Source organism: Bos taurus, chromosome 21 (genome assembly GCF_002263795.3).
Source record: "Bos taurus isolate L1 Dominette 01449 registration number 42190680 breed Hereford chromosome 21, ARS-UCD2.0, whole genome shotgun sequence".
In the NCBI taxonomy this organism is placed as follows: domain Eukaryota; kingdom Metazoa; phylum Chordata; class Mammalia; order Artiodactyla; family Bovidae; genus Bos; species Bos taurus.
This window is the reverse complement of record NC_037348.1, coordinates 21,251,938-21,322,740: the sequence shown is the minus strand read 5'-3', so window position 1 is coordinate 21,322,740 and position 70,803 is coordinate 21,251,938. Positions and strand designations below refer to the sequence as shown.

At 44.4% G+C, this 70,803-nt stretch overlaps 2 protein-coding genes and 1 non-coding gene across 8 annotated transcripts; 2 read left to right on the top strand and 1 right to left on the bottom strand.

Moving 5' to 3' along the window:
* The first annotated feature begins 14,654 nt into the window (after positions 1 to 14,654).
* Positions 14,655 to 23,608, top strand: ARPIN (actin related protein 2/3 complex inhibitor). 5 transcript variants are annotated; one of them, XM_059879156.1, is made up of 7 exons: positions 14,655 to 14,673; positions 16,608 to 16,683; positions 18,048 to 18,336; positions 20,065 to 20,197; positions 21,192 to 21,398; positions 21,819 to 21,982; positions 22,817 to 23,608. In XM_059879156.1, the coding sequence occupies exons 3-7, from the start codon at positions 18,334 to 18,336 to the stop codon at positions 22,823 to 22,825; spliced, it is 516 nt and encodes a 171-aa protein (XP_059735139.1). In that variant the 5' UTR covers positions 14,655 to 14,673; positions 16,608 to 16,683; positions 18,048 to 18,333; the 3' UTR covers positions 22,826 to 23,608. The 5 variants fall into 5 exon arrangements, with proteins under 5 accessions (XP_059735139.1, XP_059735140.1, XP_024837687.1 ...); XM_059879157.1 differs by lacking the exons at positions 14,655 to 14,673; positions 18,048 to 18,336 and adding exons at positions 15,112 to 15,326; positions 18,538 to 18,692; XM_024981919.2 differs by lacking the exons at positions 14,655 to 14,673; positions 18,048 to 18,336 and adding an exon at positions 15,112 to 15,326 and having other exon boundaries at positions 20,065 to 20,110.
* On the bottom strand, positions 17,467 to 17,539 carry TRNAG-UCC (transfer RNA glycine (anticodon UCC)). Its single transcript has one exon. It is a non-coding gene; the product is annotated as a tRNA-Gly (tRNA).
* Positions 23,609 to 27,462: 3,854 nt separating the features above from the next.
* Positions 27,463 to 68,537, top strand: AP3S2 (adaptor related protein complex 3 subunit sigma 2). 2 transcript variants are annotated; one of them, NM_001075376.1, is made up of 6 exons: positions 27,463 to 27,571; positions 32,058 to 32,149; positions 32,841 to 32,952; positions 37,767 to 37,838; positions 65,192 to 65,299; positions 66,866 to 68,537. In NM_001075376.1, exons 1-6 carry the CDS (start codon positions 27,503 to 27,505, stop codon positions 66,992 to 66,994), a joined length of 582 nt encoding a protein of 193 aa, NP_001068844.1. In that variant the 5' UTR covers positions 27,463 to 27,502; the 3' UTR covers positions 66,995 to 68,537. The 2 variants fall into 2 exon arrangements, with proteins under 2 accessions (NP_001068844.1, XP_010815251.1); XM_010816949.4 differs by lacking the exon at positions 37,767 to 37,838 and having other exon boundaries at positions 27,465 to 27,571.
* The last annotated feature ends 2,266 nt before the right edge of the window (positions 68,538 to 70,803 follow it).

Genomic DNA, 70,803 nt, shown 5'->3' with positions numbered 1-70,803 from the left:
ATCAACATACCCCAACTGCAGCAGGATGTGGGTGACATAGCTGTGGGAAATGGTCACTCTTCCCTGTTTCTCAATATCTAGTCCAAGTAGGACAGTTTGCAAGGAAAAGTCAACAGGATATCTCTATAACACCATCCCTCAAAGCAGAAATATAATGTTTCTCAAAGATCATTGTCACACATTGTTGTTTAATACCACCCATTTAGATTGGCATGGATTCTGACAGGTCTAGGAAAACCCCTGATTCTGGCATTCTGACCCTCAGAGATAATTTACTTCTGCCGGGGGTATCTGCTTCTCTGGTGGCTCAGTTGATAAAGAATCCACCTGCAATCCAGGAGACCTGGGTTCGATCCCTGGGTTGAAGATCACCTGCAGAAGGAAATGGCAACCCACTCCAGTATTCTTGCCTGGAGAATCCCACAGACAGAGGAACCAGGTGGGCTACAGTCATGGGGTCACAAGAATCAGACATGTTCTAGTGACTAAACCACCACCATCACCATGGGATATCCAAGACAAATATTTAAATACAATCAAAATGTTACCAGATCCCCAAGCAGATAGCCTGAGAAGAATTACAAAAGGGAACTTGCCCTACTTTTTAAAGGAATATTTCATAGAACTACAAAAATTAAAACAGTATTGGTACTACACAGACAGATCAGTGGACCAGAATAAAAAAACCAAGAAATATTTACACATAGTTTCCACATTACAAAAAGAAAACTGATATGACAAAGATGGTATTTCAAATAACCTCTCAGGGATGTATTTAGTTCTGAATCAGGAGGAGCTATTATAGATTCATAAGAATTAGCTCATATTTAATCACTGTGAAGTCAGGTGGGCCTTAGGAAGCATCACTATTAACAAAGTGGAGGTGAAGGAATTCCAGTTGAGCTATTTCAAATTCTAAAAGATGATGTTGTGAAAGTGCTGCACTCAATATGTCAGCAAATTTGGAAAATGCAGCAGTGGCCACAGGACTGGAAAAGGTCAGTTTTCATTCCAATACCAAAGAAAGGTAATGCCAAAGAATGCTCAAACTACCACACAATTTCACTCATCTCAAATGCCAGTAAAGTAATGCTCAAAATTCTTTAAGCCAGGCTTCAGCAATACGTGAACCGTGAACTTCTAGATGTTCAAGCTTGTTTTAGAAAAGGCAGAAGAACCAGAGATCAAATTGCCAACATCTACTGGATCATCAAAAATACAAGAGAGTTCCAGAAAAGCATATATTTCTGCTTTATTGACTATGCCAAAGCCTTTGACTGTGTGGTTCACAATAAACTGTGGAAAATTCTTCAAGAGATGGGAATATCAGACCACCTGATCTGCCTCTTGAGAAACCTGTATACAGGTCAGGAAGCAACAGTTAGAATTGGACATGGAACAAAAGACTGGTTCCAAATAGGAAAAGGAGTATGTCAAGGGTGTATATTGTCACCCTGCTTATTTAATTTATATGCAGAGTACAAATGCTGGGCTGGAGGAAGCACAAGCTGGAATCAAGATGCCCGGAGAAATATCAATAACCTCAGATATGCAGATGACACCACCCTTATGGCAGAAAGTGAAGAACTGAAGAGCCTCTTGAGGAAAGTGAAAGAAGAGAGTGACAAAGTTGGCTTAAAGCTCAACACTCAGAAAACTAAGATCATGGCAGCTGGTCCCATCACTTCATGTGAAATAGATGGGGAAACAGTGGAAACAGTGGCTGACTTTATTTTTGGGGGCTCCAAAAATCACTGCGGATGGTGATTGCAGCCATGAGATTAAAAGACGCTTACTCCTTGGAAGGAAAGTTATGACCAATCTAGACAACATATTAAAAAGCAGAGACATTACTTTGTCAACAAAGGTCCATCTAGTCAAGGCTATGGTTTTTCCAGTAGTCATGTATGGATGTGAGAGTTGGACTATAAAGAAGGCTGAGTGCCTAAGAATGGATGCTTTTGAACTGTGGGATTGGAGAAGACTATTGAGAGTTCCTTGGACTGCAAGGAGATCCAACCAGTCCATCCTAAAGGAGATCAATCCTGAGTGTTCATTGGAAGGACTGATGTTGAAGCTGAAACTCCAATACTTTGGCCACCTGATGCCAAGAGGTGACTCATTTGAAAAGAGCCTGATGCTGGGAAAGATTGAGGGCAGGAGGAGAAGGGGACGACAGAGGATGAGATCGTTGGATGGCATCACCGACTCAATGGACATGGGTTTGGGTGGACTCCAGGAGTTGGTGATGGACAGGGAGGCCTGGCGTACTGTGGTTCATGGGATTGCAAAGAATTGGACATGACTGAGCAACTGAACTGACTGACTGATTAATCACTGTAAGCTCATATTTAATCACTGTGGACTCCATGGCTTACATAAATGCTTTCTACCTACCTGCTTTGGTCTTATGTTCTAGTTTAAAGATTTGGGGGCTCAATTTTTAAAATTTTAGTTATATTTTTGTATTTTTATATTCTTATAAGCACTTCCAAATATTTTATATAAAAGAACAAGACTTGTGTAGGCATAACTAATTAAAAGTCAGAAGTTTAGGGGCAATATTGTAAAGCAGTCACTCTCCAATTAAAAATAAAATAAAAAATTTAGGGGAATTCCTTGGTGGTACAATGGTTAGGATTCCACGCTTCCACTGCAGGAGGCACAGGTTCCAACTCTGGTTGGAAAACTAAGATCCCACATGCAGGGGGTTTGGCCAAAGATAAAGTCAAAAGTTCAAAAAGGCAGATGTGATAAATACAAAGTGCTATGAGTACTCAAAGGAGGTTAGAATAAGTTACAGGGGAAAGGTGGTATTCTAGATGAGTCTTGGAGGATGAGCCACATTTTAGGAGATGGAGATGGTGAGGGGATGGTGTTCCAGGTAGAAGGAACAGAAATGCAAAGGCACAGAGACAGAAAAGAACTGGGTTCTACGAGGCACAGGAAGTGGTCCTGTGTGGTCATGTATTCATTCATTTACTTATTCCAAAACACTTGTCAAGGGCCTAATATGTGCCAGATCCTTGCTTCTAGAGTTGGTTCAGTTGTTCAATGAATATCATCAGAGACTTTAGTCCTTCACAGATTTCCAGTTGTCCGTTTTCTGTGCATCAACAATGTTCCCCTCTGGGGACACAGTGGCTGCAGCAGTCCCTAGCATCAAATCCTCATATGACAATATGCAAGAAAGCAATCTCCCCTCACTTGTCAATTATTATTAAGGGAGAAACCTCAGCAGATTTCCTTGAGGCTCAAGGACTTTTTCCCATGCCCATCTCCAATTATTGAATTGTCTGTTTCTGCTGAGAAGACTCTTGAGAGTCCCTTTGCCGGAAGGAGATCAAACCAGTCAATTCTAAAGAAAATCAACCCTGAATATTCATTGGAAGGACTGATGCTGAAGCTGAAGCTCCAATATTTTGGCCACCTGATGCAAAGAGCCAACTCATTGGAAAAGACCCTGATGCTGGGGAAGATTGAAGGCAGGAAGAGAAGGGGATGACAGAGGATGAGATGGTTGGATGGCATCACTGACTCAATGGACATGAATTTGAGAAACTCTGGGAGATAGTGGAGGACAGAGAAGCCTGATGTGTTGCAGTCCATGGGGTTGCAAAGAGTTGGACATGACTTAGTGACTGAATAACAACACATTCTGCCTCTGATACTCTGATAAATGGAACTGGACAAATGAATTATCTATATAAGTAATAAATTGCATCCCTCCCTAAAATCAATACCAAAAAATCAACTCAGTTTATTATAGACCTGAATGCCTGGAATAAAACTTAAAAACATTTTTTAAAAATATAGGGAATATCTTTCAAATTTTAGAATAGGGAAAGATTTCTTAGACAAGATGCCAAAAAATTCTAACTCTGAAAGAAAAGATTTGTATGTTGCATTTAAATTAAGAGCACTTATTCATCAACAGACACTGTAAAAAATGAGAGGAAAAAGGGGAGAAAATATTTACAACATATGTATCCAAACAAAGAATTGCTGCCAAGAATGCATAAAGAATGTCTTCAAATCTATGAAGAAAAAAATAAACAACTTTATCAGAATATGGGCAAAAGACACAAACAGGCATTTTACAAAAAAGAAAATACATATGGTCAATAAGTACATTAATTTCCATATTAATCAGGGAAATGCAAATCAAGATCACAATGAGATAACTTTTAACAACCATGACAAAAATTAAGAAATCTGACTATACCCAGTGTTGAAGAAGATATGGATTAATGTGACCTCATAAATGTTGCTGGTGAGTGTATACATTGATTTAACTACTTTGAAATATTTGAAATATAAATTTGAAAGATATTCCCTATATTTTTAAAAAATGTTTTTAAGTTTTACTCCAGGCATTCAGGTCTATAATAAACTGAGTTGATTTTTTGGTATTGATTTTAGGAAATTATTGTATACATTTGAGCATTCTTAAATCCTATGGCCCAGTGACTCCTAGGTGGATAGCTGAGAGCACTCTTATACACATGCGCCAAGAGACACATAGGAAGTGTTCACACATGTATTGTGCAGTGTAGTAAAAAATTAGAATTGATGCAATGCCCGTTGGTAGAAGAATGAATGAATAAAATTTGGTATATTTACACCATGGAATATTATACAGCTCTGAAAACAAATGAACTATAGCTCTAGGTGTTAGACAATAGGTATGAAGCTGGACAGCATAATGATGAGGGGGAAAAAGTACTTATCAGATGACCATATAGAATGCAATATATATTTTATAAGACTTTAAAACAAAGAAAACAATACATTGTTTGAAAGTGAAAGTCGCTCAGTTGTGTCCGACTCTTTGCAACCCCATGGACTATACAGTCCATGGAATTCTCCAGGCCAGAATACTGGAGTAGGTAGCCTTTCCCTTCTCCAGGGGATCTTCCCCAACCAGAGATTAAAGCCAGGTCTCCTGCAATGCAGGCAGATTCTTTACCAGCTAAGCCACAAGTAGGCAGCCATATATGTGATAAAACCATTTTTAAAAAGCAAGGACTATACGTATATGAAACCAGAGGCACAGACAACAACAAAAACCTACCCAATAAAACATGGGCAAATGGGAATTGCCTGGAGGTCCGGTAGTTAGGTTAGTAGTTAGGACTCCATGCTTTCACTGCTGGGGCTGGATTCAATCCCTGGTCAGGGAACTAGATCCCGCATGCCGCAACTAAGACCTTGGCACAGCCAAATAAATAGTAAAGAAATAAATATTTTTTAAATGGTTAAGACATTAAATTTTATGTGATGTGTATTTTACCACAATTTTTTTGAAATGAAAAAAAGCAAAGCAATTGTAAGCATGAAATTCAGGATGGTGTGTACTTTGGTTGTGGAAGGATGGGGATGGGAAAGGTGAGGAGCCAACTAGTTATCGGTAATATTCTAGCTCCATGGTGGATTCGTGGGGGTTCATTATAGAAATGCCTACATAAACAAATCAAAGTAAATAAAATGAAAATGATCAGGCACGGAATAAACAATGACAGTGTGATCTTATCTAAGAATTAAAATCTAAATACATGCATTTCAGGTCCAAAAAATAAAAATCATCTTTAAAATGCACTTCAACAACAACAAAAAAGACAAAAAAATAAATAAATAAAATAAAATGCACTTCAAGCAAAAAGAAGAGACTGTAAATCAGTCCCTATTTACTGTTGGAATATTTTCGCAGTCCTTCTATGTATGTGTGTGTGTATATACATACATATATTTGTGCTAACACTAGAAAACGGAACACTCTCTTTTGTACTTTTATTTTTCACCTAACGATAAATTGATAACATGTTTGCATGTCATTAAATATTTTAAGAGTATTTTAAATATAGTCATAAAATTCCATTGTATGGATATACCATAGTTTAGTTAAATAAATGAATATTGTTAGAATTTAAATTGCTCCTAAAATTTCCCTATTAGTAAATGCTAGATTTAATATCCTGGTGGTTAATCTTTGTACCTATTTTTTCTTTTTTTTTTTTTTCTTTTTGGCCATGCCAACAGGCTTGGGGCATTTTAGTTCCCCAGCCAGGGATTGAACCCAGGCCACTGCAGTGAAGGTGCTGAGTCCTAACCACTGAACTGACAGGGAATTCTCTTTGTACCTGTTCTTAACTCTTTCTTCTGGGGAAATTCATAGTCATTAAATAGCTGAGGCAAAGATACAGGAAAAAGTTTAAGGAGTTTGATATCAGAAAAAGTTCCATGATCCTTCAGAAAGGTTTACCAAGACTCATTCCCACCAATAAAATAAACAAACAGTACACAAGTCCATTTTCTCATATCCTCATCGACTCGGAGCTTTTCGAGTTTTTAAATCCTTTCTAAAAAGTCTTATTTCTGTGAAGTTTTAATTTGCAATTCCCCGATTACAACTGACATTGAATATTAAGATGTTTCCATAACTTAAAAAATTAAGTAGTTTTTAATTGAAAAAGTAATTCATGTACATGGTAAAAATATAGAACAGCATAAAAAGATACGCTGTGAAACCTGTCTCCTTCCCACCTTGGACCGCAGTCCCCTCCCTGAGCAGCCACCATGACCAGTTTCCTGTTTCTCCTTCCCAAAATATAATGTACATAAGCAAGCACACAAGTAAGAAGAAATGCATTTACGTACAACCATATTATCCTTTTTAAAAGCCAATGAGAGGGACTTCCCTGGTGGTCCAGTGGCTAAGATTCTGTGCTCTTAATGCAGGAGGCCTGCGTTCGATCCCTGGTTGGGGAACTAGATATCACAACTGAAAGAGGCCAAGAGGCCCTTTCAACTATGCTTCATCACAGTCTGAACAGGGAGAGAAAGGAGGAAGAATTTGTCTGCCAGCTGCTGTCCCCCACTGGTCAAAGATTCTCTCTCACAGTGTTATACAAGCCCTGGTGCCCAGAGGGCCCTGGTGCCTCGTGCTTCAGCCTCAATAAGGACGCCCCAGGATAAGAGTGGGCACAAGTGACGCAGGAGCATCTGAGGCACTGTTGGGCTGTACCCACATGAAGTGAGTTGAAGCACTGGTGGTTTGTTGCTATAGCAACAGCTGGAACGGAACAAGACGCCAAAGCCCCCAGAGACAGGTGGGGCTGAAGGTCCGACCCTAGCACGGACACTCAGATCTGCTTGGGCTGCCCCTCACCCACCTGACTGCCATACTGCTATGGGGTATCCATTTTTGTTTTTCTTTTAGCCAAACCATGTGGCATGTGGGATCTTAGTTTCCCGACCAGGGATCGAACCCATGCTCCCTGCAGTGGAACTGCCCAGGAAAGTCCCAGACATGAGAAAAGATTCCTTAGTCTCAGAATTGCCTTCAAGATGGTGGCCAGCCACACTTCCCTGAAAAGACTTTTACTTGGGAGTCTAGTTTCCTGGTGGTGCCCATGTGTCTACTCCCACAACCCCACGGGGCCTCTGAAAGGTAACGACTGGTGGCCGTGTTCTTCCTCAGTGTCCTTGAGCCTTCCTGGGCCTAGTCAGATAGTGGGTTCTCAGTCTTACATAGTAAATTCCTTCTTACATTCTCCTCTCCCTGAGCTTTGCAATCACCTTGTCAAGACTGTCAAGGAGGTTCTGGCATCTCCACCTCATCGTCATGTACAAGTTTTGTAGCCATCTTCACATACAGTTAAGACCAGCTCCAGGGCTTCCCTGGTGGCTCAGTGGTAAAGAATCCGTCTGCCAATGCAGGAGATATGAGTTCAATCTCTGGGTTGGGAAGATCCCACGTGCCAGGGAGCAACTGTGCTGTAGAGCCCACATGCCCAACTACTGAAGCGCGAGCCCATGCTGCACAACAAGAGAAGCCACCACAGTGAGAGGCCCACACGCCGCAACTAGAGAAGAGCCCCTGCTCGCCACAACTAGAGAAGAGCCCACACAGCAACCAAGTCCTGGTACAGTCAAAAACAAACAAATAAATTATTAAAAAAAAAAAAAAAGACCAACTCCAGGCATCTTCACTATAATGTTGAAGGCCATCTCGCAGGCAAATACCAGCTGGCAATACATTCTCTCAGGACTTCCCTGGTAGCCTAGTGGTTAGGACTCCACAGTTCCAGTGCAAGGGGGCATGGATTTGGTTCCTGGGAACTAAGATCCTGCATGCTGCATGGCGCAGCCAAAAGTGCCTACGTTCTCTCCAACCCAGCCGCATATTTTACTCCCCTGGTCGATCACCTCGGATCCACTGCCACATGGCTTCCCTCTGTTCCAGATGGCCTGCGTGGACCAGGTCCTGTGATTCCTCGGGTGAGTCAGCTGAGTCTCTAGGAGGAGGGACTGTGTAAACTCCTGCTCAAGTTGTGGCGAGTCCTGATTTTCATTATGGTCCTGGAGACAGTGAGCGGTGATGGAGGCAGATCGTAAGAAAAGCAAATGACATCTTGAGAGGCATCTGCTTCCAGTGACGTCTGCACACTGTCTCCAGATTCCAGTGACAGGGGGCTGCTTCTGCTGGTCATGAACACTCCTGGGAATCTGTGGGATTAAGGTTTCTGTTCTCATCCACACAACACCCCCATCCCAGAGTCCCATGCTTTTCCGAGCGGAGCCTGGTTTTGACAGGAGATTTGTCAAAGCTACCCATTCAGTCTCCTTTGGCAGCACGGGAACCCTTACAATCAGCTGCTGAGCCTGACATTTAGCAGTTGGCCCTGAAGCTGCAGGAGATGAAAGTCTCCTTAAAAACTGCCATAAAGCTCTAGTGGCTTTTACACAATCTTAAGTTGGCTGTGAGCTACTCGAAGCCTATCATTTTCTTTTTTTTTGCAAGGTTTCTTTTTTGCAAGGCTCTTACTAAAAGCCAGCCTATTCTACATTTCTTATAATTATCATTGCCAACATACAATCAAATACTGTGTTCTCCTCTCCAGCTCAATCTCACCTTCCACTTGCACCTCACCCCCAATTAACCCCAGATGAAAACCTTAGTCATTCTGATACCACGTCATGCCAAGGGTTATTACCACCACCCACTTACCGTGATCAATATTGTCCCTACTGCAGTCAAAACAATAGGAACTCCAGTGTCACAATCCTATCCTTTTGTGGGATCTTAGTTCCCTAACCAGGAACCGAAGCCTCATTGGCAGCACGGAGCCTTAACCACGGACAACCAGGGAAGTCCCCACAGTCCTATCCTGAAAGTCTGCTTTTCAGGATCACCCTTGGGACCAACTGTCTCTGGGGGCCAGTGGCGCAGTGTGGCCTTGAGATGACGTATGGGGCATCGTTTCCGCGTGGAGTCAGTTGGAGCCCAGGTGGAGCTGGGTCACTACGGAGGGGCTAGGACAGGACAGGTCAAAGACACTGGAGGCTGAGAGGCTCGGATATGGCATTGAGAGATGTCTGCTACAAAGGCTCAGCATAGATTTTCTTTCCAAACTAGGTTTACCCCATTTGCATGTATTGATTCGATGTGATGGATAGGTTTAGTTCTCATTCTGGCATTCTGTTTGACGTTACGCTTTCCTCTCTTGAGTGCTCCCTTTGTTTTGCATCTTTTGCTCTGTGCTGGTGTGTATGTGTGTTTTCTTCAGGCTATTTTGCTGCATTGGTGGTAATTTAGCACACTATTTCTTCTGGAACCCTCAGACTTTGTCAGGGCAAGATGTGTCAGATATGCTAAAATGTGATCTGAGGCATAAAAGCCAAGAATCCACACACCCTCCGCCTCCTGCTTTGTTTTACTGTTACATATTTGTGCCCAGTGGAAATCTTGATAAATTCCATTTTTGCTTTCCACCAAAGGATGAAAAGAAATTTGGTGTGTTTATGATTACATGCACAGCTTTAGTGAGAACACTCCCGAAAGTGCTTCCATTTTGAGTAGGGTTTTTTATTGTTGTTACTGCTGCTGTTGTTTTTTTTTTTTTTTCCCTTTTTTTTCCCCTGGCCACCCTGCACAACTTGTGGGAATCTTAGTTCCTCGACCAGGAACTGAATTAAACCCACCAGGCCCGAGGCAGAGAGCGCATGGAATCCTAACCACTGGACCACCAGGGAATTCCCTTGATTAGGGTAAATGAGAACCAAATCCTTTGCTTACAATTTTACCTGCCAAGTGGAAGAATTCTCTTGCAGCCGCTTTTGGCTCCTCAGTTTCACACTTTGTTCCCTCGACACTCCCCACAGTCGGAGCATGTTTTCCTGTAATGGGACCCCTTGACCTTCTCCCCTGTGTTACCCACTTTGTGCCCTACGCCAGATGCATCATGGCGCCAGAGGGTGGCAGGGCACTCCTACACCAGGACAGCTGTCAAAAACTGAATTATAGGTGGGAAGGACTACAGACCACATAAATTTATTCTACAAAAACCAAACTAGATGTATCCCATGTCAGCTTTCACTCCATTATCTGACATAAGGCAAATAAAAATTTGGGCAAAAGGAGGTAGTGTTCTTAACTGACTACACCAAAATTGCCTTCTTGCCTATGAAAATTTTACAAAAGCAGATACCCACGTGAACACCTTGTTGCTGCTGCTGCTGCTGCTAAGTTGCTTCAGTCATGTCCGATTCTGTGCGACCCCATAGACGGCAGCCCACCAGGCTCCCCCATCCTTGGGATTCTCCAGGCAAGAGCACTGGAGTGGGTTGTCATTTCCTTCTCCAATGCATGAAAGTGAAAAGCGAAAGGGAAGTCGCTCAGTCGTGTCTGACTCTTTGCGACCCCATGGACTGCAGCACACCAGGCTCCTCCGTCCATGGGATTTTCCAGGCAAGAGTGCTGGAGTGGGGTGCCATTGCCTTCTCCAGAACACCTTGTTAGGGAACTTCAAACCCTCCTTAAAAGAGACCATGGAACTGAGGAAGCTTAAACGATCTCCATGTTGTACCTTGTGTGTGCTCAGTTGTGTCTGACTGTGTTCGACCCCATGGACTGTACTACCAGGTACAGAATTATCCATGCAAAGATACTGGAGTGGGTTGCCATTTCCTCCTCCAGGGGATCTTTCCAGGGATTGAACATGAGTCTCCTGAATCAGCAGGTACATTCTTTACCACTGAGCCACCTTGGAATCTTTATGCTGTACCTCATGGTTTATAATTTAATATAGAGTCATTGATAACCCACAAATAGTTGTAAGAAAGTCCAATGAAGCTCTGCTGTTTTTTTTCCCCCATGATGATTGATGCTTTTTTAGGAAATGAATATCAGAATTAAAAAAAAAATTTTTTTCTTGTTCTTTTTGGTTCCCTGTCTTGCTGGTGCCTGGTCAGCTGACTGTGCTGATGAAGTCACAGAGCTCAATAAGCAGATTACCCTTCCTAAGAAAGGATTTCCAGCCGTGCAGTCTAATAGGACTTTCTGCAATGAGGGAAAGGTTCTTATCAGAACTGTCCTACATGGTAGTCACTGATCACATGTTGCTAGCTTTTAAGCCCTTGAAATGTGGCTAGTGAGACTGAAAAATTGAACTTTACATTTTATTTAGGTTTAATTAACTAAAAAATCCAGATGTTCAAGCTGGATTTAGAAAAGGCAGAGGAACCAGAGATCAAATTATCAACATCTGTTGGAACACAGAAAAACCAAGAGAATTCCAGAAAAACATCTACTTCTGCTTTATTGACTACGCCAAAGCCTTTGACTGTGTAGATCACAACAAACTGTGGAAAATTCTTAAAGAGATAGGAATACAAGACCACCTTATCTGCCTCTTCAGAAATCTGTATGCAGATCAAGAAGCAACAGTTAGAACTGGACATGGAACAACAGACTGGTTCCAAATTGGGAAAGGAGTGTGTCAAGGCTGTATGTTGTCACCTTGCTTATTTAACTTATATGCAGAGTACAGCATGCAAAATGCTGGACTGGATGAAGCACAAGCTGGAATCAAGATTGCTAGGAGAAATATTAATAACCTCAGATATGCAGATGATACCACTGTTATGGCAGAAAGTGAAGAGGAACTAAAGAGCCTCTTGATGAAAGTGAAAGAGGAGAGTGAAAAAGCTGGTTTAAAACTCAACATTCAAAAAACTAAGATCATGGCATCCGGCCCCATCACTTCATGGCAATAAGATTGGGAAACAATGGAAACAGTGAGAGGCTTTATTTTCTTGGACTCCAAAATCATTGCAGATGGTGACTGCAGCCATGAAATTAAAAGATGCTTACTCCTTGGAAGAAAAGCTATGACCAACCTTGACAGCATATTAAAAAGCAGAGACATTACTTTGCCAACAAAGGTTCGTCTAGTCAAGGCTATGGTTTTTCCTGTGGTCATGTATGGATGTGAGAGTTGGACTGTGAAGAAGGCTGAGCACCGAAGAATTGATGCTTTTGAACTGTGGTGTTGGAGAAGACTCTTGAGAGTCCCTTGGACTTCAAGGAGATCCAACTAGTCCATCCTAAAGGAAATCAGTCCTGAATATCCATTGGAAGGACGGATGTTGAAGCTGAAACTCCAATAATTTGGCCACCTGATGCGAAGAGCTGACTCATTTGAAAAGACCCTGATGGTGGGAAAGATTGAGAACAGGAGGAGAAGGGGACAACAGAGGATGAGATGGTTGGATGGCATCACCGATTCGATGGACATGAGTTTGAGCAGGCTCCGGGAGTTGGTGACAGTCAGGGAAGCCTGGTGTGCTGCAGTCAATGAGGTTGCAAAGAGTCAGACACGACTGAGCGACTCAACTGAACTAAAATTTAAATTTAAATAGCCACATATAGCTAATGGTTGCCATAAAAGGCAGTAAAGATTTGGAGCCATTTAAGGAAAAAGATGATACAAAAAGGGGAAGGAGGTGGTGGGGGCGGTATCCTGGCCATGGGGCTGTGACCAACCTGAGAGTATTTTGGTTGGTTGGTTTTTTAAATCATTTTATTCAGGTTTGTTTGTTTGTTGCCCCTTGGTGCAGCATGTGGTATCTTAATTCCCTGATCAGGGATCAAACCTGAGTCCCTTGCATTGGAAGCACAGGGTCCTAACCACTGGACCACCAGAAGTCCCCAGGTATGGATGACATACAAAAAGCTGTACATATTTAAGGTATACACTTCATGAGTTTGGAGATAAGTACACACTCATGAAACCATCACTACAAGCTATGCTGTAAACATATTGTCATCTGCAAGTTTCCTCAAGTCTTATTATTATTTTGTAGTGTGTGTGTGTTTGTGTGTGTGTGTGTGGAAGAACACTCAACGTGAGATCTACCCTCCGTTAATGTTTAAGTATATAATACAATATTGTTAACTACAGGCACTCTGTAGTTATAGATCTCCAGGTATCATTCACCTTGTACACCTAAAACACTGTGCCCTTTGACTACTACCTGCCTGTTTCTCCCTCCCCCTTTCAGCCCCTGACAGCCTCTCCACTCGCTGCTTCTATGCATCTGATTATCTTAGATTCCTCATGTAAATGAGATCACGCACTACTTGTCTTTTTGTGCCTGGCTTCTTTCATTTCCAGGTTCATCATGTTGCTGCAAATGGCAGGCTTTCCTTCTTTTTTTCAACCCAAATAATATTCCATAGTATGCATATACCACATTTTCCTTTTCCATTCATCCACTGATGGACATTTAGATTGCTTCTACTTTTTGGCTGTTGTGAAAGAAACACGGGAGTGTGGACATTCCTTTAATGTCTTGATTTCAGTTTCCTTGTGCATGTACCCAGAAGTGAGATTGCTGGATCACTTGGTGGTTTTCTTTTTAATTTCATGAGAAACTTCCATAATGTCTTCCATAGTGGCTGTACCAATTTACATTCCCATCAATGCCATACAAGGGTTCCCTTTTCTTCATATCCTTGCTAACACTTATCTTTTGTTTTTTTGATAATAGCCATTCTAACAGGTGTGAGGTAATACCTCATTGTGGTTTTGGTTTGCATTTCTCTGATCATTAGTGATACTGAACCGCTTTTCATACATCTTTTGTCCATCTGTATGTCTTCTTTGGAGAAATATCTATTTAGTTCATTGGCCTATTTTAAAAAATCATTTCCCCCACCTTTTCTATTGAGTTATGCGAGTTCCTTACATCAGCCTGGGGAGTTTTTGTTTTTTTTGGTTTGAAAACTGATTTTATTTACCAGCAATGTGATTTTGGTTTAGTGACAAATTTTATTTTTAAAAAAAATTTTTATTGGAGTATAGTTGATTTACAATGTTGTGTTCGTTTCAAGTGTACAGCAAAGTGAATCATTTCACAAATACACATATACCCACTCTTTTTTAGATTCTTTTTCCATATAGGTCATCACAGAGTGTTGCCTAGAGTTCCCTCTGCTATACAGTAGGTCCTTGGTAGTTACCTATTTTATACACAGCAGCGCACAGCGCGCGCATGCTTAGTTGCTCAGTAGTGTCCGACACTTTGCGACCCCACACTTTGCGACCCCGTGCACTGCAGGACCCGCTAGGCTCCTCAGTCCAAGGAATTCTCCAGGCCAGAATACTGAAGTGTGTTGCCATTTCCTTCTCCAGGGGAACTTCCCAACCCAGGGATCGAATCTGCGTGTCCCGGGTTCTTTACCGGCAGGGTTCTTTACCACTGAGCCTCCAGGGAAGCCATTAAACCCGTACAACCTCTCTGATTCGGACCCCGTTTTACAGAGTAAGAAGCTCAGAGAGGTTGAGGCACTTGCCCAAGCTCACACAGCGCGGATTCCAGCCTTGGTAGGTCAGTTGATCCGACACCCAAGCCCAGGCTCCTTCGTGACAGATCCCAAGAACCCCTCCCTCGGCCACTGTGAGGCCTCACCCGGGCAAAATGGGCAGCTCGGCACTTACACCACCCAGCCGCCTCTGGGGCCGTTTCCTTTTTCCTATTCTTGCTCTCTGGAAACGCATCCTATCGGAGCTGATCCTATGGGTTCTCTGAGCCTCGATTTCCCCTTTGTGGGTGTAGGGAGTAGGGGTCTCCCACTAGTAACAAGGACGAGGGAGAGAAAAGAGGAGAGAGTGGCTCTCTCCCTCATCCCACCCCCACCTCCGGGCTAAGACCCCAGCCCGGTCCTCCCGGAAGCGCACTTCCCACCAAGCAAGGTCCTGCGGCAGGAATGGGGCTCGGCCCCTTTAAATCCCGCGCGGGAACGCCCGGGGCCGGGCCGCGCAGCCCGTGATCGGCCGTCGGGAATTGCCGGCCTCCGCGCGTCCTCCGGAAGCTTCCCCTCGCGCTGCCCCCAGCCCCGCGTGCCCACTCGGTTCGCCATCCCTCGAGGGCGCCGCGGCCGTGGGGAGGATGAGCCGCATCTATCAGGACAGCGCCCTCCGCAACAAGGCGGTGCGGAGCGCGCGGCTGCCGGGGGCCTGGGACCCTGCCGCTCACCAGCGGTAGGCTCCGCCCGCGTCTCTCCACCGCCTCCCGGCCCGGCCTCTGTCGGCTGGCGAGCATCTGCTTTGAATCCAGGCTCCCTGATTGCGCGCGGGGGTTGGGGTGGGGATGGCGCCACCGGGATGGTGTGCGGGTGGGAGGAAAGGCGGGGCTCGCCGAAGACCTCCGGGGCCTCGGGATCGTCTCTCACAGTGCTCCCCTCGGATCGCACCCCAGAGACACCGATCCGCGTGAAGCTCACGGACGGTCGGTCTCAACTCCTAAACGGGTCTCAAAAGGCGGTGCTTACTCACCTCCACCTTTGTCTTTACCCCGCCCCGGTGACTCCACGCACCGCCACTTGCCCTTGCCTTGTCTTCAGGCCTTTGCACAGCTCCAGAAGGACAGTGTCCTGCAGGGACGGGGACAGCGGGTGGGAGTTGGCCTGGAAGGGTTGGGGGAGCGCAAGGCCTGCCCGGAGGCCTGTTGGGTCGGGAGGGCCCAGCCCTGCCATTATGGACCCGGAGGTTATGAGAACGAATGGACCATTCCATTTGCAATGACAAAACCTAAAGAGTTTGAGCAAACTCCAGGAGATGGTGAAGGACAGGGAAGCCTGGCGCGCTGCAGTCCATGGGGTCGCCAAAGGTCGGACACGACTTTAACCACTGAACAACCAACCACCACCACCAAAGACTGAAGGGCTTAAGGGGGGTGGGTAGGGACAGGTAAGGTCCAGGGAGGTTTCATTTCATTCCCAGCCTTTCAGTTGCCCCCACCCCTCTTCCATTTCCATGGTTCCGAAGGCGGTAGTCCCTAGGTTCTGCTTTTATGAAAACTGGAATTGGGAAGAGAGGGTCCAGTTCCTCTCAGTGAGGGACCCTGTGACCTTGGGCTTCTCAGGAAACTTCTGAGTCTGGGTTTCTCCATTCTAAAAATGGATAAGAATGAGAACAGAAATAGGAAAGTGCTTTAAAACAGGTGAAAAGGGAAGATACTTTATAGCAGCTTAGACCTTAGAACCCCACCCCCAAATTTGGTTACCTAAAAAAGTAAAGTTCTTTATATTTTGTAAATGCTTAATAGTTTACAAAGCACCTTCGCAGTTTACAAGACACCTTCACGTAGGTAGTCGGATGTCACCCTCAAAGAAGCAAGTGAGGTGGTTGTTACTCGCATTTGGCGGATGTGAAGACTGAGGTTCTGGTTACAGTAACGCCCTGCAGGTGGGGCCATTGCACTTGTGGTTCTTTGCTGAGGACGACAGAACCAGTGAAGCCCTCATTCTCTCTCTTCCTCAGAGGAGATGGCGTCCTGCTGGAGGGAGAATTACTGGATGTATCCCGGCACAGCATCTTGGATGCCCACGGCAGGAAGGTGAGGATGTTTCCCAGGGGGCGCCCTCAGGGCACTGGCTTCAGGGTTCCCACCCACCAGGGTATCTCTCTCTGCTTGACTCTGCCAGTGCCAAGACTTGGGGTCCAGCTCTTTCCTTGTGAGGCTCACAGGGCAGGTAGAGGGTTGGCTGGGAGATTGGCAACCAAAAGGGGCCACGGATGGAAGGGATCAGTAGGGCTGTACTGGGTGGCAGACAGACCAGGGTTGGGGGTGGGGGGTGGGGACTGGGGTCTTGATGAGAAGACAGACCAGGCCCTAAACCAAGGGGTGTGTTTGGGGCCAGGACTGGGAGGGCTGAGAGCAGGATGGGGTGAGGTCAGTGGTTCAGGACTCAAGCTGGGGGTCCTGAGTGGGCTGGAAGGCCCTCTGAAGAGGTCCTGTCTCCCGATGGAATAGAACTAGAATGCGGGGAACTTCTCTGGGTAGGCAGGATGAGTGGCTCTGGGCTGAGGGCCTGGCCCCTATCCTCTGGTCTGGTGGTTCCCATTGCTTCCAGACCTTGATGAACAAGGTCAGAGCAAAGTTACCTGCCTATACGGGTGCGAGGTGAACCGTGACCTTCCCCTTTGGGGTACCAGCTGTGTGGCTGGGAAATCATGTGTACCTTGAGTTGTTTAGAGTTGAATTACTTTAGATGTACTGTTGGAGTCTGCTTTCAGAAGGAGCCCTGAAGCAACTCCATTTGCAGAATGGTGAATATCTTAGCAGGGCTTTCGCATCTTTTTTTTTGTCCACATATAGCTCGTTTTGCAGGGATCTTAGTTCCCTGACCAGGGATCAAACCCGGGTTCCCTGCAGTGGAAGTACGGAGTCCTAACCACTGTACCATCAGGGAATTCCCTTGCTCATCTTTTAATATCCCTGTGTGGCTGGGTGTTTTGGAATACTGGATTTTTATAAAGCGGGTCACCAGTGTGGACCTGGACATTCGTGTGTGCATGAGTGTGGAGCCCTGAGGTGGGAGGAGGGTTGCTGTGTTCTGGGCCTTTGTTTCCAGCTTGAATGTGAGGTCTACCTTGCTGATACCACCCGAGGCTTCAGCTCCCACGTCCATGCCCTTCTCTTCTTGTCCTCTCAGCCTCCTAGTGTCACGTCCTTTATCACCCCCTTCTCAGACGTCCATGGACACACCTGGCTGGCATTCACCATCCCCTACTAGCAAGGGTTTCTTTCCTGAGCACGAGTTCTGAAAAGCTTTTTGGAAGAAAAGCTATGACAAACATAGACAGCGTATTAAAAAGCAGAGACATCACTATGCTGAAAAGGTCCACATCATCAAAGCTATGGTTTTTCCAGTAGTCGTGTATGGATGTGAGAGTTGGATTTTTTTTTTTTTTTTTGAGAGTTGGATTTTAAAGAAGGCTGAGTGCTGAAGAATTGATGCTTTCAAATTGTGGTGCTGGAGAAGACTCTTGAGAGTTCCCTGGACTGCAAGGAGATCAAACCAGTCAATCCTAAAGGAAATCAACCCTGAATATTCACTGGAAGGACTGATGTTCAAGCTGAAGCTCCATTACTTTGGCTACCTGATGTGAAGAGCCAACTCCCTGGAAAAGACCCTACTCGCTGGAAAAGACCCTGATGCTGGGAAATACTGAGGGCAGGAGTAGAAGGGGGTGACAGGATGAGATGGTTAGTATCACCGACTCAATGGACATGAGTTTGAGCAAACTCTGGGAGATGGTGAATGACAGGGAAGCCTGGTGTGTTGCAGTCCATGGGGTTGCAAAGAGTCAGACACAATTTAGCAACTGAACAAGTTCTGAATCTGTACCCCTCCCCCCTTCCAAATAACCCCAGAGGTACTGACCGACTTATCTCCTTGATCTCTAGAACTGAGCTCAGCAAGTTCCAGAGGCCTGCGGCTACCTGGAGCCAGTTTCTCACCCACACCCCTTGTGAACCGCTTCAGCTTCCAGCTCAGCACTAGTTTCAGGCCAGGAGATGCTTTGCTTCACCCTCCCTTCCTTAGCACACGGGTCAGCAGGGTGAGCACCCCAGCCCGTAACCCCAGCCAGCCTGCCCAGCAGAGCCCAGCAGGACCTGATGTGGGGCTGGACTGCCCCGGCTGTCCTCTGCAGGCAGGGTGTTCTCCAGCCCCTCTCCAAACCTTCCTCCTCCTTGTTCCTAATGACAATCACTATATGCCCCCGACCACCAGCCTGCAAGCCTCCAGTCTCCTCCAGCCCTCCCACAAGTGGGTAATGCTTGGCCCTGCAGGTTTCCTACCTTGACCATGTCACACCTCCCCTTCCATGTCCCCACATAGGCCCTTAGGAACTCAGCCTGTCCTGATTAAACCTTGTGCCCCCTCTCCTGCCTTCTGGCTGCAACCCAGCGCCGGTCCCTGCCCTGCAGCCTGCTGGTCTCCTGAAAGACATCTGTCATAGTCTAGGTGCTGTTCAGAAACCTTTCAGGATTCCCTCTGGTCTGCCATGTAAAACCCAAACTCCAGATGCCAACTCAAGGCCTGTCTTATATCATCCCCCACGTGCTTCCGCAGCTCAGACTCCCCTGAGGCTTCCAAGGCCCCTCCGTTGTTCAGACGTCCACATGGGACCTTGACTTTTGTTTTCTGTGCCTGTCCAGGCCTTTAAAATCCTGCCTATACCCTTACTCGCACAGTTGCAGGTTTCTCCACACTATGAGGACTTGCCTTCCCTCTTTGTCCCAGGTGGTGGTTTCCTGTTCTTCAATCTCTAGTTTTTGTTTTGGATTATAGTGTTTATTTAAAATTTTCTTGATGTATAGTTGATTTACAACGTAGTCGTCTCCTGATTAGGACAGCTGGCAGACAGCATGTGTCGCACACTTCATGTTTACACTGTGGTTGCTCCTTTGTTATCTCTTGAATCCTTACAACATGCCTGAAAGTAGACCTCACGTTGTCTCCAGGCAACAGGGGAAACTGAGGCTAAGCGTCACATGCTGTAAGACCCACATTTGTTGGAAGGGGAAAGTGGCAGCCCTCACTCGGAACTCCATCTCAGTGCCCTTTCTGTGGCATCTCGGCTGCTACTACTCCTGCTTTGTGATATTTGGGGTCCTTGGGTTATGGTTTTCTATTCTTTCTGGCTCTGACCGAGTGGAAGCTGTGGGGTTGGGCTCTGAGCCTGCCCTCTCATGGATGTGTGGCCATGGTTCATCACGTGTGGCACATGCTGTACTCAACATGTGAATGAATGAATGATGATTATTGGGAGTGGGGGCCCTCTGGCCAGCTTGAATATCTTTTGGAGCCAAGGTGGGATTCTAGGGTAGAGAGTGAGGCTGGGGGGCTGCAGCCAGAGCACATGGGGAGTGTGTGCGTTGTGGGGTGAAGGGAATGAACAGCCCCTCACTCTCTCTGCTTGGCCCCAGGAGCGCTACTACGTACTGTATATCCGGCCGAGTCGCATCCATCGCCGTAAGTTCGACCCCAAGGGAAATGAAATTGAGCCCAACTTCAGCGCCACCAGGAAGGTGAACACAGGCTTCCTCATGTCCTCTTACAGTAGGTGCCCTCTGCCCTTCCTGCCCCGGGGCCGTCCTACACTGGCCTTCCTTTGCCTCCAGAGGTCTCTTAGGCGCCACAAAGTGTCTTCTCAGCATGACTGAAGTCCGTGTCTGGTCTGAGGGACATCTGGCTGGGCTCTTCCTGCTCTCCATTCACGCAGAGGGTCCCCAGTGCCCTCCCTCAGTGCTGAGGGCCTGCTGCCTTCCCAGTGCCTCCTGTCTCCTGCAGTCTGGTGGAATCATTCTCCCCACCCCCAAGCTGAGATCAGCAGATTTGGGACTTCCAGGGTGGGCAGTGAGAGGCTGTTGGAACCCTGGCTGAGCCCCTGCGCTCTGCCCAGGCCAGGATAAGCAGGCCAGTAGAGAATCTGAGGACCATCCAAGTTTGCTGCTGGTTCCAGCAGACCCCATCCCAGCCAGGGGAGACCTCTGCCTGGTCCCTGGGAAGGCAGAATTGTGTGAAGGGCTTGAATCCTGCCTCCTCCATGGACTAGCTGTGTAACCTTGGGCAAATCACTTAACCTCTCTAAGCCCTGGCTTTCTCATTTGTAAATAGAGAGTAAGAACACTGACGCCTGCTGAGGGTTTGCTGTGTGCTGGGCCTCATGCTAAGCACTTTATGTACATTAGCTCTTTCTTTTATACCTCATGTCAGTCCCATCAGGTAGGTACCGCGTTTCACCCTATTTATCAGGCACAGAGAGGTTAAGTAACTTGCCTGTGGTCACACAGCATGTAAAGCAGATGTGTACCAGGCAGCCTGGCTCCAGAGCCCTTACCCATAATCCTCTGCATGTGCTCCTTGATGAGCAGGGGCAGGATGGGAGCGCGGGTGTTTGTGAGCAGGTACAACAGTCAACCCTCAGCTGGCTTCTAAAGAGCCCTCCCAGAGTGCTTGCTGTCACACTGGTAATGACCACCTCATGCTGGTAGAAGCCCAGGGGGACAGCTGGCAGAGAGCATTTATCGCACACTTCACGTTTACACTGCAGAGGTGGAAGCCAAGGGTGACTCGGACAGACTGACGCCTGAGGCGCTGAAGGGGCTGGTGAATAAGCCGGAGCTGCTTGCGCTGACAGAGAGCCTCACCCCCGCTGAGACTGTGGCCTTCTGGATGCCTGAGTCAGAGATGGAAGCCATGGAGCTCGAGCTCGGGGCTGGGGTACGGCTGAAAACTCGAGGCGACGGCCCCTTCCTGGGTGAGCAGTGCAGCCCTCGCTGTGGCCTGATGCCCCTGTATGGCCTGTGGGGGGGGCTCCTGGCTTCCTGTCTCAGGGCCCCTCACCCCTCCTGCTTAGGGCTCACGGAGCAGGTCAGGTCTGGCCTCCCTGCAGACATGACCCCTTGAGATTGATTTCTCAGTTCCCTGGACAAGTGGCCTGGAGGCAACAGCCTGGACGTTCTGGATCCTGGGGTGCTGCTCAATCCTCTGGTTCCTGTGGGTGCCCTCTCTTATCTGGGGCCCCCTCCAGGGGCTCCCTGAGCACACTCAGGCCTAGAGGACCCCAGCAGAAGGGCCGGGCTCCACCAGGTTTCCACCACATGTAGAGAGGCCAGACAGTGTGAGGGAATTCTGAGGGAAAGGAAGGGAGTCTGAGGGAATTGTGAACTTCTTTCAGATTCATTAGCCAAACTCGAGGCTGGAACAGTGACCAAGTGTAATTTCGCTGGCGATGGGAAGACGGGAGCATCCTGGACAGACAACATCATGGCCCAGAAGTCTTCGGAGGGGGCTGCAAGCGAGACCCGCGAGCAGGGGGATGGCGCGGCGGACGAGGAGTGGGTAGGTCCAGGGTGTGGGCCTGGCGCTGGTGTGGTTTCTCTCCTGGCGGGAGTTTTGTATGGACTGGTTGCAGTTGGGTGGTAGCAGAAAGAGACAGCAACTTAACTTTACTCCCAGCTTTGGTGGACTTCCTGAGTGTGAGTCTGATGAAAAGTCCCTCAAGACATGAAGGGACCTTTCTTCCTGGTGGGCCTGAACTGTGCCAATCAACACGAGAGCCCCACAGATTTATAAGAGCAAAGGACAGGACAAAGGGAGCGTAGAGGGGAACCAAGGAGACTTAATGCCAGGAAGGCTCCAGACATTTCCACTTCACGTGAATACATTAGCCGTGTTGAGCCGCTGAATGAACATTTCCACCCACTCTGTTCTGGGCTTCCTGCCCAGAGTGGCTGGAAAATGGCTGACTTGGACCTTAATAGCTTTTTTGGCTCAAAGGTCAGCCCCCTAGTTGATCCTCAACCGATTCACAGTTGATTTGGTTTTTTGAGCTGCATTTCACCCGAAGATTTGAATTGGTGTCAAAAGACTCCCAAATTGAACATTTAAAACCAAGTCTCAAAAAAACGGGCTGTCTATCTAGCTGATGAAGTGAAGACATTAGCCAGAGAAAACGGGCAGATAGAGGAAATGGATTGTCTTTTGTCTTAATAAAGCGAGTCTTTGACTATAAAACAATGGGAATTGCCAGGCTGGCTCCCTGGGCCAACGCTAATGAGATGAGGCCAAGGCAGGCAACTGAGGGCCCGACCGGTACCACTGGAGCGAACCCTTGTTTGATGACAATAGAAGACGTTTATGAAATACACTCTGTTTATCTCTCTTTACCTCTAGGACGACTGAGGTCAGGGAGAGATGGGGTACCTCCCGGACCCACCGGCACCACTGAGCATTTCTTCCATCAACTTTCACTCTGGAGCTCAAGGGAGCAGGTCCACCAAGCCTTACTTGATTCTTCCTTATGGCCGCCATGGAATATAGTCTTCAAACAAGCTCTGCTAAAATCAAATCTAAGACCCCGATGTTAGCCGTGGGGCGCCAGGCTGTGGCTCGTGGAGGGTCACTCCCTGGCTGTGAGTCTAGCCTTCCCCAGATTTTCATGGTAGCCCTTGCCCTGAGCAGCAGGCTTGTTTGTGAAGGCAGGCAGGGGGGTGAGTCCCCCTAGGGCAGTCAGAAGATCTGGAGTTGCTGCAGAATTGGGGGGAATCCCTCATCTGTACGCAGAGTGGCTCCAAGGAGAAGTTACTGGGGCCTCCTCCTTCTGTCCTTCTATTTCCTGTTTTCCTCCTGCAGCTGCCCTCCTCCCCAGTACTCTGTGTTGGGGGCCTCTGCCCTCTTGCTCAAGCCTGCTCTTCCCTCGTGCCCTTCTCAGCCCCCAGAACTGCCAGTTCTTTTTCTTCCTCTGGTTCTCTGCTACATTGGGGGTTCCTGTCTCCTGACCTCCCTTGGCTGTTTTCCTGGGGATGCTCTTTTTACCGAGGCTGAGCTCGTTCATAGGCACGGCCAGCTCATCTCCTTCTCACTGACTCCCTCTGCCAGGCCGCAGAACACATTTTGGATAACACCTTTCTTTCTTGTTTTGTACCTTGAGAATTTTTTATGAATGAGTAAAATTTCAGGAAAGGATTCCTCTATACTGACTATTTTATTATTAGGTATAAACTGAGCTGCTGCTGCTAAGTCGTTTCAGTCATGTCCGACTTTATGCGACCCCATAGATGGCAGCCCACCAGGCTCCCCAGTCCTTGGGATTCTCCAGGCAAGAACACTAGAGTGGGTTTCCATGTCCTTCTCCAATGCTTGAAAGTGAAGTCGCTCAGTCGTGTCCGACTCTTAGTGACCCCATGGACTGCAGCCCACCAGGCTTCTCCATCCATGAGATTTTCCAGGCAAGAGTACTGGAGTGGGGTGCCATTGCCTTCTCTGATAAACTGAGCAACCTCCCTATAAGAAGACAGCCATATCTTTTTTTTTTTTTGGCCACACCACGCAGCATGTGGGATCTTAGTGCCCCCACCAGGGATCGAACCCACGTCCTCTGCATTGGGAGCTCAGAGTTTTAACCACTGGACCATCAGGGGAAGTCCCAAAAGCCCTATGCTTTTGATCATGAACATTATCTTGCAGGGTAATGTGCCCATATCCACATCAATGAAGAGAACAGGTGTTGAAATCTACATATCCTAAGAATGGGTAGGGACTTAGAATGTAGATCCTGCTTGCCTCAGGGAAAGGGGGGTGGTGGTAAACTAACGAAGTCCCCTAATGGGTCAAACACAACACTAGATGCTTTCCGTGATGATAATTATAGTCACTGACTGCGGAGGGCCTCTTGGTTCTAGTACTTGTGCCAAGCATTTGCAGTGTTTTACTTGTTACAACCATCCCAAGAGGCACAGGTGATTATTATCTCCATTTTTTTTTTTTTCAGATGGTTTTCATGGTTGAGATCCCAGCATGTATTATCATGGTTCAAACTGTCATTTGCCTTCCCGTATATTTGAGCCTGGGCTCAACAGTATGGCTGTGAGGCTTGGGATTAACACTTCATTTAGACTGACCGAAGTTACAGGTGGCTGGAGCGCTCATGAGTCTCTTCTGTTCTTGCTGCCCTTGTCTCGGTTCACATCTTTTTCTCTCACTGCGGCTACTCTAGAAGCCGCTTCCCTAGTGTCCTGTGCCTGAATGGGGCTCGCTCACCATTGAGCATGCTGGGACCTCAAGCACGTGGTGGCCAGGGAGGGCTTAAACAGGAGGAGGACTGGGTACACTGACTTGGGGAGAGGCACCCAGGGAGGGCATCCTGCTGCCCAAAGGGTAGGGTAAGCTCCTGTGGGCAGGCCACCATCCTAAATAAGCAGGCACAGTGTGTCAATCGGGAAGCCGGGGGCAACAGCTAGGTTCCGGGATCTCAGCAGGTTGGGGAGGGGCTCCTGGAGGAAAAGGCTATCATGGCTGGCGCTCAGAGAGTGATGGGAGTGGAACTGCGTTGGAGGTGAGGCTGGAGGTCAGGCATGGCATCTTCAGCATGTTAAGTGTTGATGTTTTGGGACATTATCCTTAATATCTTGGAAGCCAGTGATCCCAGGGAGAGTAATATGATCTTATTTGTATATTTCAAAGATTGCTTGACTGCAGAGAAACTGAAGGCAATGAGCCCAATAGGAGACTGCTGCTGTGGTGGGGGTGAGAGCCTAGAGTGATCTGGTCTATAGCAGCGGCAGAGGAGATGGAAAAATATTCAGGCAGGCAGGTGGAAAGGGACTTTCCAGCAAGAGAATAGGACCTACAAAGCCATGGAGATAGGGGAGTGGCCTGACCTTGGATATACAATTTCTGTACATGGTTACTGCAATATTATACCAACACATAAAATTTGATAATCCTTTTTCAACTGATGTTATATAACCATTGTCTATATTGCCACATAGTCTTCATACATTGTTTTTAAGATTGATTAACCTTAATGAAGATGCCCTGGAGGAGGTCATGGCTACCCACTCCAGTATTCTTGCCTGGAGAATCTTATGGACAGAGGAGCCTGGACAGGACTGAAGCAACTAAGCAGCAGCAGCAGCCTTAATAGTTCTGTCATTTTCCAAAATTTGGGTAATTAATTGATCTCTATTTGGAGCTATGTCAAAAACAATTTTAAGTTACATAGTTCTCTCACCTGCCTGCCCCTCCCCCTTGACTATATTTTGGGGGTAATTTCCTTAGGGATGGATTCCCAGGAGACAGATTACTGGAAATCTAGGGATTCTTTGTAAAGATCTTGTCATATTGCCAGATTGCTTTACTAAATTATCTCACCGGCAAGGCAGAAAAGGACTTATTTTCATGCTACTCTTGCCAGATTTGGATGTGATAATATTTTAAAAATGGATATTGATAAGGTGAAAATAATATTTTAACTTTAAAGTTAATACTTTAATTTTAATTAGCCTTTTCCCCCATTAATAGTGAGCTTAAATATTTTTTTCATCTTTGTTTCCTAGATGTATATCCTTGTTTGTTATTCAGTACCTTTGCCTATTTATTACTGAGGGCGAAGGTCTTTTGGGTTGGTCAGTTATATTTTAAATATAACCATTTTCCATATTTTAAAAACTTTTCCATTAAAAAATTGATTTACAGACATAAAAATTTTATATATTAGTAGCTATGCTGTTGCTAAGTCATGTTTGATTCTTTTTGACCTCATGGACTGTAGCCCGCCAGGCTCCTCTGTCCATGGAATTTCCCAGGCAAGAATACTGGAGTGGATTGCCATCTTTTCCCCCAGGGCATCTTCCCCACCCAGGGATCAAACCTGCCTCTCCTGCTTGGCAGGTGGATTCTTAACCACTGAGCCACCACGCAAGCCCTTTTGTGTATATACTTCTAGTCTTTTACAAAGTACAGTGTCCCTGTACATACTTCGTGTAATCTTTCCACTCACAGCTATGCCATGAACATTTCCCTAGACATAAACCTTTCACAACATGATTTTTTATAACTTTAATATTTCTCGTATGCACGTGGATCAATGCATTTAACCAATTTCTCATTTTGGAATAATGAGTTGTTGCTTCCCATTTCCCCCGAAATAAGACTACTGAGATGCACGTTCCTGAGGGTAAATCTTTTCACACATCCACAGTCGTTTTATTATACATTCTAAACTGCAAATGCTGGGTCTAATGTTCAATATATTTTAAAGGCTTTTTTATACGTATTGTCAACAGTCCTTTGGGCAGGTAATTCCCATTTGCAGCTCTATCTGCAATATAAGGACGTGCTCCACTCACCCCCACTAAGGTATTAAAAGAAAGTACAAACCCTACCAATGTGGAGTCGCAGGTACCTTTTAAAAGGAATTGCATTAAAGATCCCTTAATTCCACCATTCGTTATCTACCATGGAGAGACAGCCCTTTTGCACGAGGAGGACTTTTGCACGAGGAGGCACATATGTAATTCACTACAGCACTGCTTGTAATACCAAAAAGTAAAGATGTTCCCTAATGTTCGGAACGCTCTGCAGTGTCAAGCGAAAAGCATGACCGTGTGTGTTGACGCAGACCCAGATAAAAAGAGGCGCCCGCGCGTCTTCAACCGCGCTTCAAAAGAGCGCGGCTGCTTTTGCGGTTTCTGCTTCTCCATCCCATCCTTTTCCGACTGGCTCGGCTTTGCGCAGGGCCGGGATTCTGCGGCAAGCAGTCGTTCTAGACAAAGGGCAGAGAGCCGCGTTCGCGCCCTGGCCAGACCCTGAGTGGGCAACCGACGCCGGCCAAGGTGACGGCCCTCCCCAAATTCGGTGTTCGCAGGAGCCTTTCCCCGCCAGCCAGCCTCCCATCCTAAAGAGCCTTCCTCCAAGGCTTGCCGGGAAGCCGGACTCTTCGTGGTCAGGTCCCTGGGCGCCGGGACATGTTTCCGGGGACCACTCTCAGCAGCGCACCAGCCGGAAGAGTCCTTGTTGTGGCGGAAGGAGAGGCTCCTCTGGAAGCAGCCGGTGGTGAAAGGAGCGTGGCGGGCAAAGATGATTCAGGCGATTCTGGTTTTCAATAACCACGGGAAGCCGCGGCTGGTCCGCTTCTACCAGCGTTTCGTGAGTGCGCAGCTTCGTCACGTCCTTTCAGGGCGCCTGCGCCCCCTTCCCTTTTTTGGGGCCGTACGGCGCTCGCGGGCAGCGGCCGCTGACCTCGGGGTCCAGCAACATGAGTGACCCCAGACTCAGCCTTCCGCGGACGGCAAGTCCCGGAAGGACTCTTCCAGTCTCAGGCCTTGGGTCCCACGCCCCGCTTCACCGGCTCTTCCCTCCCTCTTCCTGGACCCCGACATTTCTGTGCTATTCTGTGACACTTCTCCTAGAGTCTCGGGGCACTTTAAATGATGGTGGGGATGTGCCTCCTTGACAGCTTGAACCAAGTCTTATTAATCTTGTTGGTCGCTAAACGGAGTTTCCTGAGGAGGAAGAAATATGCAGCCTTTTAATGGTTTTGCTTTAGCCAGAGGATTTGAAAAATGCTTTCTTGGAATTATTTTACTTCAGTGTAGGCTAGGAGTGCCCAGGGACTAGACAGCCTTCATTCTGTAGAATTGAAGAAAGTTTCAAAGTGGGAAATATTGAGAAATTATAAATGCTGCCGCGTGGGGGCTCAGTGAGTGAGAATGCGAGTTCTCACTCACGAATTTTCCAAAGACGTTCCTCTGAAAAAATAAGCATCATCATTTGCCTCCTGCACCCCGACGTTTTATTTCTTCGTGGCTAGGTTTCAAAATGTTACGTATATAATTGGTGGACTGAGAAAACCATAAAGGGGAAAGTGTCAGAAAACTTACATTCAGGCTTCAGCAACACCTTCTTTTTTAAACCCTTGTGTCAAGTTAACAAATCTCTTTCAGACTTTATTTCCTCTTGTTAAATAGAATGAATAGAAATGAGAGAAATTTTTTAGGGGGGGTACCTTTTAAATAGACTTGTATAGCTTGGTTACATTTTATTAAATCATACCGATTTATATTAACATTCAGTAACTATTCAGTTTGCATTTGTGTGTCAGTTTTTCTCAGGTTTTTAAAAGTGTTATTGTGATATGTTACATACCTACAGTTCACCTTTTAAAAATATACAGTGGAATGGTTTTTACTACTTTAAAAGTTATGCAACCATCACCACAATTTTAGAATATTTTCATTATCCCCAAAAGGAATCCCTACCCATTAGCAATTACTCTGTATTTCCTCAATTCCCCTAGTCTTAGGCAACCAATATCTATTTTCTCTCTCTCTAAATTTGCCTGTTCTGGACTTTTACGTAAAATGGGATCATACAATATGTGGTCTTTTATTACTGACTTCTTTCTTTTAGTATAATGTTTTCAAGGTTCATCCATGTTGTAGTGTTACCAGTTCTTTATTCCTTTATATTGCCAAGTTACATTCCATAGATAGGTTTCCCAGGTGTTGCTAGTGATAAAGAACCTGCGTGCCGATGCAGGGGACATAAGAGACCTAGGTTCAATGGCTGGGTGGGGAAGATTCCCTGGAGGAGGAAATGGCAACCCACTCCAGTATTCTTGCCTGGAGAATCCCATGGACAGAGGAGCCTGGTGGGCTACTGTCCACAGGGTTGTAATGAGACGCTAGTAAAGTGACTTGGCACATATCCCATTGAGTGGATCTATCACATTTTGATTATCCATTCATTAGATGCTATTTCTACCTCTGGCTCTTGTGAATAATGCTGCTACAAACATTCATGTACAAGCTTTTTGTGTGAGTGTGTATTTACATTTCTCTTGGGTATGTATCTCGGAGTAGAATTGCTGAGTCACGTAGTGACTTTGTAGTTGTCATTTGGATGAACTGCCAAACTGCTTTCTAAAGTGGCTATGCCATTTTACATTCCTATCAACAATATATAAGCAATACAGCTTGGGACTTCCCTGATGGTCCAGAGGTTGAGAATCCACCTTCCAATGGAGGGGACTCCTTGATTGGGGATCTAAGATCCCATGTGCCCTGGGGCAACTAAGCCCATGCCGCAGCTACTGAGCCTGTGGGCTTCCCTGGTGGCTCAGACGGTAAAGCGTCTGTTACAGTGCGGGAGACCTGGGTTCCATCCCTGGGTTGGGAAGATCCGCTGGAGAAGGAAATGGCAATCCACTCCCGTACTCTTGCCTGGAAAATCCCATGGACAGAGGAGCCTGGTAGGCTACAGACCATGCGGTCGCAAAGAGTCGGACACGACTGAGCAACTTCACTTTCCTTTTCTTTTGTGTGCTGCAACTAAGACTCAACGCAGCCAAAAATAAATATTTTTTAAATTCTAATTTTTCTACCTCTCTGTCAACATTTTCTATTATCTTTTTGATTAAAGACATTTTAGTAAGTATTAAGTGGATTCTCCTTGTGGTTTTGTTTTTTTTCTAATGACTGATTTTTTTCCTGCCCTTACTGACATTTGTATATCTTTGAAGAGCGTAGGATTTTTAAGAACTAAATTAGCTCCTTAGTGAAAATAACCTTGGAAACTGCAAAGTACTAAAAGATATGAGGGATTATGAAAATCACTGAGAGATGTAAGCAGTTGGTAATTTGCTATTTTGTTGAATTAGAAATTAGGTAGCCTCAGCATTTCATACTGCTTACCCACTGACTACCATCACTTCCCGGTAGAGTCAGATAAAAGGCTTTAGTTTTCAAGATTTCTTTCAGTTTAAAAATGCTGGTGCTTAGCATGTTTTGTATTTCTGGGTACCCAGAGTTAAGCCTTTACAGCATCCTGGCATCTTTGAACTTTGTGAGTTCTTTAAAATGGGAACCAGAAAATAGTGATTGATTTACTTAAACTTACAGTGTCCAGTTATTAGCAAGTTTTATTATTCATCCATTCATTAAATGTGGAGAGCCACTGTGTACCTGTGTAAGTCAAAGTTTTGAAACATAATTGCTCCACAATGATGTTTTTCCTCTTTTTTCTTCTGTTTGTTTTAAATAACCACTTCTAGCCTAAATTCAGTGCTATGGAGGGAAAGGGGTTAATGTTACTTGAGTTTATTTTCTAACTCTGAGGGTGAGTCCAGTCTGACAGTTTTCTTAAGCTTTGCTACTCAAAATGGTTCTCAGATCAGCAGCGTTCTTATTACCTGGAAACTTGTTAGAACTTCAGTCTCAGGACCTACCCCAGACCTACAAAATTAGCCTGCATTTTAACAGTATTTCCAGGTGAATCATTATTCAAACTCACTGGGTGGTTGTTGCTTTTTTTTGGCTGAGACACCTCGCTTGAGATATCTTAGTTTCCCTGCCAGAGACTGAACCTGTGTCCTTGGCAGTGAAAACGCAGAGTCCTAACCATTGGACCACTGGGAAAATCCCATTATACATTGAGATTTGAGAGCACTGGTTTATAGCTTTTAATTACTTTTGTCTTTTTTTTTTTTTTTGACCAAGAGACACATGGGATCTTAGTTCCCTAACAAGGGATTTGAATCCACACCCCTAGCAGTGGAAGTGCAGAGTCTTAACCACAAGACTGCCAGGGAAGTCCCTGTTTTTGTTTTAATAACTGATTTCTCCCTCTCCATATCCTTTTTTTTTAAACATACTTAATATGAACCTCATATGTATAAATAGAAATCAAACGTGGGTCATCAAGAGATCCCATCACATTTGAGCTTTCTGGTGTGTAGTAAGTGAATAGTAAGTGAAAAAAGGTATTTATAGATCTGCAATTGTTCAAGATTCAAATCTCTCAATAGAATATTTTCTGCTTTCTCAGTAGTACTTTGTTGGTCACACAGCATCTTATGTATAATGTCTGTATTACCGGTATTCAGTTCAGTTCAGTTGCTCAGTTTCCAACTCTTTGCAACCCCATGGACTGCAGCACGCCAGCCTTCCCTGTCCATCACCAGCTCCCAGAGCTTGCTCAAATTCATGTCCATCAAGTCGGTGATGCCATCCAACCATCTCATCCTCTCTCGTCCCTTTCTCCTGCCTTCAGTCTTTCCCAGCATCAGGGTCTTTTCCAGTGAGTCAGTTCTTCGCATCAGGTGGCCAAAGTATTGGAGTTTCAGCTTCAGCATCAGTCCTTCCAATGAATATTCAGGACTGATTTCCTTTAGGATTGACTGATTTGATCTCCTTGCGGTCCGAGGGACTCTCATGCAGGTTTTTAAAACATGTACATGACTACATCTTGACTTCCTTACAGTCGTAGATCTATTGACATTTGTTATTTGTCCTGGCATAGATGTTTTCTAGGGTAATATAAAATATTTCAGGACTGTGCCTTCTAGGTATTTTTTAACCTTGTATGAGAATTCTTTGACGCTGTATGAGAAATATCAGCTCACCTAGCAGGACAGTAATGGTTAGGGACTAGATATCTAGGTTAATATACCTTATTTTATTTCCTGTAACAGAGCCTTTTCCATTTGCTATAGATTCTCCTTTTATTTTTACCTCCACTCATCATTTCTGTCTTTTCAGGAAACTGGTACCAAATGTTCAGATCATTCCTGTTTGGAAGGGGTATAGTTTTTCAGGCTTTCCCACTGACTCACTTTATTTCTTTTATTCCATAGCCAGAAGAAATTCAGCAGCAGATTGTTCGAGAGACCTTTCATCTAGTTCTCAAGCGGGATGACAACATCTGTAACTTCTTGGAGGGTGGAAGGTAAATCATCAGTTTTCTCCGCATATATCCACTTTCGGGTGGCCTTCATCATGCCATTATTGCTTCTTCACGCAGTGCTTAAGTGTCGGGCAAGTATCTGATGCAGTTGAGCTGAGCTGAGCATAGTCTGCTCAGGGAGAGACTCAGCTCTGTTTGGGAAGCTATTAAATGATTGTGCTTCAGATATTTAAATGTTTGGTTCCTGGGAGAATGCTGCTGCTAAGTCACTTCAGTCATGTCCAACTCTGTGCGACCCCATAGATGGTGGCCCACCAGGCTCCCCCATCCCTGGGATTCTCCAGGCAAGAATACTGGAGTGGGTTGCCATTTCCTTCTCCAATGCATGAAAGTGAAAAGCGAAAGTGAAGTCGCTCAGTCGTATCCGACTCTTAGCGACCCCATGGACTGCAGCCTACCAGGCTCCTCCGTCCATGGGATTTTCCAGGCAAGAGTACTGGAGTGGGGTGCCATCACCTTCTCTGTCCTGGAAGGATGGGTAGAAGAAAAAATGAAGTAAAATGGCTTTAGGCACCTCTGCCAAATTTGGTTGCCCTTCACCTGGTAGAAATGGCTTATTGTTTGGCCTACCCTCCTCCTTTGTTTTGGGCCCATTTTCATTCCTTGGCACAGAGCTTCTCTTTGATATGTTCAATTCCAATACAAGCTTTTAAATGTTTCCCATCCTCCACAGTTTGATTGGTGGCTCTGACTACAAACTGATTTATCGGCATTATGCTACCCTCTACTTTGTATTTTGTGTGGATTCCTCAGAAAGTGAACTTGGGATCTTGGACCTCATCCAGGTATGTGTAGCAGGTAATGATGGTAGCCACTTCAGAAAGTTTGGTCTGGATTTTTAGTAGCTAAAAATCTGTAGTAGCTAAAAATTTTTGATCTGTATGTAGATCCTAATTTAGTCAGTCTCTTTATTGATACTGGTAAACATTGCTGCATGTCCACCAGGTGGTGCTCTGAGAAAGCGCCTTAGCAACCCTCAACCATTCTTAGCGCTTTTAGGTTCTCTGCTTCTCCAGCTCTCACTGCCCTTGGCTTTCTTATGAGTCTGACACCAATTCCTATATGTATACTCCCCCCACCCCGCACCTGAAGCAAGTAACTCAGTTCTCCATGGACACTCACCAGGGGTCCCACAAATTTACTCAGCTCTGACACTTGTCTACCCAAAGATGGACACCGATGTCAGGTCCGAGTTGTCTGTCGCCTGTGCATTTGACTGACAGCCTGTAGATTGACTACGCCCAAGATTGCCTCCTCGCATGATTTCCTCCTCAGGTTCAGTTAATTTGCTAGAGTGGCTCACAGAACTTTATAGAGAAACATTTTACTCTGCTAGCTTAATGTGAAAGGATATAACTTAGGAATAGTCAGATGGAAGAGATGCATAGCACAAGGCAGGGGAAAAGGGCGTGGAGCTTCTGTGCCCTCTCCAGGCGTGCCACTCTCCTCAGATCTCCACTGTTACTAACATAGAAACTCTCTGAAACCTATCCCTTTTGGGTTTTATGGAGGCCTCTTTACATAGGCAGGATTGATTGAGTCATTGCCATTGGTGATTGATTGAGGCTGCATCCCCTCTCCCCTCCCAGAGATCAGTAAGTGGGACTCAAAGTTCCCAGTCATACAGTAGGTTCCCATGGCAACCAGCCCCCATTCTTTGGTGCTTTCCAGAAGTTAACCTTATTAGCAGAATAAGACAACCCTATCACTTTGGAAATTCCAAGGTTTTTAGGAGCCAGCAACAAGGATGAATACCAAATATTTGTCATTATAAATTATACTATCATGTCATGTTTTGAAATATTTTTTTAAGTATCAAACTAAATGATATTTTAAAATACATACTTTATATTTTCACTTGTAATTCTAGCCTGAAACAAAGGAACTTGATGTTTTATCTAATAAGTACAGTCTTGACATAGGTAAACATGATTTTTTAAGGCTTTTTGAAAATTAGAAATGGCTTACAGATTTGTTTTCATTACTTTCATGGAAATTGAGGTATGGGGGACCCTATACTGGGAACCATTAATTAGGACAATAATGGGTACAATATCATGTACCCATTATTTGTTACATGATATTCTAGATAGACTTTGTGTGACTTTAACAAGTCACTTAAGTTGAAAGCACTCAAAAAGAGCATGTGTAAAACCTAATAACACCAATTATAGAAAACTCTAGCTATAAAATACAAACTTTACTTGTTTACAACTATATTTTATTAAGATAAAATTAAAGAAGCTAAATTTAATAAACTTTAGGATAAAGAAATGGAAATTTTGAATGTGTATTTTTATTTTACATATACTATACTCTTCCAAAAAGTTATATTCTTGGATATAGTAACTTTTCATTTTATTTATATATTTTACCCATTCACATTCAGAAAATGATTTAGTAGTAGTTTAAAAATTTCATGTATCATATTCACTTATCATATGTAAAAGTATAAATAAATACTGGAAACAGCCAAAAAAGACTCATCTCTGTGGTAATTTTAAATGCTTTCTTAACACCTGAGTCAGATTGGATATTGAGAGTCAATGTGGGATAACAGAAAGAGCTCAAGATCTAGAATCAGAAAACCTAGGTGTGAGTCATGGATCCCCCATCTGGTATAGAAATCTTAGGTTGTTAGGATGGAAACAGACTTGCAGAGAACAAATGGATGTTTGTCAGGGACGGGGGATGGAGGTGGAAGGCAGCACAGGCAACGAGGACTGAGAATACAGACCTCTGGGTGTCAAACAGATGAGCCGGGACATAGTATACAACTTAAGGGATGTGATCCGTAATATTGCAGTAACTGGGTTTGCAAACAGATGATTACTAGTCTTATTGTGTTCATTGTATCATAATATATGCAAATGTAAAATCACTATGTAGTATATCTGAAGCTAACATCATGTTGTATGTCAACTATATTTCAACTAAAAAAATCCAAAATACTATGTCATAGAATTCAATTGTGACAATGTATTAAATATTTTACACTATAGAATGCCATAGGAGTATGCATGTAACACATGTATTAGAAAATAAATGAAATATAGCGATAATATATTTTTTAAATTGAGATGCAGTTTTTGGAGGAGATGCACTTCAGATATCTATGTTAACAAGACAAAGAGAAAATGTAACTTTATGATATTACGGACATTTATTAAATACTTAGGGTGCATTGGATTTGGGAAGATAGATAAATAAAAAGTGAGAATAATAGTAAGTAAGAGGTTTGATCTTTTAAAAGACAATAAAATCAATAGTTATCCTGATAAAAAGAATAAAAGTCAGGAAAAGAAACCATCAAAATGTTTTTAGAGGTTGAAATACATAGTTATAATGCCAATGTATTTGAAATAACTGACTCCAAAAAATAAATACCCAAAGTAGGTCCACAGAAAGACCTTGAATCCAATATCCTGATGAAATAAGAAAGGTTAAATGAAAAACTGACTCCCTAATAGACTCAGTAGATTTTTTTTAAATGTTAAAGTACAAGAAAACCTCTATTATGTAAGTTATTTTTTAAATTCAGACTAAAAACATCGTCCTGTTTAAGTGTATTTTATGGAGTAGATTGGTTATGATCCAAAAGCCTCTCAAAAAGAAAATATTAGTCAGATATGACATATTACTATTGGACAGAATTGTTCAATAAAATCTTAGCCAGTTATTTGTTGAAGCAAGGAGTCATGAGACCTGTCTCTTGTTTTAGATTCTCCCATTAACAAGCAGTGTGATCTTAAATCATTCATGTTTTGTTGGTGTAAGAATTTTTGTTTCATGTTTTGGCTCTGTGTGTATAAGCATTTGTTTTGATTTATAAGTAAGATGTTCTTTTTTAAGTTTTTTTCTCTCTGGAATACTGCATACTAAAAGAATTATTCAATATGTCCTAATAGTCTTTATTCCAAGGGTACAAGTCAGTTTAACAATGAAATATTCTTGTGTATGTGCTTAGTCGCTCAGTCATGTCCAACTCTTTGCAACCCCATGGAATGTACCCCGCCAGGCTCCTCTGTCCATGGGGATTCTCCAGGCAGGAATACCGGAGTAGGTTGCCATTTCCTCCTCCAGGGGTTCTTCCTACCCCAGGAATCAAACCCAGGTCTCCTGCATTGCAGGTGAACTCTTTACCATCTGAGCCACATCTCTGTTACAGCAATAAGAAAGATAGTAGAAACTAATGTAATTTCATCCAGTAGATGCTCAGAGAAATAATTACCCAAATTATTTTTCTGAAGTACTCTTAAATTGGAATAGGAAGTATTTTTACTTGGGTATTCAGTGTTTATTGTTGAAGAAATAATACACTTATGTGGCTCAAAATTCAAAAGGTATACCAAGAATATAGTGAAAACATCTTTCTTCTCCTCTCCCCGTCACCCAGAAACAGCCAATTTTAGTTTTAAAACCAAGAGCCAGAGTGTTCTCAGGGGAGAAATCTACAGGCATTTATCAAAAGGGTGTCTCTTACTGTTCACTCTAATTTGAGCAAACATTTTAATGAATGATTAAAAAATTAAGTGGACCCGCACTGTTCAAACCTGTGTTGTCCAAGGATCAACTGTGCTTCCAGCTTATAAATTACTAAAAACCCAATCAGAATCCCAATAAGATTACTGTTGTTTTTAAGTAATTTTTATTGTGAAACATGTATACATAACAAATACAGAAAACATGCCTATATAGTTTGAAGAATACCAATTTAAAGAAGAAATTGTCACCCAGATTAAGAAATAGTACGTTGCTAGGGCCTTAAATCTCCTATATGTCCCCCCTCAGTTCTATCCTTCTCATTCACTTTTTCATACTTTTAAGTTGATCATTGCTTTGCTTCTCTGTATTGTTTTATCATGTGGTATGTATTCCCTAAATGATACTTTGCTAGTTTGGAAAAACTTGAGTGTAAGTAGCAATGTAAGGAAAGGATAATTTGCCACCTTTTATGTAGATTCAGGGGCTGGCAAAACTAAATTGATGGCAGGAGTTAGGATGGCGGTTACCTTTGGAGAGGGGGCTTCTAGGGAGCTCTAATACTGCATTTCAGTATCAGGATGGCATTTATATGGTGTGTTCATTCTGAACTCATTATCATTTGTACACTTTTCTGTTTAAGTCTTATATTTAAAGGTAAATTAAAAGTGTTAAGCATGTTAATTAAGTTGATTCATGGAAAAGTATTTTGAAGTTAACGTTCATTGAAATTAGCCGGATAGATCTGTTAACACCATCATAATGAAAAATTCTTTCGCATGTGTAAGTGGTGGCTTGGGGAAAGGACATAGTTAAATAGTTATTTTGTTATTCTTTTGTATATTGATAAATTAGCATCTTATAAAAGGGGAAAGAAAGCCATATGTGTCTGCTGGTTGTGTTGCTATACTGACAACAAGGTGGTCCTATCCTCAGTTGCCCCCTTCAGATTGGGATAAGTAGGGAGATCAGCTGGAAGGTTTGGAGTGCATTGGGGTTTTTTGAGGGTTTTTGAGATCTATCATAAGGCAAATAGTATCTTGACTGCCCCCTTTACTTTCTCATGTGACATTTTATGAAGATAGGAATTGTGTATCTATTTCTCCTTGTTTCCTAGGTTTTCGTGGAGACTCTGGACAAGTGTTTTGAGAATGTTTGTGAATTGGATTTGATCTTCCATATGGATAAGGTACTACTCTCCCAAGCCGGGGTTACTGGGAAGCTAAGAACTTTGACCATCTCTAGCCACCTGTACACTTTCATGTACTTCTTCTTCTTTTTTTTTTTTTTACTTTGGAGATAGTCTTAGAACTTGTTTTATTTAGTAACTTAAGTTTATAGTTTTGGGAGTACTTTGCTAAGATTTGTTACCAGTTTTAACACACACAGGATTATTACTGGGCCTATATTATGGTTCATTTTTCACAGACAGACTTGTTGGTTTAGGACAGTGATGGCTACCAGGCCAATGGTGAGATAAGTAGGTTTATGTTGATTTTGAAATGAGTTTCCTAGGTATAGTCCAGTCACAGTGAAGCTTTGAAATAAACACTGCGTGGAGTTATTTTGGGTTTTTTTTTGCTGCTCCGCAGGGCATCTTAGTTCCCTGACCAGGGGTCACACCCATGCTCCCTATACTGGAAGCACAGAGTCTTAACCGCCAGAACACCAGGGAAGCCCTGACACAAGGGTTTTTGACTTAGTGAAATTTACATTTTTCCTAAAGAGTAATGTAGTGACTGAGACATCAGTAACATGTTTTGAGGTCAGGTGATTGATATTCTATAGCCTGCCAGGCAGAATTGAAGTGGGCCAAAGTACATGTCCGTAGTTACGAGTTGTTAGCATCTAACAGCGACATGGCTAATATCCTTGTGTGAAAAATTATATGTGGGAGATAGCCAGCAAGGGGATAGATAGGGGCTTCTTTTATCCAGCTCAGCACACGCTGTACCCAGTGCTGTTCACTGGTGGAGGTGCGTATATCTTAGGTTTGCTTGGCTCTGGTCTTTCTCCCACCGATTATCATCTCTATGATCCATGGCCCTTGGAGGGAGATAAAGATGTTTAGGAGACTATTCCTCATTGCTGAGCCATGATCCTTTATTAGTCTGTTTTCATCATGACAAGGCAGGTTATTTTTAGATCCATCATTGCCATCGTGAGGACTTTGACATCTCAGTAGAATCTTCAGTCTCGGTTAACTTTCCCAGAGTTTTCCTGGGGCACATTCTGGGCCAGTGCAGTGGGTGTTGGAATGGAGTAACGTTTTCTCTCTCAGCATCTGGCTTGGCTCTGTGGCTCCCTGAGCAGCCTGGTACAGGAGAATCACAGAACCTCATTCCTTTGGTATTAATAGGTACTTAACTTGGGGCTCCCTGATAGCCTCACAAGGCTTCCGGGGCTCACCAATGCTTTTGAGGTGGTCAGTCTCTCTTTTCATATGAAAGGATCTTAGAAACTTCAGAGACCTCTTACCCCTCCTCTTTGCAGCTAATAAGAGTTGTTGTAGACCAGGGCTTCCCTGGTAGCTCAGCTGGTAAAGAATCCACCTGCAATGCAGATGACCATAGTTCTATTCCTCGGTTGGGAAGATCGCCTGGAGAAGGGAACGGCTACCCACTCCAGTATTCTTGCCTGGAGAATTCCATGGACAGAGGAGCCTGGCGGGCTACAGTCCATGGGGTTACAGAGTCAGACACGACTGAGTGACTTTCACTGTCAGTTGCTAAAGATGCTGCTCTCTGGTAATTTCTGTCAAGGAGAGGCATAGCTCAACTCCATTTTCCTTCTGTACCAGTGGGGAAAAAGGTTAAGATTAAAGAGACTTGAGAATATGGAAGGAATCGAGGAATGCCATCCATAGGCCGTATTGTTACTATTATTTTAAAGCAATTAAAAAAAATTGTGAAATACAAGGTGTTACCTTGGGGTTACCACCTGGTTTCAAAGTGGATTCCTTTTCAGTCATCACCTGTTGCTTACCAAGCCGGATCCACATCTCAGATCACAATTTAAGGGGTAGATTTTCCCAGGGAAAGGAAATTCCCAAGCAATAGAAGAGGAGGTACTGGTCTTATCCTCCCGTTGTCCCCATGGGGAGGGCCTGTCTCTGCTGGTATCCCCCACCTCCCCCCCATACCCTCCTCCTCCTCCCAAGGCCCTCTCTTTTTATCACGCAGCTAAGGGAGCAAACTTACTAGTGAGATACACAAACTGCCTGGATACTAGACAATCTGTGTTTGGGTGCCAGCTTTCTGTAGAAGTTGTCTCAGAATGCCAGCTGCCTAACACCTGAAAACTCAGGGGCCTATGGGATGATATACCTGGAGGAGGCAATTGAGGGTCCTGTGGGAAGTTGAGCTTGGGTCCTTTGCATTTTAGTTTACAATTTAGGGTCAGTTTTTAAGTTACACATGTGCTCATGCACACACACACATGCCTGCTGGAATTTTGATTGGAATTGCATTGAATCTATAAAACATTGAGGAGAATTTACTTTTTATAATATCGTTTTATCCATGTTATGGTATATCTATTTATTTAGGTCTTTGAGGTTTCTCTGAACTTTTACAGTGTTTCCCATAGAGATTTTACATATGTTTCATTAAATTTGTTCTTAGATACTTGTTTTTTTATGTACTGATGTTTTAAATATTCATTTTTTCCTTTATTGCTGCTGTCGTCATATAGAAATCACTTTATTTCTGCATGTTGATGTTCAATTCAGAATTATGTTAGACTCTTACTAATTCTGATGTTTTATCTGTAAACATTCTGCTCCTTTCTTTTCAGTCCTGTACATTTCATGTCTTTTTCTTGCTCTACCCTACTGACTAGGAACTCCAATGTAATGTTGAATAGAAGTGGTGATAGTACTCATCTCATTTTGATCCTGATTTCAAAGGGAAGTTCTCTTCCTGTCAGTATTTGCTGTATATATAGTATTTGAAGTATAGTAAATTTGGAGGGAAATGTTCTTTATTAGGTTAAAGGAAGTGTCTTCTCTTTTTAGTGACTAAGAATTTTTAGTCATGGAAAATTGTTAAAATATATCAAGAGCTCTTTGTCCATCTCCTGAGGGAAACACTTTTTTTTTCTGTATTATTCTAACATTGTTTTTTAATTATTTATGAGGATACTTGCTAAAGCAGTAAAGTCATCTCAGTCCCATCTATTTTATTGCACATGACTTTTGCAGGAAATAAAAGGCCATAAAAATATTGTTCTTTCTCGTATGTCTTATCTTCACATGAGTTCTATACAGTGTTTTGCTGTGGCTGCACATTTCTTTTACAGGTTGTAAAACTGTTTTATTTTTAGTTGCTCTATGACATCAGGAAATTGCTATCCATATCTCCTAAGGCTTTTGAAAAGTGATGATCCAAGGGACCCACATCTCACTCTACTAGCCGTATAATGTCAGCAGGTATCTTCCAACAGGTGGCTTTCTTTCAGTGGGATTTCAGGCTCACCTTTGCCCTCAGTGTAGAGCAGCTGCTAATCCAGGCGTAGCTTCTGTTGATAGAAGAAAATGGTCTTTTTACTCAGATAAGTAAAGGATCTATCAAAAGACAATAAGAATGTCACCTTTAATGCCATCCTTCTTAATTGAAGAGTCTCTCCACCTCAAGTCAGGATTCCCCTCAGATGGTTTTACACTGTGCATTGAGTCGTCACAGGGAGCTGCCCCATTCCTCTATGCAGTGGTGGCTGGAGCAGGAGGCCTGTGTAAGGACCAGAAATGACTGAATTCCTGCGGTCCTAGGAGTTGTTTTTCTTTCTAATCTTGAGATTTCTTTCTCAGCTTCTAAGTTATTTTTGTCAATGTCCTGTTTTTATTACTGTGGCTCTCTTCACCTCTTCTCTCACCCTTTCTTCCTGTATTAAAGAAAGTGTAATCCATTCCATTTCTAGAACTAAGTTCTCTTCCTGTCCCTAATATGCATCATAAATCTCACTTGTTCAGCTCATCTCTGAGATGTCTTTATTTGCTCTTTCTTCTGTAACTGCAAATTTCCCCAGATTGCCCCAGTCTCCCACAGAATACAGCTCTCCCATGCTTCTGCTGCTCCTTCTAACTGTCATTTCATTTCCATCATTTCATTGAAGGTAAACTTCTTCAGTACCCAGTCTTGCATTTCTACTTTATCTGTTCTTTTTCTGGAGCCTATAGCCTGGTTCTCACTTCTACCCAGAATTCACTGATTATTTCCTAATTCCATTTGCCAGTCATCACCTTCTGTAATGTTTCTGCAGCATTTGATGCTGTTGATCATTCCATGGAGCACTGCCTTAATCCTTTTCCTGCCTTAGTTTCTGTCACATAGCTCTCCTGGTTTTTCTCTTATCTCTTCCCACCTTCTACCAGTAAATTACGATGTCAGTCCTCTCTCGCTTTACTCATTTCCTTCTCATGCTTCCCTCTTAGGTCCCAGTTGCTCAAAGACATTTCTTTCTCATTTCATTCTAGTGTGTTGTTTCTTCTTGCCACTTCTTATCTGTAGCCAGGTTCAACATGTGTCTCCTGAAAACTGTTTCTTCCCTTAGCTTCCCTTTTTTGGTGGCAGTACCAGTATTCTGTGTCAGGTACATGCAAAACCTTTCCTCCTTCTTTCGTGCCCCCAACAGCCAGCCAGTCACTAAATCCTGTGCTTCTTTCCATAGGGTCCTTCTTATATCTTGTTCTTAGATTCACTGGTTATTAACATTTGTCACACTTGTATTTGTATTAATCTCTCTCTAGATGTATACGTTTTTTTCCTGAACCATTTGAGAGTTGCAGACATCATAACTTTTCAACCCAAAGTACTTCAGCAGACATCTCTTAAGGACAAGGACGGCATGTTATATAATACGTTGTGTATAATTCTCTAACATACTTAATTACAGCATAATTAATTATTAACCACAACATAATTAACTCTCAGGAAATTTAACATTAATAAATACTGTTATCCAATATATAGTTTATGTTTAATTTTCCACATTTGTTCCACTAATGTCCTTTATGTGTATGTATATTTTATGACCCTAGTTTCAGTTATGAGTCCAGCACGCCTTTAGTTATGGTAGCTCCTGATCTCAGTTGTGTCTGTCAGATTTTCTAACTGTTTTCTCTTATTGTTGGTCCTACACACTGGAATTAGATTCATTTTCTTTCTTTTTTTTTTTCTTAGATGTTTTCAGTTCATTTATTTATTTTTATTTATTCAGTCATTCATTTTTTTGTGCCATGTGGGGTCTTAGTTCCCTAATGAGGGATTGAACCAGTGCCTCCTGCAGTGGAAAGCATGGAGTCATAACCACTGGACCGACAGGAAGTCTCCTAGATTCATTCTCCAAACACTTTAAACAAGCTCCCTTGATCACAAACCTTTTTTGGTCCCCCATTGTCAAGCTTTGACACCGTGGCCAGGCATGCAAGGTTCTCCACCATTTGTCCCTGTTCTATCTTGTCCTCACTTACCATTACTTCTAGCCAGATACCTTCTGCTCTAGCCAGACTGAATCAGTCTTTATCTCTTTGTAATTCCTGCTCCAGAGCCTCTGCCTGAATTGCCTTTCAACATCTTAAACAACTGAATCCAGCTTGTCTTTTAAGCTCAGCTCAAGTCCTACCACCCTAAAGATTGTCCTGGTTACTCTGGCCCGTTGTCATCCCTGTGAACAATACGTAGTGCTATTTCTGATTTGTGTACCTTAGTTTATGTAAGTTTGTATGTTTTTCCTTCTTCATTAGACTGTTCTTTTCTTTGTGTTTGCCCTTTTCTCCCTCACTGGATCTAGCGTGGCCCCTTTCACTGTGGGAGTGTCTCCAGGTGTATATCAATAAAGAGTTCTCATGCCTCTAGCCTCACAAATTTCTTCATGACTTAAAGTGCTGCAGGTTGGAGTCAAGTTTGTTTTCATAACCTCTGGCATAGTCCCCAGCTCTCTAGACTGTGCCATTTGGAGCTTATCTTGCCTGGGGCAGTTGGTTCCCTTCCACTTTCAGAAATCCCACCAAGTACATCCTGGCTGAAGTGGGAATTGGCGTTGATCTTGGTGAATTGAGTTTTGTTCAAAGAAAGTCATGTGAGTAGCCTCCTATTCTGTTCTACTGGTGTCTCAGCAGCAAAGCTGGAACTCAGTTGTGCTTTCACAGTTTTGGTCATCAGAGTCATCATTTAGTGGCTGTGTCAAGGGAGGGCATCTGGTTTTTATAGATTTCACTCTGCAATGGGCTGTCTCAGGAGATTTGGAACATATGTTTTGGGGCAGGTCTGAACCCAAGAAACCTTGTAGTATAGAATTTAAAATCTCTGCTAAGTATAGGCTGCTGAAATGGGAAAATGCTGACGGCTCAAAATTGAAATGAACTGTTGAGCCTTAAGATGAAAGGATTGTAGATAGTAATAATGCATGGTGCTCCTTAAATGTCCCTTCTGAAAACAGATGCTGTGATAAGAAAGCTCATTAATGCTCTCTACACCAGTGACATTTGAAGGAGATATCCTGATTTCTGTCTCAAAAACTGGAGGAAGAATAAAGGACACACGTTTTGTGTGGTTTCAGTGAGGAAGGAGGGGCTGTTTGGGCCCAAAAGGACAAGATATTCTGCTTGAGTTTCAGTTCTTATGAAGGGTGGTAGTTGGCATATCTGGCTACCTGTGTTTCTGTTTCTGAATGGTCCCAAGAGAGTGGAGGGGAGCTGAGGCCTGTCTTTTGTCCCATTGCATTCCCAGGCCCTGATGCTTGAGAGAGAATTTTGTGGCAGAATATTTTTCAGAGGCCAGTATCTCTTTCCATCAGGACAACTCAGAGATTAGCAATAATGATTTCTTAAATTTCTAACATTGCTATACTTGGTTTAAAAAAAAAAAAAGGAAAGAAAAGCTTAGTTCAGTTCAGTTCAGTCGCTCATTCGTGTCCAACTGTTTGTGACCCCATGAATTGCAGCATGCCAGGCCTCCCTGTCCATCACCAACTCCCGGAGTTCACTCAAACTCACGTCCATTGAGTTGGTGATGCCATCCAGCCATCTCATCCTCTGTTGTCCCCCTCTCCTTCTGCCCCCAATCCCTCCCAGCATCAGGGTCTTTTCCAATGAGTCAACTCTTTGCATGAGGTGGCCAAAGTACTGGAGTTTCAGCTTTAGCATCATTCCTTCCAAAGAAATCCCAGGGCTGATCTCCTTCAGAATGGACTGGTTGGATCTCCTTGCAGTCCAAGGGACTCTCAAGAGTCTTCTCCAACACCACAGTTCAAAAGCATCAATTCTTCAGCGCTCAGCTTTCTTCACAGTCCAACCCTCACATCCATACATGACCACAGGAAAAACCATAGCCTTGACTAGACGGACCTTTGTTGACAAAGTAATGTCTCTGCTTTTGAATATGCTATCTAGGTTGGTCATAACTTTCCTTCCAAGGAGTAAGCGTCTTTTAATTTCATGGCTGCAGTCACCATCTGCAGTGATTTTGGAGCCCAAAAAAACAAAGTCAGCCACTGTTTCTACTGTTTCCCTGTCTATTTCCCATGAAGTGATGGGACCAGATGCCATGATCTTCGTTTTCTGAATGTTGAGCTTTAGGCCATTTTTTTCACTCTCCTCTTTCACTTTCCTCAAGAGGCTTTTTAGTTCCTCTTCACATTCTGCCATAAGGGTGGTGTCATCTGCATATCTGAGGTTATTGATAGACTGCTCCAAACTACACTTAACATTGGGTACAGTACACACTATCACTTTACTTACTTGAACTTTGCACTGCCTCAGCGTGCAGTGTCATTGATTCCCACTTGAAATCGCAGAGAACCCTTTTGGTTTGTTTAATTGTTCCTTATTGCCGGTTAAGGGCATTAGGATGACAGTGTACACAAAACAGCCAGATTTGACCTTTAGAGCTATCTGTTTGTATCCGGCCTTTTCAGTAAAACCAGTGTTTGATAAGATTGTAGTTAGAGCAGAGCGTATTACCGATGATGTTACTTGGTTGTGTTGCTGCTGCTGCTGCTAAGTCGCTTCAGTTGTATCCGACTCTGTGCGACCCCATAGACGGCAGCCCACCAGGCTCCCCCGTCCCTGGGATTCTCCAGGCAAGAACACTGGAGTGGGTTGCCATTTCCTTCTCCAATGCATGAAAGTGAAAAGTGAAAGTGAAGTCGCTCAGTCGTGTCCGACTCTTAGCGACCCTGTGGACTGTAGCCCCCCAGGCTCCTCCGTCCATGGGATTTTCCAGGCAAGAGTACTGGAGTGGGGTGCCATTGCCTTCTCCAGGTTGTGTTGCAGGTAAATTGTATATCCCTTTGATAGCTAATGTGTAGGTGCCCTAGAAGTTTGGAACAGAGATTTAGTTGTGTTGTTCTTGCTGTTATCCTTTAGGATACACAAGAGGATTGGCCTGCTCTGAGATAAAAAGCAGAATTTCTTGATCCCTAGTTGAGAACCCTTTTTCAGACTTGATGTTTGTATCAGTCTAGGTAGACTTGGTCACGTGAGCTGTGTGTGCTAAGTTGCTTCAGTTGTGTTCAACTCTTTGTGACCCTGTGGATTGTAGCCTTCCAGGCTCCTCTGTCCATGGGATTCTTCAGGCAAGAATACTGGAGTGGGTTACCATTTCCTTCTCCAGGGGATCTTCCCAACCAAGGAATCGAACCCATGTCTCCTGGGGCTCCTGCATTGCAGGTGAATCCTTTGCTGCTGAGCCACTGACTTTAATTTTCAATAGCTTACAGCAGAAAGGCTCACTTCTCACTCATGCTGTGTGGCCATTGTAGTGTCTCTGCCACTGTAGTCACTCGGGCCCAGGCTGATGGAAATCTTCATCAACGTGCACTTCCACCTGGGCACTTGATGTGTTGGCTCCTAAAGTGGCATATCTATCACACTCACATTTCACTGGCTAAAGGCAGGTCACACGGCCACGCTTAAAGACCTGGGGAAGTGCATTCCTACCCGTGTGCCCAAGATGGGGGAGAACCTGAAATAGTTTTGAATATACTAATGACTACTACAGGGTTTTTTTGTTGTTGTTGTCTTCATTTATTTTCTTAGGGGAAAAATAAATCTGACACTTGCTTCAGTATCACTTTATAGGTGAAAACAGAAATTTTTAGTATCAGAAAAATAGAGGAACACACTTGTAAGAAGGAAACATCATTGACTCTTAGTAAAAGGCATCTAGTGTAGCCACTTTTCACTTTCTCTAATGAAATACTTGGTATTTTTCTCTTCTATAGTTCTCCAATGAATTTCAGGTGACTTACCAAATTAAAATTCCCTAATAGAATAAACTGCTTCCATATCTGCAAATGCTATAAGATATGATGTGTAAAAATTTACTGAATTTGTTGATTTCTGTTTCCAAAACCAGAATTTTAGGAGACCAAATGGTAGGAACAAAGGTTAAAGGTATGGCAGGGGATAAGGAGGCATGGGAACATTGCGGGTGAAGACCACTGGGACTGGGAACTTGGCATCAACTCCGGCTAGTCAGAGGGTCTGCCAGCAGGGGCACTAGTGGCGTTCTGGTGCAGTGCAGTTTCTCACTGAATTGCTGATATCCTTGATCCCCTCTGCTGAATGCCAGTGGGGCCTCTGCCTGATACATTTCCAGATGCCCTCTGGGATGGGAACAATGCTGCCCTAGATGAAGAGCAGTGAGTAAGAGTATGGAGTTGGTCAGAGAGAAGTTTGAAGAAGTAGTTGATGATCAGATTGTGGAGGGCCTTGACCCTTGAATTTCTTGAGTCCAGTGTACACTCCCCATTGCCCTTCTTGTTAAGCACTTTTGATATTTCCTCATTCTTAAACTATTCTTTGTTTCTAGTTTCCATGGTACCCATTCACCTGATGTTTTTCTACCTTTCTGGCTGTTTGATCTGGCACGTTGAGCTTCTTACCTCTTAAATGATCTCTCTTTTCTTTTAGACATTTACTTCTTAGGACATCTCACACAGTCCCATGATTTCAGTTATCTTTCTGCTGGTGGTTCCTAAAGTACCATCTGAACTCACTTCACACTCAGTTATGTCCAAAATAGAATCTCTAGCCCCTTCCATTTCCAGACTGACAGTTCTGGAAAAGTTTTTAGGGAAACCTTTCTTGGCATTCCCCTTCCTGCCCGTAGACTGAAATAGGTGTGTGCATGTGTGTGCTCAGTTGCTTCAATCGTGTCTGACTCTGTGACCCTATGAACCGTAGCCCACAAGGCTCCTCTCTCCATGGTATTCTCCAGGCAGAAATACTGGAGTGGGTTCGCCATGCTCTCCCCCAGGAAATTTCCCGACCCGGGGATCAAGCCCTTGTCTCTTACGTCTCCTGCATTGGCAGACGGGTTCTTTACACTAGCGCTGCCATTTCCCCAGCACCCTCAACTGCTTTTGCCGTGACATTTAACACCGTGTATTGTTTTTGCTTACTTGCCTGGTTGAGAGCACACACCCTGTGTGTGTTGGGACCTGATTCCTGGCTCTGCCACTTAAGAACTGTATGGCTTGTGCCTTTGGAACTTATATGTGGACAGGAACTCGTGATAGCACCTAGCTTTTATGGTGGATAGCAGCTGGCTTATATGGAGCATTAAATGTACAGCAGGTACTTAGAACAAGGCCTGTACATAGTAAGTATTTTATTCTTTTGTTTGTTGCCCATCCCCACTTCAAGATACTGTTAAGGTAAGGACCAGACTGTCTTGTTCACCCCCCTGTATTTCCAGATAATAGCACAATACTTGACACGTACTGCTTATTTATTGTTGACTTCATTTGTCCGTCTGCTAATAGGGAAATAGTTAATCAAACTTTCGTTTTCTCATGAACCTTTTATCTACTAGAGAGAGAGAGACAATAAATGTTAGGTGGTGATAAGTTCAGGGGAGAAAATAAGCATGCTAAGGAGTGGGTTGGTAAGGCTTGATGTTTTATACAAGGTGCTTAGGGAAGGCATCACTGATACAGTGGCATTTGAGCAAAAACCAGCAGAAAGTAAGAGAAGTCAGAGATAGGTTCTTCCCTGGGGAATTCCAGGTCAGTGGATCCAGTCCAGAGACCTTGGGGCCAGTATACCTGAGTGGAAGTGAGAAAGGGGGAAAGTAGCAGGAGATGAGGGAGGGATGGGGAAAGTGGGGCAGGTAGGTCATCGTAGGTTATTGTTACAGAAGAGATTGACATGACTCCCTGCCTCTGGAGAGGGCAGCTGGGTAAGTGTGGGGACTCACTTTTCCAAAATGTTGGGCCATGTGCATTTATTGCCGGTTTATCACCCTGGGGCTTTAGGCCCAGTGCACTGAAGAGAACAGTCCTCTCTCGGTTCAGGCTTTATTGCCTAGGACAGCAAAGAGTTTAGATTGCTCTCTGCTGCTCTGAGACAAAGTCTGAGCTTGAAGCCAGATAAGTTGATAGGTTGTCTACAGATGACCCCTTTCCCCTAGCCTAGGAACTGTGATTAACTCCAGAGGATGAGTGGGGAGGGCTAGTGAGTGTGCACAGCAGCAGTCATGGCCCTGAGTACACCTCAGGACCCAGTTATGAGTCTGAAAGATCGCTCCTGATTGGGGAAAACAATACACTGCATCTTGGTCCTTGATAAATCTTTGTGGCTTTATCTGCGTATGACCTCAAAAATTAAAGTCCACATTCTGTAGAGAATAAGTTGGTCTATTTCTGAAGTTAGCCAAGTCTGCACCACGAGACATTTTAAGTAGCTTAGGGGTGGAGGGAAGCCCAGGCCCGTCCACCTGAGGTTTAACTCCAGACAGCCCTGAAGGGAGGTCACCCTGTCATAGCCTGGAGCCAAGCACTTGCTGTTTTTTAGCCCAGTCGCTACGCGAGTACTGCCTTTTAGATTTTCAGGATCCATGTATCTGAATTTACCCTACAACAATCATGTTCATGTTGATTAGAGAAACCTCAGGAAAGGAGTGGACAGTTCCTTGCTGACTGCGCCCGACCCCTTGGCCTTTAAAGCTGCTGCTGCTTATCCTACTCACAGAGTGAGAGAAATGGGCACATTCTGCACAGGTCTGTCCCTGGCACCCTGCTGGCTTTCTCCTCATACCTTGACCCTTGGGCGCTCGTCTGCTTTGATGCAGACAGGGAACAGATCCGCCTCTTGTTCTGGCCCAGGCTGAAGGCCTGTGTTTCTGTGGGTGCTCAGTGCCTTCCGTCTTTATGAGCTGGCGCCACTTCCAGCCTCATGTACACCCACAAGTCCACTCACTTTCTCCTCCCCCCTCACCTCCTTTCCTGCTCCCCTCCACCCACTTACCCACTGAGTCACTGTCTTCCCATTCTGCCAGTGTATCAATACCGTCTTTCTTCAGAGTATGAAATCTCAGGGATGCCTGCTTTGCTTTCTGTTTCCAAGTGGTGACAAAATGATACTGGTTCTTTCTTCAGGTCTGCTTCCGCCCACCTCTGCCTTTCCTTTCCCTTTCCTTTTCCTTGCCAGATAACTAACAGATCAGCTCTGGGTAACTACAGCAGCTAAGCCAGTCTTTCTCCCAACTGTTTTCACTCAGTCTAATCTTTCATAGAAACAGTTTCCCCATTTTCCCTTCGGTCTACATTCTTCCCTCTGGTCTCAAAGGATCTCTGGCTTGTGGATTCTCTCACTCCTGGGGCTCCCTCTGCGTTAGAGCATGGACCCCCCAGGCCCATCGGGCACATCTTCCTGTTTTCCATATGTACTGTGATTCATTCCCACCTTTCTGCCTTTGCCCATGCCTTGTCGCCACCCTGAAACATCCTCATCTTCCCCCCAACAAGCTTTGGAGATTTCAGAACCCAGCTCAAGTTTTACATTTGATGAAGTCTTCTTTGAACTCCACTATTGTAGATCTCCAACCTATTTCTCTTCTTACTCATGCTTTAAAGTTTGTATTCCTAATTCTTTCCAGTAGGTTTTAAAGTCTTGGAATAATGTCAGTATGTCATTCTTTGTTGGTCATCTGAACAGGACAGGGCACTCAAATATAATCTATGGGTTGATTATTACGGTTGATTGATTGTCCAAATTTGGTGTGTTTTCAATTTTCAAAGCACTTTTCAGATATAATGTCTGATTCACACAGCTAAAGGCTTGTTTTTAAAAACTGGTTTCTAATTAGACCTCCACTTTCAAGATTATGACCCATGTGTGCCCACTGGTTTCAGGGCATACATCAGCTTAACTTTGCCTTTGCTCCCTTGGGAGGTAACATGTGGTGGGCTCAGGAGGAGCCCTGTGTTCCTTGAGTGGGATTCTGCCTGAAATGGCTTCGTGGGTTCTGGCTCTGACAGATTCTGTGTGACTTAGGCAGCCCTCTTGAAACCTTCTTGTACCTCAGGTTTTTTGGTTGTAAAACAGGGGTGACACCATCTTTACTTGACTCTTAGACCCCCCTTTTTTGGGTAATATTTATACTTTAGCATATCAAATCCAGTTTGCCATACAGGCAGTGGCATTTCATAGTTCACTCGCGTTTCAACATTATCTTTTTTAGTGATACATAAAATAATGGTATGATTTATAATCAAAAACTCTTTGCTTTGATTAAATACATTAATATTCACCATTCATGGTTATTTTGAGGATTGAAGTTGGTGAGTAATTGCTTAGCTTAATAAATGATGACTTCTGTCTTTATTTTTATAGTTTTCCTACTGTTCTCTCTGCTTTCAGAATTACCCCCTTAAATCCATCCTTTACACACCTGCCTAATGACGTGTTACAGGTGTGTTGAAACTGACTGCCTCCCCTGTTTGAATTATTCAGTGGCTCTCTCCCCCCACAGCAGTGACTCTTCCTGGGAAGAGGTATGTGCCTCATTCCTTCCCCCACCGTCCTCAGAACCCTTGTGAATACTGAGTGACACTGGCTGCTAGAGAGAAGTGTGTTCTACAGGTGAAATTTGGTGAATGTAGGAAAAGAGCTGGGGACCACTGCCATAAGGATTGAACTAAGGCCCTTTAACATCAGCTGCAAAGACCTCCAAGACCTTCTTCAACCTGCCTCTCGAGCCTCACCTCCTGCCATTTCCTCCTTGAACTCTGTGTTCCAGCAACACTATTTATATAGCTTGCCTTTAGGGATGTTATAGCTTTGTAAATTTTTGACTCAGCATATAAAGGGCTAGAGAAGATGGGCAAGGTCCAGGGCCGTTCCAGGAGCAATGCTTTAGAAGGAACAGGAACTGTGGGGATGGGGATCATCTCCTCAGAGACAGGATTGTGGACCCAGGCATGGCATTTGGAACTTTTTCTTGATGGTCAAATAAATTGTGCTTCCCTTTCCTGACTGCCTGCCATTTGTTCAGATTAGAGAGAATGATAATAGTTCTCCGCATTTTATAGTCGAAGAAACCGAGTTTTAGAGCTGAGATGACTCAGTAAGTGGCAGAGGCAGAATTCAGACCCTGGACTCTGGTTTCAGAGCCTGTAGTCTCACAGCTATGCTACCTGTAGCGTCCTCTTCTGATTTAGCATTCTCAACGTGGTAAGAAATACATTAAGCTCATGTTTTGCTTTTTATGATTATTATTATTATTTTTATTTGGTTTCACTGCAGCTTAGTTGGAGCATGTGGGATATAGTTCCCTAACTAACCAGGGATCGAATCCGGGCCCTGTGCATTGTGCATGTGGAGTCTTACCCACTGGACCAGGATGTCCCTAAGTTCATGTTTTGTTAGTAGATAATCAGCCAGAGAGAGGATAAAATTGAGGAGAACAGGCCTGGACCATTTTTTTTTACCCAGTGTTGTACTTAGTGCATTTGGGACCAGTGTTACAAACAGGCAGGAAATGGCGGAGGGTGAAACAGTAGACAATAAAGAAAAGGTCCTGCTAGAACATTTTTATAAATACTTTAGAGAGAACTCTGACTCATGATGGGAAGTTTCTTTAAAGGAAGGAATAATATGCAATGAGTATAATTTGCTAGTCAGCGATATAGATGTAACGGCACAAAACATGAAACCTGCGCTGAGGGACTCCCTGGTGGTCAAGTTTCACACTCCGTGTTCCCACCACAGGGGCCATGGGCTCCATCCCTGCTCGGGGAACTAGGATTGCACATGCTGCACAGCCTGGCCAAGGGAAAAAAAGCAGAAAGCGAGTAATCCTATTTTAAAGAAGAAGAATCACTAGCAGAGCACACAGAATAGTTAATGAGTTACTGGGTAACTTTCTATTCCCCTGTCTGGATAGCTTCTCTTTCATTTACCAGTAAAGGCCCACCCTCATCCAGACTTCATAGCATTTTATACTTGGGTCATAGTACTTACCACTTCCTTTTATTATAGTTAATTCTATACATGCTTTATCTCCCCTACTTGACTATAAGCCCTTTGAGGACAGGGTCCAAATCTTATCTTTATTTCTTCCTTCTGGCTCTTAACATTCTGTGATGTTAAGCATATTTAAAAATAGACATTGTTACAGATCACGTTATTTTGGTGAAAACCAGTGATTACTTGAATCTAATACATTATCTCGTGTGTGTGTGTGTGTGTGTGTGTGTATACAGTGGACTCACATACAAATATTTAGTTTATACAAAGTCATCTCTAAACCATTTGGCAAAAAGAAAGAGAATAAAAATCGTAAATACAGAATGATTCCGCCCACAGTTCTCCTCCCTCAGTCTGTGTCTGGAGTGAGTGTGAGATGGAAGGTTTGAATCTTTGCCTCTGCCCTCATGTGCCTGTCACGTGCCTCCCATGAGCAACTTAGGGTCTCTGGAGTGATTTTAATGCTTAAAGATACAGTGCAGATTTTCAATCTGTGTAGTCCTTTAAGAAACCAACCACTTCATCTAGCACTTAACTGGAAAAAAGAAAAGAAAGGTCTGGGTTGGACCTTAGGTGATTTTAAGGGCTTTTGGCCATGTATGGTTTCCATCTTACTTCCTTAGAACTTGAACCTTATATAAGATGAGACTCCACTATTTTCTCATTTTTTTTTCATTGAAAATATGTGTGATCATGTGAGTAAAAGAGAATGAAAGGCAGGAAGTCAGGGGCTAAGTATTGAGTCTTATGGAATTTCATGACAAGTCATCTGAAGAAAACTGTGGAAAAAGTCCAAAGACCAAGGAAGTTCATAAGGAGTTCAGGAGACACTAATAGCAAGGAAAAGAGAAAAATAGAACTTTATTAAACAGATTGCTTTGTTTACCTGTTTTCTTTAGCAGAGGATGCCACGTTTCTGGAAGGTGTTTTTATGCCCTCTTCCCCTTTTTCATTTCTTTTTAAAATGGATAATACAGGAACTAGAGACTGGCTCTGAGCAAAATGATTCAGACGATTTTCCCTTCCCCTGTCAGTGAGGGTCCTCCTACCCACTGACCTGTTAAGAGCCACCACACCCGCTAACACAGACAAGGAGATGATGCATGCATACCCCATCTTACCTAGAATCTCTTCCTTCCTTACTCTCTGGAGGCGTTTCCTAGGAATTGATGAAACCAAACAGGCTTTGTGACTTGGGGTAGAAAAAATTATCAGCACTTAGCTTTTATATAGTAGACTGTTTTATTAGTGATTAACAATTCTCTTTCAGAACTTGAGTGTTGCAGTATTGGCATCCTCCTGTTCCAGTGCAGCAGACTCTGTGACCATGCTTTCTTGTTTGATTAGTGTCTTACTGTCTTCTCTGTGGTGATCGTTGTTTTAAAAAAGATAGGAGAGTATGGCTAGCCAGTGGGGATGTGAGCACTTGTCTTTTGTGCATGGCAGGCTTCTGTCCTCCAGTGTGAAATACTTGAAGAGGATTGATCTAGTTGAGAGGTTTCTGTGGATATAAGTGAACTTGCAGTGTGGTATGTGTTAACGTCCCAGTAGTGTCCTGGAAGATCTTACCTCCCGCCTCTGCCTGTGGAGTTCCTCCAGAAGGGTTCCTGCCGTCCCCATATAGAACTGCATTTTACTGTAGGAACAGTGTTACTCATGGTGCTTCGTTGTCACTGCACGGCTGCTCTGTGGTACCACGTCCTGAGTCAGCATTTGTCCTACTGGCATGAGAGCCTTGTTTATTATATCTGTAGAAAAATACATTGTTAAGTTTAATACTTAAACGTTTGGAATATGGCCCACAATCCCTGGAGACAGTATTTTTACTGGAGGAAAAAGAGTAATGTTTGTTACCGGGCTCCAGATCACTTTGCTTTCAGTGATTCCTGGAGGACCAAGGGAAGGAGAAGTGCCCACTCAACTGAGAAGGTATCTTGAGACTGAGAGACAAGGCAGGTGGCTCTATATAATCAGTGGATCAGTTTATTATTATAGGGTAACTTACTCACAGGGTGGGGTTAGGCAGACAGTGCTCCAGAAGCTTTTGTAGCTGCAGTCCACACAGCTGAGGGGCCACTGAGACAGTTTCATAGCTTACCTAGTGCAGGAGAAGGTGTATGCTTGGAAACAGTCATGCGTTCCTAAATCATGACTTATGAATGGGTTACTAGTCTCATGGGTGTTAAGCATAAGTGAGCAAAGGTCTTCATCATTGTTTGGGGACTAACAGAACATAGAGGCCACCTGGTTCTAATGATTATTAAACACTATCTATTACGTACAATTCCCAACAACAGAGAAGGGATTACCACACAGTACAGTCTTGGGAAGGGTCAGCAGAAGGACAGGAGGATCTGTGTGGGCTCAAGATGGCATCAGTTACGCTAATGGCCATAGACAGTGGTGGCTTCTGTTCACCTGGAATTGGATTCAGGACGTTTTTTACTTCAGTGAGAAACATAACCAAGGATGAACTTTTGAAGATCCTAGAATCCTCTGTTCTTGGATAGGGTTGTTGAAAGTAACTTGCCTCCATTCCCTGCAGTTCCAGAGCTGTGTCCCCAAGGAGCACATCTGTCCTTGAAATGACACTTTTATTTTCCCCCTTAGATTGCATCAATCCTGACATGAAACAAGCAAGCTCATTTTAACCCGCTTTTACTTGTAGAGGTTAACTCCTCTATGTCCAGGCAGTAGAGGGTACTTTTCAGTGCCAGAGTGGGAAGCCAGGCCAACTCAGAAGGCCTGTGTCTCCTCAAAATCAGGACTTGTGAACCATATAAGCCCCTTTCATCCATTCAACCAGATTTGTGAAGTACCGCTGTAACCACCACAGCGCTTGGCAGTGCAGACCCAGAGATGAATGTGACATAGACTCTGCCCTCAAGATCATGAACTCCTTATTGCAAAATTCAGACTTAAATTGAAGGAAGTAGGGAAAACCTCTAGACCATTCAGGTATGATCTAAATCAAATCCCTTATGATTATACAGTGGAAGTGACAAATAGATTCAAGGGATTATATCTGATAGACAGTGCCTGAAGAACTATGGACAGAGGTTCGTAACATTGTACAGAAAGCGGTGATCAAAACCATCCCCAAGAAGAAAAGCAAAAAGGCAAAATGGTTGTCTGAGGAGGCCTTACAGATAGTTGAGAAAAGAAGAGAAGTGAAAGCTTTGCAAAGGAGAAAAGGAAAGCTATATCTATCTGAATGCAGAGTTCCAAAGAATAGCAGGAGAGACAAGAAAACTTTCCTCAGTGATCAGTGCAAAGAAATAGAGGAAAGCAATAGAATGGGAAAGACTAGAGATCTTTTCAAGAAAATTGGAGATACCAAGGGAACATTTAATGCAAAGATAGGCACAATAAAGGACAGAAATGATATGAACCTAACAGAAGCAGAAGATATTAAGAAGAGGTCGCAAGAATACACAGAACTATACAAAACAGATCTTAATTACCCAGATAACCACAATGGTGTGATCACTGACCTAGAGCCAGACATTCTGTAGTGCAAAGTCAAGTGGGCTTTAGGAAGTATCACTATGAACAAAGCTAGTGGAGGTGATGAAATTCCAGTTGAGCTATTTCAAATCCTGAAAGATGATGCTGTGAAAGTGCTGCACTCAACATGCCAGCAAGTTTGGAAGACTCAGCATTGGCCACAGGACTGGAAAAGGTCAGTTTTTATTCCAGTCCCAAAGAAAGACAATGCCAAAGAATGTTCAAACTACCTCACAATTGCTCGCATTTCACACACTAGCAAAGTAATGCTCACAATTCTCCAAGCCAGGCTTCAACAGTACATGAACCATGAACTTCCAGATGTTCAAGCTGGATTTAGAAAAGGCAGAGGAACCAGAGATCAACTTACCAACATCCACTGGATCATAGAAAAAGCAAAAGAGTTCCAGAAAAACATCTACTTCTGCTTCATTGATTTTACTAAAGCCTTTGACTGTGTGGATCACAACAAACTGTGGAAAATTCTTACAGATGGGAATACCAGACCACCTGACCTGCCTTCTGAGAAATCTGTATGCAGATCTGGTTCCAGATTGGGAAAGGAATACGTCAAGGCTACATATTGTCACCTTTTTTATTTAACTTACATGCAGAGTACATCATGCGAAATACCAGACTGGATGAAACACAAGCTGGAATCAAGATTGCAGGGAGAAATATCAGTAACCTCAGATATGCAGATGATATATCTGTGACCCTTATGGCAGAAAGTGAAGAGGAAGTAAAGAACCTCTTGATGGAAGTAAAAGAGGAGAGTGAAAAAGCTGGCTTAAAACTCAGCATTCAGAAAACTAAGATCATGGTGTCTGGTCCCATCACTTCATGGCAGATAGATGGAGAAACAATGGAAAGAAGAAACAGTGACAGACTTTATTTTCTTGGGCTCCAGAATCACTGCATATGGTGACTGCAGCCATGAAATTAAGACACTTCAAAGAAAAGCTATGACCAACCTAGATAGCACATTAAAAAGCAGAGACATTACTTTGCCAACAAAGGTCCGTCTAGTCAAAGCTATGTTTTTTTTCAGTAGTCATGTATGGTTGTGAGAGTTGGACCATAAATAAAGCTGAGCACCAAAGAATTGATGCTTTTGAACTGTGGTATTGGAGAAGACCCTTGAGAGTCCCTTGGACTGCGAGCAGATCAAACCAGTCAGTCCTAAAGGAAATCAACCCAGAATATTCATTGGAAAGACTGATGTTGAAGCTCCAATACTTCAGCCCCCTGATGTGAAGCACTGACTCACGGAAAAGACGCTGATGCTGGAAAAATTGAAGGCAGGAGGAGAAGGGGATGACAGAGGATGAGATGGTTGGATGGCATCACTGATCGATGGACATGAGTTTGAGTAAGCTCTGGGAGTTCGTGATGGACAGGGAGGCCTGGCGTGCTGCAGTCCATGGGGTTGTAAAGAATGGACACAACTGAGCGACTGAACTGAACTGAAGGTCTCCCTTCAAGGAGAAGAACAGACAAGTGAAAAATATGACAGTGCACTGAACTGAGTGCCTCGGGCGAGATGCATACTGGACACAGCAGTATCACTGAGAAGAGGTGATTGCCTCAGCCCGGAGAGGTCTTCAGTCTTTCTTGAATTTACTTCACCAAAGGCTTGGGTGTTCATCACCTCAAATCTTGGAAGGCTCCTTTTGCAATCTCTGATTTTTATGGAACTACTTAAGAAGATCAGCATGAAGAATAGTGGAAGGTAGTGAGGGTTAGGATTAGCAGTTCTCAGCAGAGTCGGCAGCACCATAAGCCCTTGTTCCAATTAGAGAAGTGCTTTCTTTCCATCAGGAAGTCCCAGCAGGTTAGACAGTCATTTAACTCTCCTTTAATACCTCCCAGGGCTGTTTTCCCCTTTCTATGCATTTTCACAGTGCAACTGCTTACCAAGCCTTTGTTGGCACAGAACCTCTGATTCAGGTCCTTCAGAACAGAAGAATCACACCTTCCAGGAGTCCCAAAGCTATACCTAAGCACTAGTGAATGCTCAGCATGCACCACATTTATTCTTCTTATTTTCTATATCAGTAAACTGGGTCACAGGAAAACTTCTGAGAGAGCCCAGGGTACAAACTTACATTCAGGTCAGGACCTTCATCTTGCCTCTAGGGAATGAGACGGGGAAGGCCTCAAACAGTTAGCTTATACAGACAGAAAAGAATAGAGGGGGCCACACTGGATGCCCAGCGGGACCAGTTATAGAAGCAGGTACCTCCTCTGGAGGGAGGGTGATGTGACAGCTTCCTGGAAAAGAAAAATGGGAGACAGATGTCCACGTGTGGGGGGAGGGGAGAGGGAAATAGTCTTGATAACAGGTTAGATTGCTTTTCAGAGCTATACACCTCTTGACTTCTAGTCATTCCTACTTTTTGACTGTTGTGAGGGGACTCTCGAAGAAGTCTGCTTTCTTCTGTTCTTGTGCCCCCTCCCTGATCAGGTTTTGGATTTCTTCTTCCTCTACCTCCCTTTGTTGATTCGATCTTTAACTCTCAGTGTTCTCTGAGGTTTTACCTATTGCTTCTGGCATCCTCAAGTTCAGTCCATCAGTCAGCTCGTGTCGTTTGTCAGAACCATTCTTTATGATTTGTTACCTATAGTTTTTTAGGTACATGAGTTTGGTGCTGATTCTCCACTGTCTTCTCCCCACATTCATGCTTGGCAACCTCCAACTTTCTCAAGGCTCCTCTGTCTCCACTCAGAGAAAGCTCACCCACTTTCCATGGTTCGCTGCAGGTTCAGTGAAAGAAGGTCTTCACCGACTTGTCAGGTTAACCTGGGCATCGTGCGCTAATCCCCTGTGGCTCATCCTTGACTCGTTGACACCACATGAGTCACTGTGGTTACCAAAGGTCAGTTGTGATAGCTCCAGCCCTGTTGATGCCAGTTATATTGGTATTGTGGGTAAGTCATTTATCATAATTAATAATATACAGATAAACCATACGTGAGAAAAGAGATTTGTTCTATAAAACTTATCTTGCTTTGGAAAGGCAAGATACTTAAAAGAGGAATGAAGTTGAACTTGGTTTGGGCAGGATAACTAAAGGAGACCAGAGCAGGAGGACTCCTAAAGTCTAGAAAAATTCCGTACTTCCTGTTTCACAGAAATCTGAGTCCTCCCTCTCCTTTAGAGAAACTGGAAATTGTAGATGATACATTATGAGTGAAGTGTATACAAGAGAAATTGCATAGACGTTGTTTAGTTGCTAAGTCGTGTCAGACTCTTTGTGACCCCCGTGGACTGTGGCCCACCAGGCTCCTCTGTCCATGGGATTTCCCAGGCAAGAACACTGGAGTGCATTGCCGTTTCCTTCTCCAGAGGGAGCTTCCCAACCTGGAGGTTGAACCCGTGTTCCCTGCATTGGTAGATGGCTTCTTTACTGCTGAGCTGGCAGGGAAGCCCCCACTGATGTCTAACCGGTAGAAAAGATCCTGTGGGCTCTACACCAAAAGTTTGGTGGCTCTCAGAGTAGTGTCTGTAGTAGATGGTTGTAGTAGAAGCTTGGACTTTGAGGGAAAAGTCACAGTCAAAGTCAAAATAACTATCTTTATTACATGAGTAGTTGGTTTTAAATGCTCTTCATTGGGGTAGAGAAATCAGTGTTACTAATCTGCTGCCTCCCTCTTTTCCCCCCATCTTCCTAATTCTACTAGCTCTCGTTTTTCTGCATTGTCAAAGCATATAGCATTGACATTCTCTTGTCACTCTAACCCCACTTATCTTAGTCCTACCAGTAAGGAATCAGTGCTCACTGCCAGTCTTTTTGCCACGGTTTTTCCAGTCACCTCTTGGTTGGCAGAGTTTTTTCTTCAAAACAGGAATTTCTCTTCTGTTACTCTTAATTGACGGTCACCTAGGTGTAAAATTCTTGAGGTTACCTTTTCTTTCCTTGGGAATTTTTGTAAATACTGCTCCTTTTTCTGCTAACATTGAATTTTACTGTGGGAATTTTCAAGCTTGTGTCCCTCTTTTAAGTGATTTGATCATTTCACCTGCTTGTGGAAATTGAGAAACCTTACCTTCAAGGTCTGTCTCAGCACTGACTGTTCTGGGTCAGTTTTTCCCTGGAATGCAATGTGCATTTTCGGGAACATCTTGAATTACATTTTTGCATCATCTTTATGAGCTGAAGGAGAAGGCAATGGCACCCCACTCCAGTACCCTTGCCTGGAAAATCCCATGGATGGAGGAGCCTGGTAGGCTGCAGTCCATGGGGTCGCTAAGAGTTGGATACGACTGAGTGACTTCACTTTCACTTTCATGCATTGGAGAAGGAAATGGCAACCCACTCCAGTGTTCTTGCCTGGAGAATCCCAGGGACGGGGGAGCCTGGTGGGCTGCCATCTATGGGGTCGCACAGAGTCGGACATGACTGAAGCGACTTAGCAGTAGCAGCAGCAGTTATGAGCTGAGTCTTTACATCCCTCTTCTGTTCCATGTTACAGGTCTCTTTTACATTATGTTTTATCTCCTTGGCTGTCTTCTGTAACTTATTTTCTCCCTATTGCTGTTAACTCTTCTTTTTGTCTGGTTCCTTTTATTTGCTTTTTAAAAATTTCTCTCCTTTTTGCTCCTTCCTGTGTTTTTAGCAGTGTCTCTTCTCCCTTTTCTTCCTTCCAGATTCTTCTTCATTTCTCTGTGTTTTTTTTTCCTTCCATTTATGTCTTCTCTTCTTGTCTCCATTTCTCCCATATAAGCTCTTACACTTTGGCTTTGAGCTCTTGCTTCATAGTTTTCTTTTTTCAATTCTGTAAAATATTTTGTTGCATTTTATGTGCTCTATGACAGCATTTTTCTGACATGTAGTCTTAGTCTGCCCTTTGGTTTTCTTGTTTCTTTCCTAATTTTTTTCTTGTTGTATCTTTATATAGATCCCATGCAGATTTCATTTTTATAACTCATCTTTAAATAGGTGGGTTTTTCAGGGACCAGCTATTTGCAGGATGCTGTTTAGGGGAAGTACCAAGTCTGTGTTCCAGGTTGACTGCAGTTGTTCTCATGATTTCAGGTTCCAGCCGAGTTTCTTTACTTTTATTTCTACCCAGCCAAGAGAGGTGGACATCTGTGATTTTTCTACCATGCAAAGACTGCCCTCTCTGCTCCACAGAGACCAGCTCTGTGAGGCAAAATAGAGCTCATTTGGATGATTTCTCATTTAGCCCCAACTTCAGGTCCAAGGAAGCGCTTATCTTCCAAAAATCAGGAAACTATTGGGTCACAGAGGGTGTGTCCTTCACCTACAAGAAGCATGTTTTGCAGGCCTTCCTGAGCTCTCCAGCTCCCATGCCCTCTCTCTGTAGCATCCTTTCTTTTCAAAAGGAAAGGAGCCCTTGCTTGGGCTCCCTGCTTTTGACAGCTTTTACACCCACTTAGTTGGCTCTTCGCATCAGGTGGCTAAAGTATTGGAGCTTTAACATCAGTCCTTCCAATGAATATTCAGGGCTGATTTCCTTTAGAATTGACTGGTTTGATCTTGCTGTCCAAGGGACTCTATAGAGTCTTTCCCAGCACCACAATTCAAAAGCTCAATTCTTCAGCGCTCAGCCTTCTTTATGAGCTGACTCTTACATCCATACATGACTACTGGAAAAACCATAGCTTTGACTAAACAGACCTTTGTGGGCAAAGTGATGTCTCTGCTTTTTAATTGGGAGCCTTGGATTATGGTTATCTTCAGTTTGTTGAAAATGGAGTTTGCATTTTTGTTTATTTCTCCTTCTTGCACTTGAATACCTTTTTGAATAATATTTAAAAATTATGACTTCACAATGCAGTGTTCAAATCAGACTAATGTTTTCTATTAACCAACCACTGGTCCCCTTATATCCTCTGTTAGGCCTTTTACTACACCTTCCCCATGAAGCCTCTCCACCACACTGTTATCCATCTTTTAAGCACTAAAGCCCAAGGAGGATTCTGTTCAGATTTATGAAAAGCCTGTTATTCATTCAGCACGCCTACTCCACACTGGGCATTGGTCTAGGCCTTGGGAAGAAAACATGGAAGAATTCCTGCTTTATCTTTGACACACCAAAGGCAAGTCCTAAAGCGATTCCATGTAGAGTCTTCCTCTATGTTTAGAAGAAGAGAGTAAAAGACTCAGTTTGGGATTTTGAGGAAGTATGGTGGAAACATGAGCTCTGGAGTCAGACCTAGATTCAGTGATCAGGTCACTAAATATGACCTGCTAAATATGTGAGGTTGGGACAGTTTATTGACTTTCCATGTATTAGTTTCCACATACCAGTTTACCTCAGGTGGATGTTATAAAGTTAAAATAAGTTACATATAAAGTGCTCAGCACATAGTAGATGCTCAACAAGTACCACTCCCCCCATGAAAAAGGCATTCTTTACAAAGAATAAATACTAGGAGTACAGGTATAGAGACCCCTATTTTTTAATTGTGGTAACATTTACATAACATAAAGCTTACTATCTTCATTTTTAAATGTACTGTTCAGTAGTGTTAAATGAGTTCACATTTTTGTGCAGCCCATCTCTAGAGCTCTTTCTCTTGCAAAACTGAAGCTGCATACCACTGAAGAGCATCCCCATTCCCTCGTCCCCACAGCTCCTGGCAGTCACCATTCTACTTTCTGCCTCTATGATTTTGACCACTAGGTACCTTATATAAATGGAACCATACTGAATTTGTCCTTTTATGTCTGGTTTATTTCACTTAGCATGATGTCCTCAAGGCTCATCCATGGTGGAGCACATTGCAAGATTTTCTTGTAATGCTGAATAATATTCCATTGCCATGTATATGCCACATTTTATTTATCCGCTCACTCATTGATTAGGTTGCTTTCTACTTTTGACTATTGTGAGTAATGCTGCTGTGAAGATAGGTGTACAAATCGCTCTTTGAATCTTTTGAGGATAATCCCAGAAGTAATAAGGTAATTCTATGTTTAATTTTTTAAGGAAACATCATACTGTTTTCTGAAGCCTATTTCTTGATGGGGAAGTATAAACAGTGTAGTTCCCCAGAGACTAATTTTAAAACCAGCTTGTTTAATGTTTTATAAACTATCTGTATATGAGAGTTTCACTATTAAATCTCCTTTGCATATAGATAATGAAATAGTTCATATTGTGTAAAATATAAGAACACCTCATATGAGTATAGACAGAAAAGTGGTTAATAAGGCTTAATTAGTGTAGGGAAACATATTTGTATCTGAATGTATGCTTTAGTATCCTCCCTCAAGGTCAGAAGTACTCTAGTTGCAGCTGTTAGTGTATTTCCCCACTTACTGTGAACAAAACATGGAGAACTGATGGGCCAGTAAACTTCATATGTCAAAAGTACACAGACACACAGACATGTCTTTTTTCTTGACTCTCCATACTGTGGAGTATATTGGCCGTCAAATCCTCCACAGTCTAGTCTAGTCTAGACCAGTGTGGTCTCAGCTGAAGACGGTTGTTGCCCCTGCAGACATTTGGCCATACCTGGAGACACTTGTGTTGTCTCAGCTGAAGGGGTGCTCTGGAATCCAGTGGACAGAGACCAGGAGTGCTGCTCCACCTGCCACAGTGCCCGGGGCAGCTCCCCACCACAGAGAACTCTCCAGCCCCAAGTGGCAGCTTGAGAGACCTTGCCCTAGACCCAAACTACCTCCTCAGCATTGTTCTCAGCCTCTCTCGCGTGTAAACCTGACATTCCAGCCAGACCCGGGTGCGCCTCAGACTGTACACCAGCTGAAATCCTCCTCCCTGCTTCTCTGGTGTCAGGCCCAGCTTCAGGTCTCTCACTGTCTGTGAAGCTGGCTCTGGCCTCTCTGACCACCACTGTCTCCCCTCTTGGACTTCCTGTAGGGCTGTCCCACTAATTTGGCACTTGGTTGACCATACAAGGTGGTCTCTTTCCAAGTTGACTAAAGTGCCTTGAAGGCCATGTTGATATGACTTGATGTGAAATGTGACATACCAGCCCTTACATACCCCAGTGGGCACCTCTGACCTGACCCACCTGGGGCTCCATGAAAGCTTCCCTGCATGCATAGTGTAGAGTTGCTGAATCAGCACAGTACTCGACCATCACCGCAGTCTGAGAACTGTGAGCTGGGTGGAAGGCCCACATGGGAGCCCCATGACCAGAGAGGTGTTCCTGCTGAACCTGGTTTCCTCTCTAAGCTAGAACATATGAGGAGGGTGCCAGAGGATGGGCCTGTTATGACCTAGCTTATGAAGCCTGGAGGATAACGTATTTCACATGGAAATGTATGCAGACAGGAACTGTTCTGTCATAGCTGGGCTAGTTGAATACCAGTTGGTATTTATGATGATCACACTTATAATGAAAACCATCATTATTTATTTAGAGCCCAGTGTGTGCCAGGCACCACGTAGGTGCTTTATACAGCTTATCACATTCAGCCCTTACCGCAGTCCTGGAAGGAACCTGAAGCACTAAAAGGATCATTTGCCCAAGGTCACTCAGCTCACAAATAGTGGAGCTGAAATTTACACACAGTCTGACTTCATGCAGCATCACCTTGCCTTGAGTGTAGCCAGGCCCTCCTGCCACTGGTCCTGGGGGACATCTGTGTCTTGACACACTGAAATGTGGCCTCACCCGGGAGGTGGGTGATCCACGGGGCGGAGGCGTTCATTGCGCATCAGGTGCCAGTGTCGTGTCTGGCCTCTCTGCTGCTGCAGGAGAGCCCACAGGGTTTGCTCTGGGGCCACAGCCTCAAAACCACAAGGGGCTCTGACCCTTCTCACTTCTGCTTCCCCTGCAGGTACACTACATCCTTCAGGAGGTGGTGATGGGTGGGATGGTCCTGGAAACAAACATGAATGAGATCGTGGCTCAGATTGAAGCCCAGAACAGGCTGGAGAAGTCCGAGGTGAGACACTGCTGGAATTTTGCCGTGGCTGGTTAGAGAAGACCTGGGCAGAGGGAGGAATGGTGCTGTGTGGAGTTGGATTATTGTGGAACCTTAGGAGTATTTTCTGCTCCATCTTCTTTTTTTCCCTGACTCAATTGACACTCATTTGGTTGTTCGAAGATTAAACAGGTGAGAATGAGGCTAAAAGTGTGAATGGAAAGCCAGGTGGCACAGGAAGGCAGACCGCTTCTGGCTTGGGGGATTATGTGGGTTGTAATTCCTCCTTTCATGACCACATGTTCCCTGGGGGACCCAGAATCACCTCAGATTCCAGTGTGGTTTCCTAGCTTGTGTGCCTGAGAGTCTGGCTCCAAGCAGCCACTTCTTGTGGTGTCTGTCAAACCTGAGTGGCCAGTTTCCAGTTAGCCTGATAAAAAGCTACAGTAGAGTTTGGGCTGAGTTTGAAAATAGCTTACTCCCAGGTCACCCCCTGATAGTGCTGTCTGATACAGATGCTCCCAGTACGTTCTACCCTGTTCCCCTGAGGTCTCTCCATCACCTTCGTCAGCAGTACCAGGGAGCAGAGGTTACCGGCACACACCTTCACAAATGGGACAGCAAGCACGACAAATTACCTCTGTAGTTATCTGAGGGTCTTAAAGAACTTCACCACTTTGTGTATCAGAGCTTGATCTTGCGAAACCAGGGATTCTTTCTGTGAGGACTGGCAGTCCTGCTGAAGAAGCTTTTCCAAACCGCAGCTATTGTGACAACTAGAGTTCTCTTAGAAATGCAGGCTGGGAAGCTTCCAGGAATAGTAAGTGAGTCAGAGGCCAGAGGTTTGGAAACTGGAAGAAACAGAGACTTGCTGGGCAAGGGTGGGATTGGAGTCAGGATCCTGAAAGTGGAGGAAATGGTTTTAAGAATGTCCTCATCAGCTCTGCCCTTCTCCGCACGCCTGGGCCGCTGGAGGGCTGGGGCTCACCGCAGGTACCCTGCTCTGTCTCCAGCCCTTCCGTGTCTGTGTGTGCTCCACCTCCTCTGTGGCCTCCCCCGTCTGTGGCCACATGTCATTTCCAAAGCCAGCTCTTCTCCATCTCATGTTATTAGTTGGCAAGCAGTTGTCCTAAGCTGGGACATTCCTTTTTCCATTAAGAATGTCCCTGTGACTGCACTCGTCTGTTAAGAGTCTTCAGTTTCTTGAGGAAAGTGTTGTATTTTTGTTTTGTAACCTGAAAAGTGACCCTGATACTGAAGACAACTTGGTTAAACCGAGCTGGTTATTTCAGCGGGCATCTGTTGGGCAGCCCCTGTGTGCCAGGCACTGTGGGCGCTGGGGCCAGGAAACTGCACGAGACACAGCACGTGTTCTGGGGTGCAGAGTGTGGGCCCCTTTACTGCGGGACCCACTGACCTAAAGAGTTGTGTTGGCCACCTTTGAGGTATAGGATGGAAAAATCAAAGCTTGAGTTACATGTACTCAGTTTGGACATTTTCTCTCCCTCTTTCACTTGTTTTTTTGTTGTGAAAACATTAAGCAGATTACAGTGAGTTTATCACACAGCCGCCTTTATACCTCTGCAGGGTGGCCTTTCAGCCGCACCTGCCCGGGCGGTGTCCGCTGTGAAGAACATCAACCTGCCAGAGATGCCCCGGAACATCAACATTGGCGATCTCAACATCAAGGTCCCCAACCTGTCCCAGTTTGTCTGAGAGTGGAAGACAGCCGAACTGAGTCCTTGGAGCCAGCAGAGCCTAGCCAGCCCTGCAGCACAGTCCGCTCTGCGCCCTCAAGGAGTCCAGCCTCGGGCCCTGGCCCCCACTGTCCTGGAGCAGGAAAGAGCCCTGTGTCCACTGCCAGCCTTCTCACGTGTGCGGCCTTGCCCATCTCTCGGACACGGCGACTGTGGATGTGAGGGGCCCTGGCTACCTCAGTGGGGGTCAGGTGCCCGAGTCACACGCCCCCTTTCCCTCCTGTGTGCAGCCACTCCCAGGGATTGGGGACTGTAGGGAGAGCCCTCTCCCCACCCCAATCCCAGAACCCCCCACGAGGATGTGTGCTGACTCGAGGCTTCAACCTTGAGTTGAAGGCTCCCTGAAATCCTGCAGCATTGACTGTGATGGCGAGGTGCTGTAGCTGGGAACGGATTGACCCTCTAGATCTGGAAACATGGTGCATGGCAAACAAGGACAGGAATTGAAGGTGATCCAGAGTAGCCTGCTGGCTCTCCTAGGGTTGGCACACCTAGAATCCTTGGGCACAGCCCAGTCTTCTCACCCCACCTACGTTCCCCACAGCCACAATTCCAGCTCTGCTAGCCTAGCTGTGTGTTTACAGGACACAGTCCAAATTGTAAGCCTGTTGCTTGCCTGCCTGCACACTTCTGCCCATAGGGAGGGTACCTCCCACAGCCAGAGCGGGTCCCGTCAAAGGGGTGGGGCCCCATGTCTGTAGAAGGCAAAGTTGACAACATGTGGAACATCTCAGAATTGTGACTGTTCCAGGTTTAAAATACATTCTCCTCCCGAGGAGCAGATGGGTCCATTGCTGTGTTCTGAATGATGGGTGCTCTCTGGGTGGAAAGCCACTGCAGTCTGCACCAGCTTGTGGAGCATGAGAGCCTGTGCCGGGGCCCCCTGTTCTGGACCTGGGGACACAGGGAGCGTGCTGGCTGAGACCTGTGGCAGCACAGCATCTTTTCCCCACGTTCAGAGGGTCCCTCCCTGAGCTTGCTCTGGGCTCGCCCTGTGCCCTAAGGTGACAGTTCACTAGAGCTCACTGTGGAAACCTGTAAATATTTTCCATGTGGTGAGGGTCTTTGTGCCTGTGGTTGGTTATCTTAGAGCTGGAGCTGCTCCTCGGAGCGCCTCTTACCCCTGCACTGCCTTGGGGCCAGGCTCAGGTGCCTTGTTGAGCTGCCTTGAGGTTAGGGAGCTCGCTGTACCATGCTGTTAAGTCTCCCAGCCTGGGGACTTCTCGTGCCTGCTGGCTGTGGCCCAGACTGTTTCCTCAGGCCTCCTGATGTCACAGAGCCTGTCTGAGGTGTGCCCACCGAGACCATGTGTCAGGTCACGTCTTCTCCCGCTTTGAACAGTGCTTCCTGTGGTGGGTGTCCTTTATTCCCTGTAGCCTCTTAACTTCAGTCTTTTGGAACCTCTCCCAATAACCTCAGAGATGGGCAGTGTTGCTCAGAAGATAGACGCTCTTATGTGGGAAGAGGGAAATGTAAGTAAATATTATCTATCCAATGTCAAAGCCTCTGATGTTCTTTTAAAAAGTTTTCATTTTTTTTTTAACAGACATTTCAGCCTGTTCACATTCCTCTTTCATAATTTGCTTAAAGTGAAGTAGGAAAATGTTATTTATTTGATACTTTCTGTAAGATGGCATGAGCAAGATCCTTCCGCAGTCCTTACAACAGACATTAATATCTCTCATTCTGCAGGTCAAGAAAGTAAGACTCAGAGGGGTCAAGTAACTTGCTTTAGGTCACACAGAGCTAAGAGTTGAGACTGACTGCCCAAGTCCATGGTTCATTTTTTTTTCCCGCTGCTCAAAATGGCTTCTCCCAATTTTATTTTCTTTGTTATGGATAAGGAAACCTCAAAATTTGTAGATAGCTTCTCAGAAGCTGTGATTAAAACAGGTTTGGTTTTCTAAAGTAGCCAGTGAAAGCATGAAAGAGTATAAGAACTAGAAGGTCCTCCACATGCCTGCAGTGACCTGATGAGGAAACCGAAGCCCAGGGTGTCATGTTGAGGGTCACAAAGCTAGAACCAAGTCTCTTCTCCTTTTTAGAATTTTTACTGGAGTATAGGTGATTTACAGTGTTGTGTTAGCTTCAGGTGTGAATCAGCCATGTGTACACTCACCAAGTTGTTTTTCTTGTTTGCTTTATGGCCCATTGCATTGCTACGGCACAGCCACATGTCCTGGATTTCCTGGGATACTCTGAATGTCTTGCCTGCCAGAAACCAGTGATTTCCCCCAAACCATTGACTGGTCTGGAGACTCCAGCAGTGGAAATTCCAGCCTCATCCCTTGCACTGCCTCTAAAAAATGACATAGAACTTGAGCCTGGTCTGTGGTGTGGAACACTTGATCCCTTTGGATGAGCCACAGTAATTGTTCATTAGCTACTTGAGGTTGCCTGTAAATCAACCTTTCTGGCCTGGTATCAGCAAAGCCATAAACTTTAATAATAAGGAAATCCTTATTGGCCTTTTTTCGGAGAGGGACACAGATATTGCTGCTGAGAGACGTCAGTTGTGTAAAGGGGCTAGGTTTGAATTTGGGGGTCCTTGGCCCTGCGTGTCTCACACTGAGGATTTCCTAAAGTGGTATAGAACACTGGGTTTTCAGTGCTCACTGCCACTAATAAAACTCATATTCTTCCATCATTCAATTTCTAAGTGCCAGGCCAGTTCTAGGCCCCCAAAGATAGAGAGAAAAGAGGCTCTGGCCCCTGCAGCTGTCTCTGCTGTGTCTAATGCTCAGGTTGCATCTGGCAGCCTGAATGTGGAGACTGGAGTCAGTGACTTTGTGTTGCATGGAGTATTTAGCAGACAGTAACTCGTCTCCCAAGCCCAGCTGACCCTACTGTGCCCTGCTGTCCCTGCTCCAAACAGCCTGTCTTCAAGCTTCTATCTCAAAAATACCATAGGCCGGGTAGCTTAAAGAACGATGTCTCACAGTTCCAGAGGCTAGTCATGGTCAAGGTGCTGGCAGATTTGGTGCCTAGTGTGGACCAACTTCTTGTTTCCCAGAAGGCCATATCCTTGCTCTGTCCTCACATGTTGAAGAGAAAGCCCTGGGCTCCATCCCCGTATAAAGGCACCATACTGACCGTCGGGGTGCCCCCTCATGATGTCACCCAAACCTAATTACCTCTCAAAGGCCCTGTCTCCAGATACTTGCACATAGAGAACTGAATGTCAGCATATGAATCTGAGGGAGGACAGTGAGATGGATGGCATCACCAACTCGATGGACATGAGTTTGAGCAAACTCCAGGAGACGAAGGACAGGGAAGCCTGGCGTGCTGCAGTCCATGGGGTCACAAAGAGTCAGACATGACTCAGCGGCCGAACACCACCACCAAGCATTCAGTCCACGCAGCGTACCTAATGACCCCCTGTTCTGCTACGCCTGGTCATGGCCCTGTGCTTGTCACATTGAGGACTGTTAGGATATCTTGAATCTTCTCAAGTCCTTGTTACTCAGGCCTCTGCCACTGACAGAGCCAGCCTTTTGTCCCCACCACCTCCAGCTCCATGGAGCCAGCCCAGGGAAGCCCTCTAGGGCCCCAGCTTCACCAGAGAAGAAAGCAAGAGAGTTAGGCTGAAACCAGGGTGCTGGCTAAATCCTGTCTTGTGGACCAGTATTTTGTAAGGGATGTCAGTGTGGTCTGTGGGTTTCCAGATGGGGTGCAGCAGTGATTGGTGACCTAAGATAAAGATCAGGAGAGATTGATAGCCAGGAGACAGCCTCTTAGGGATGGGCAAGACCCTGGGAGGAGGAT

Coding starts and splice junctions, on each gene's coding strand:
- ARPIN (NM_001076304.1), top strand. CDS start 15,235: ATGAGCCGCATCTATCAGGACAGCGCCCTCCGCAACAAGGCGGTGCGG. Junction 16,684..20,064: donor TGGATGCCCACGGCAGGAAG/GTGAGGATGTTT, acceptor GCTTGGCCCCAG/GAGCGCTACTACGTACTGTA. Junction 20,198..21,191: donor CTTCCTCATGTCCTCTTACA/GTAGGTGCCCTC, acceptor TTTACACTGCAG/AGGTGGAAGCCAAGGGTGAC.
- AP3S2 (NM_001075376.1), top strand. CDS start 27,503: ATGATTCAGGCGATTCTGGTTTTCAATAACCACGGGAAGCCGCGGCTG. Junction 27,572..32,057: donor TCCGCTTCTACCAGCGTTTC/GTGAGTGCGCAG, acceptor TTTATTCCATAG/CCAGAAGAAATTCAGCAGCA. Junction 65,300..66,865: donor ACAGGCTGGAGAAGTCCGAG/GTGAGACACTGC, acceptor ATACCTCTGCAG/GGTGGCCTTTCAGCCGCACC.